This window comes from Ochlerotatus camptorhynchus, unplaced genomic scaffold (assembly GCF_037179485.1).
Source record: "Ochlerotatus camptorhynchus isolate MF236.1 unplaced genomic scaffold, CSIRO-AGI_Acam_v1.1 ptg000660l, whole genome shotgun sequence".
NCBI classification, from domain to species: domain Eukaryota; kingdom Metazoa; phylum Arthropoda; class Insecta; order Diptera; family Culicidae; genus Ochlerotatus; species Ochlerotatus camptorhynchus.
The window spans coordinates 78572-150660 of NW_027041139.1; the positions used below are offsets into that span (position 1 = coordinate 78572).

Sequence of the window (72089 nt, forward strand, 5' to 3'; positions counted from 1 at the left end):
GTACCTTTACGCCAAAGGCTTCTGTAGAGAAGTAATCTGCCATTATCTCCTTCATTGTTTTTTCTTCTTCATTCACCTCATTCATTACAAACACATGATTTTTGTTTTCGGTGTTATTTCGGCTGGTACCGAATATAACCCATCCCAACTTTGTTTTCTTGGCAATAGGTTCAGAAAATCCACGCGATCTTTCTTCAATACCCTTAAAGAGATATGCATGTGGTAATCCTAATAATATCGTTGGGACTGCCTTATCGTAAGATTGCAGTTCTATTCCCTTTAGATATGGGAACTGTTCTTGTATTTGTTTTGAATCAATAGATTGCATGGGTAAAGCCAGTTCATTAATTGTACGTAAATCCTTAAGCAAAAACGATTTCTCGTTTTCACCTTTGATATGGACTTGAACGGTCATACTCTTAGTTTCTTCTTGGACCTCTCCGTTTGTCCAAGCTATAGTCATAGGCTTATTAAATCCTGAAATATTCAATCGTTCAACTACGCTATTATGAATTAAGCTTACCGATGAACCTGAATCGAAAAATACGTGAGTTTTTAAACTGTCTTTTCCGTTGTTCAAAGTAACAGGCAAAATTTGATAATACACATTTTTGTACGTGACAGTTTACTTTGTCAGACGCAATAGTGGTTTCAGAACTTTTCCTTAATTTTTCTTTTTTATCAGTTCTTGGATGTAGCAATCGATTATGTTTACTGGTACATCCGTCAATATTGCATGGTCGTGCTACTCTACAATCCTTTAATATATGATTTGGATTGCAACATGAAAAACAAAGTTTCTTCTTCATTATAAACTGTCTTCTTTCTTCGGAAGACAATCCTCTAAATTCATTGCATCCTGTTAATCGGTGATTTTGTCCACACTTAAGGCACTTAGGATACCCTGTACTGTGGTAGTTCACTCTATCGGGTCTTTCCAATCTGGAAAACTTTTCATTTTTAATCCCCTTATCAGCTATCAACATTGTAGCCAGTTTTTCTTGGGGCTTTAACCATTCATAGAAATCACATAGTGTTGGAGCGATAAATGGATTTAATATAGTTGACAATGTCTTATTTTCATTTACATGCATCAACCATTGTTGATGCAGCCCATTGGGTAATTTTCCCGCCAGATCTCTAATTAATCTTTGATCATTTAGATATTCCTTATGATCAAGACACGTCATATTAATTACCAAATTCCCAATTGCAGAGATGAAATCCACCATTGTTTTTGGGGTTTCAAAACGAGGATTTCTAGTTGCAAGAACCTCTTGCAATAATCCAGAATAAACCAATTCTACACTTCCAAATTGGTCCTCTAATTTTCGTATTATCAAATCCACATTATCGGAGTCGAGAAGAAGTGCGCTAACCGCGCGCAATGCATCTCCTTTTAGACTTTTCTGTATACGGTGTAAATTTTCAAGGTCCGAAAAATTTCCCCGCTGTGTGGTTTCGAGGTATGTTTTTTTAAATCTTGGCCAAGCTTTGAAGTTTCCATCAAAATATGGCAACTCCAGTAATGACTGTCTTAAAATGTATTTTTCCGTTGTGTTTTGTCCGCTAGCATTGATACCATTAATTTTTTTAATGATCGCTTCGAAAGCTTCTACTTGGCTATCTGCATTAGTCTTGTATTCTTTCCTGTTTTGAAGAGTTTGTATTTGCTCTTCCTGTGTAGCCAAATGGACTCTAATCTTAGTACATTTTGTACATGTCCAAGGCTCTTTTTTCTTCGGTATGTGATCTAATCCTACACAGGTCAGGTGGAACCAGCGATCGCAATCGTCGCAGGCCACCATGTTATCACTGTCGTCTTTCTCAAAACAAAGACGACAGTGTCCGTTTTTATTAACAACAAATTTTTCACTCATCTTGTTTTTTTTTTAAATTTATAAATTTCTACCTGATAATATAATAGCGTCAACTCTGATTTTACTCACACTTTAATTTGAACTTTGTTGATATTAATGGCCTAACAGCTCGCCATTGGTCTGCTCCTTGCCACTGGACGTCCTTCTAGGATTTCGGTTGGCCTATAGCTTTTGTGATATTTTCGGCCTTCAGCCGTGGGAGTCCGGATTTGATGAACTTGTAGCCTTGTTGCTTGTGGTCTGCTTCTGGCCTTCAGCCGTGGGAAAGTGCGGCGTTTTATTACTCTGGCTTGAGCTACTTCTTTGTGGCGTGGTGTAAAGTGAATTTGCTAATATGTTGCCGGAACACTTTTTCTTTATCGGTACCGCGCCACAAGGTCACTGGAAACGCCTTGCTTACACAATACACTCCCTTTGGAAAGGGTTCATTTAGCCACTTTTTATATTTCTTTACTTTTTTTAATTTTGCAACCTGAATGTCGATTTCGTTGAAATACTCGACCAATTCATCAATTTCTTTTTGCAAATCGTTCATGTCCACTTCCACCGATGTCCGGATTTTCTGAAACTTTTCAGATCACTTGGCTATAAGCCTACTTGGCTTTGACGAGCCCAAATGTTCGCACTATCTGACTTTTGTCAGATTTGCACTTTGGCTCAACGGCCCACTTAAAACGCCAACTTTGCGGTTCTTTGCTGTCAGATTTCGACTGACTGCTATTTGGCTTAACGCCACACTATTTGGCACAAAGGCCCACTGGAACTGCCAACTTGCGGTTCTTTACAGTCAGATTTCGACTGACTGCTATTTGGCTTAACGCCACACTATTTGGCACAAAGGCCCACTGGAACTGCCAACTTGCGGTTCTTTACAGTCAGATTTCGACTGACTGCTATTTGGCTTAACGCCACACTATTTGGCACAAAGGCCCACTGGAACTGCCAACTTGCGGTTCTTTACAGTCAGATTTCGACTGACTGCTATTTGGCTTAACGCCACACTATTTGGCACAAAGGCCCACTGGAACTGCCAACTTGCGGTTCTTTACAGTCAGATTTCGACTGACTGCTATTTGGCTTAACGCCACACTATTTGGCACAAAGGCCCACTGGAACTGCCAACTTGCGGTTCTTTTACAGTCAGATTTCGACTGACTGCTATTTGGCTTAACGCCACACTATTTGGCACAAAGGCCCACTGGAACTGCCAACTTGCGGTTCTTTTACAGTCAGATTTCGACTGACTGCTATTTGGCTTAACGCCACACTATTTGGCACAAAGGCCCACTGGAACTGCCAACTTGCGGTTCTTTACAGTCAGATTTCGACTGACTGCTATTTGGCTTAACGCCACACTATTTGGCACAAAGGCCCACTGGAACTGCCAACTTGCGGTTCTTTACAGTCAGATTTCGACTGACTGCTATTTGGCTTAACGCCACACTTTGTCAGATTGACACTTTGGCTCAACGGCCCACTTAAACCGCCAACTTTGCGGTTCTTTGCAGTCAGATTTCGACTGACTGCTGTTTGGCTTAACGCCACACTTTGTCAGATTGACACTTTGGCTCAACGGCCCACTTAAACCGCCAACTTTGCGGTTCTTTGCAGTCAGATTTCGACTGACTGCTATTTGGCTTAACGCCACACTTTGTCAGATTGACACTTTGGCTCAACGGCCCACTTAAACCGCCAACTTTGCGGTCCTTTGCAGTCAGATTTCGACTGACTGCTATTTGGCTTAACGCCACACTTTGTCAGATTGACACTTTGGCTCAACGGCCCACTTAAACCGCCAACTTTGCGGTTCTTTGCAGTCAGATTTCGACTGACTGGAAGTTCGCGGGCTCAAAACGTCGGAAAACGTCCTCCAAGATTCCTCTCTGGAGCCACCATGAAATGTCGCCGCCTTTAGCTACTTTCTTCTCCGGTTAGGGAGAGTCTTTCGCTTCCAGGTCAGACACTGTTTCTCGATTCTAGGAGCTACTTTTTTCCCCGGTTAAGGAGAGAAGTTTTCACTTCTAGGCCGAAAGTTCTTTCGGATTCAAAAAAAGAGAAGAATCTGGAGTAACCTACGAAACTTAATTTTATTCAACAAAATTGTACAAAGTGATCTTACGGCTACGTGTTGCATTAGCAACTTATAATTATGTAAAACTTTTACATGATTTGTCCAGGGTTTTACATATCCCTTTCAATACCGGACTTTTGACCTAATTTTGCCTATTCTATTAGCTAGGATTTCGATCGCCCTTGAAAGGGTAAATTTGTGTTATTTGGATCTTATATACTATGCCCTCTCAGATCTGGGATTTCTCGGGTTATCTTGTAAGTTTATTTCTTTTTGTAACTCAGATCTGATATGGCTCTACAAATAAGAATGAGACATTTGTAACGTTTAAACATTATAATTATATCCTTCGTTAAGGATAAACAGAGAGGCAAAGCTAAACGTAACCTAGATGCGCAAGCATGCCATGCGTGGGCGTGTTTATCCTACTTGAACGCAGAAACGTTCCTAAGTAAATACTGCAGTTAGATTATGTAAAACGAGCTCTCGCTCCTTTTGCCCTACTTTTCATTTCATATTCTTGGCCTTGGTATCAACGTCAGCTAGGGCTATGCAAACGGGATGCAACTGTGAGTATCTTATGGTTTTGGTTTGAAATTAATTGCCTCGCGGTAACAGATAGAGAGAGGAAGAAGAGGAAGTAGGAATCAGGAGTAGGAATGTGGGAGAATGGGTGCGAATGAATAAATGTTAAACTGTTATTCGACACTCTTTTGCTTTGGTTGGAGCAAATGCCGATTAGTGTTTGTGTTTTGTTGGCCCTACGGTAGTTCTGCTCTACCGCTACCGGGGAACTTGTAACACTGGCGCCCAACTGAAAATCCACATTTAAATTACCGTAAGCGGAAGTTTTTGGTTTGTGTATTGAGTTTTTGGTTTGTGCTTGAGTATCCTTGATAGGATTATTTGTTTTTAGCCTTATCGCACTAGATTTCGAGATGGATTATACGCATTTGAGTAATGAGGAAATAGATTACGAGTTGGCTCTACGTCATGTTGTCAACTTGGGACCCACTACGCACCGAGGCAAGGTGCTTCGCCTCAAGGCACTCTTGCAAGAAGAGTCCTCGAGAGACAACATGCCAACTAGCTCTGAGCATGTGATGAGTGCTCAAGCTAATATTGAAGTTTGTCAAGAGCAAGTTGAACAATTTCACTTGCTCACCGAAACAGCCGTCAATACAAGAGACATAAACGGTCTCAGTCAACTTTGTTCGCGACTGTCTCACTATCGAAGTCGGTTACGCTTAATTAATCCCCCGGTGGAATTGAAAGACACTCACACGTTGATAACGGTACACATGAATGTGTTGTTCAATAAAGTTGTCAGTGTGTTGAGATCCTGTGGTGATGGTGTACAACCAAGTGAAGTTAATGTGAACCAACAGGCAAACGCAACCGGTACGAGAAGGAGGACCATTGATCAAGAGCAAGGCGCTGTTGGAGGAGGAAACAATTCGGCGAATTCGGGGGAACACGCTGGACAACAGGACGAACTACCACCGTCAGGGTCATCGACGCCACGACTGGTTTCGTTCTCAGGAGGACGGGGTCAAAGTTTGTTATTGTCAAACTCACATGAAGATCGTCGAAGCATCAGGAGCGGCCTAAGATTATCACCGGATCGTCGTCATGGTTCGCCACCTCCACCATACGACGTCAATGACGAATACGAGACTAGGGAGGCACGAGCTAGAGAGCTGCGAGCCAGAGATACAGAAGCAAGGGAAGCTCGAGCGAGGGAGCGGCAGTATAGAGAAGCACGAACTCGAGAAGAAGAAGCACGAGAAGCGCAAACAAGGGATGCACGAGCCCGAGAAGCGCAAGCCAGGGAAGAGCACCACAGGATTCGTGACGAGCTACTGGCTCGTCTGCTTCGCCAAGAAAGACAACCAGCTCCAGCAAGGCGGGAGGACGAGAGAAGGATACTGAAGGCGGTACATAATTGGCCATTCAAATTTAGAGGAGAAAAGGATACAACATCGCTCAACATTTTCTTGGATCGCGTTGAGACGTTCGCCAGGTCAGAGGGCATGACCGACGAGACACTGCTGATCTCCATCAAGCACCTGTTACAGGAGGACGCTCTTGACTGGTATGCGAGAGCTACTTCACAGTAATTGCTACCGACATGGAATGCGTTCAAACGGGAGATACGGAGAGAATTCCTGCCAAGTGGATACTCCCAAATTCTTCGTCTGGAAGCAACATTTCGATTCCAAGGAGCCGGCGAGTCGTTTGCAAAATATTACCGGGACATCTCTGCACTTTTCCGGTTCGTAGAGCCGCCAGTTCCGGAAGAAGAGAAGTGTTTCATAGTGAAGAAGAATATGAACGCGGACTATGCAGCGATTGTTACAGCAGCAAGGCCTCGATCGTTACGAGAAATGGTAGAGATTTGTACCAGCTACGACGAAACGAGGATGCTATTGAACAGGCAGCGTCGCATCCCAATTCCACATAATGCGCTACTAGAGCCGAACTTTGCGACACCTGCGGCCAGCAGCAGGCCAGTGCAAATACCACAGCAACATCCGCATCGCTTCAACAGGGTGCACGCAGTAGAAGTCGTAGGAATTCAGGAAGAAGAAGCGTCAGCAGATCCGGAGGAAGACAACTGGCAGTACAAGCTCGATGAGCTCGTTGAGCAAGTGAACGCTCTTAAAATGAACTTCGAAAGGAAGAGCTCTAGGCCGAACGAAGCAGTGCAAAACCAGCGGCAGCCTCGACTTGGCGGTAGATCTAACCATTCGGGACCTGATCAGCTGCAGCAACCACGTCAACAATACACCAGCATGCCATCGGCGTCTGCTCAGCAACAACTACGCCCGCAGAACGCGCCACAACCAATACCGCGAATGCAGCAACAGGTGGACCACCAGCAGAGCACGCAGGGTTGGCAACCACAGCGTTGGAATCAGCAGCAGACAGGGGAATCAACCGGCGAAACACGCAGGAGGAGCGAACCGCAACAACAAGACCGATCAGATAGAGTGGAGCAGCAAAGTGATCAGCAACAATCGGCGGCAAACCACCAACGGTTGGTAATGATCTGCTGGAACTGCGACGAAGAAGGACACAGATTCATGGACTGTCCTAAGCCGCAGGCGGTGTTATTCTGCTACCGCTGTGGACGGAAAGGATATTCCCTGCGCAGTTGCTTCACTTGCCACTCAGATGCGGTAAACTACACGGCGGGGAACATGCAATAGAGGGAAGCAGCTCTCCGCATACTCTCGAACAACCCTCAGAAATCCCAGAGTTCAAGAACCTCAACTCAATAATCATCAACCCCGGAAGTGACAATCGACCGCACGCTGTAATATCGGTATTAGGAAAAGAGTTAACTGCACTGCTAGACAGCGGAGCCAACTGCTCGCTGCTCGGCGGTAAACGAACCCAGCTGGCAGAGGATTATGGGTTGCAGAAAGGAAACGTGAAAGGAGGAATCAAGACAGCGGACGGAACACGGCATAGTATCAGCGAATTCGTCTACCTTCCCATAGTGTACAACAACCGAAACGAAGTTCTCCCAGTTCTGATGGTGCCATCAATCCCAGACTGCGTCATCTTGGGTATGAACTTTTGGGACAAATTCGGAGTTAAGGCTGTTTGCTGCTCGGTCGAAGTAGAAAACAAAGAGGAACGGAGTGAAGACCAAGAGATGAAGGAGCTGTCGGCAGAGCAGAGAAGGCACTTAGAGAGAACTATAGCGAAGTTCCCGAAGGCGCAGGATGGCAAGCTGGGACGCACGACCATGTACGAACATCGAATCGAAGTAGGAGACGCCACACCAAGGAAGCAACGGCACTACCCTATGTCACCGTACGTTCTCCAGGAGGTCAATCGAGAAATCGATCGGATGATTGCACTGGACGTCATCGAAGAAGCTCAATTCTCGCCGTGGAACAACCCATTAGTAGCCGTCAAAAAGAAGACCGGTCAGTACCGCGTCTGCTTAGATGGCCGTCACCTCAACTCGATCATGGTGAACGAGGGTTATCCGATTCCGCAGATCGCATCGATAACTAACAACCTCCGAAGCAGTAAATTCATCTCGTCGATAGACCTCAAGGATGCTTTCTGGCAGCTTCCGCTTCACTCAAAATCAAGGCCGCTAACGGCGTTCACCGTTCCATCCAGAGGCCACTTTCAATTCAAGGTGGTGCCTTTTGGTTTGTGCACGGCCAGTCAAGCCTTGGCACGGCTGATGACGCACATCTTCGCAGACATGGAACCGCAGGTCTTTCACTACCTGGATGACATCATCATCTGCTCAGAAACCTTCGAAGAGCACATCGCCCTGCTCGAAGAAGTGGCTCGGCGACTACAGCAAACGGATCTGACGATATCATCGGAGAAGTCAATGTTCTGCAGGAAGCGGATGAAGTACCTCGGCTATGTGATTGATGAACAAGGATGGCGCGTGGACGACGGAAAAATCGAAGCGATCGTGCAGTTCCCAACACCTTCGACCAGGAAGGAAGTACAACGCTTTCTGGGTGTCTGTAATTGGTATCGGCGATTCATCGCAGGATTCTCGCAGCTCGCAACTCCACTGACTGATCTAACAAGAGCGAAGACGAAGTTCCGGTGGACTCCGGCAGCGGAAGAAGCATTCCTCAAGCTGAAGGCAGCCCTGGTATCAGCCCCGGTGTTAGCGATGCCCGACTACGGTAAGCCGTTCGCCATAGCATGTGATGCGAGCGATACAGCGATTGGAGCGGTCCTCACTCAAGTAATCGACGGAGAGGAACATCCCATCAGCTACTTCTCGCAAAAGCTGTCAGCATCGGAGAGAAAGTACTCGGTCACGGAGCGGGAATGCCTGGCGGTGATCAGGGCGATCGAAAAGTTCAGAGGCTACGTAGAAGGAGTCAAGTTCGTCGTGCATTGCGATCATGCGGCGCTCAGTTATCTGAAGTCCATGAAGAATCCGACAGCGCTGATGAGCAGATGGCTGTTGAGGCTGAATGCGTTCGATTTCGAGATCCGGTACCGAAAAGGCTCGATCAACGTAGTTCCTGATGCTTTGTCGAGGACGGTAGCGGAAGCAGTGTTTACCGCAGAAAAGATAGAGGATCCATGGTACACGAAGCTGATCGAAAAAGTGAAGAACGACGGAGACCAGTTTCCAGATTTTCGGATAGCGAATGATGTCCTGTTCAAGAACTGTCGCTGCAAGGACGAAGTAGGAGCAGTGTTCCACAAGTGGAAGCAGGTTGTTCCGAAGCAGGATAGAATACAGTTGATCCGCAGATTCCACGACGAACCAGCCGCTGCTCATCTAGGCTTCTACAAGACTTGGCACAAGTTGCAGGCGCACTACTACTGGCCGCGGATGCAACAGGAAATCAACGATTACGGGTACAAGAATGATGCCGCAGATGGGTAACCCGAAACCGGCGAAAATTCCGTGGGAGATGATATCGGTGGACTTCGTCGGGCCGCTCACACGCTCCAAGCGAGGAAACACGGTGCTACTTGTGGTGGTGGATTGGGTCAGCAAGTACGTGATCGTCCAGCCGATGCGCACGGCGGATTCGCAGAAGATGGTGGAGTTCCTGGAGAAGGAGATTTGCCTGAAGCTCTCGCGTCCAAGGATAATACTATCCGACAACGGAAAGCAGTTCGAGTCGATGCTGTTCAAATCATGGCTGGCACGGCACAAAATAAGCCATATGAAAACCGCATTCTACTGCCCGCAAGTCAACAATGCGGAGCGAGTGAACCGCGTCATAGTCACTTGTATCCGGTCGTTGTTGGAGGGAGATCATCGAGAATGGGACGAGAACTTATCGGCCATCACCGCTGCGATTAACTCGGCCAAGCACGAGGCGACAGGAGTGAGTCCGCATGAAGCAAACTTCGGGAGGAACCTACTACTACACACGGATCTCTACACACAGCAAGACTTGAATACGCCGGAGGATCCGAAGGTGGCACAGGACTTGCGTCTATCAGCGATTCGCCGAATACAGCAGCTCATCATCCAGCGTATCAAGAACAACCACGAGAGGACGAAGCAACGGTACAACCTTCGATCAAGAGTAGTCGCATTCAAGGTGGGAGACCTAGTCTGGCGGCGATCATTCGTGCTGTCGTCGAAGGCAGATCAAATAAACAGCAAGCTCGAACCGAAATTCGTTCCAGCAGTCGTGAAGGAGATCCTGGGAACGAACTTGTACGTTTTGGAGGACGTTTTGAGCGGCAAGAAAGGAAGGTACCATGCGAAGGATATCAAGGCCGACTAAATCGGATTGTAACAGCTATGTCCACAGGCAATGCCTGTCAACGAAGAGCGAAAGCCTCGAAAACACCGTCTAACGGGTGGAAGGACAACGTCCGTCAGGTGTGATGAGCAAAAACGTAATTAACTACCTCTCCACCTTGATAAGCACGATTTGATGAGTCTTTGATGATGTGCAATGCTACGGATCTTAGCGCAACCGCGCGAGCCGTTCACGATACGGGAGAAATCGTACCCTGACAGGCTGGAAACGGACTGCAGGGAGTTGGTGCGTATCATCAGTCTGGCATGCATCCGATGGGGGTCTCGGTGACGCGGACTGAAGGGAGCCCAACCGGGCAGGCCGTTAGTCAGGGCGAGAGAAACTGACCATGTTTATGCTTCGCGCTGACATGCCGTTGCCAGACGTGACAAACTGTGCATATCATCAAGCTATGTCCGCAAAACAACTGCCAACCAGGAAGAGGAGACCTCACACCAAAACACACCAAGTGGTCAAGCCGTTCGCCGATCGGGACAAACCAGCTCATCACCAACTACAACCACTAACCACTGACAACAGAGCTATGAGCTACGCCAGCTACCAAGCAAGAAAACACAAAACCCGGCACAACACATCCAAGACTGGATTGGTGATCACGTACTTCCTCAAGCGTGTCCAGTTAACTCGAATGCGTTCCCAAAGGTTAAAATCTCTGGGGATCGTCATGAAATTTCCATCCCAAAGCAACGCGATTCGGGGCGCGGTAAAACCCCTCACTCTGGGCTCATGACGATTTAGTCGCGGAAATGCAACTTTTCTCAGATGCACCGCATAAACCAATACAAACCATTTTAGTCCTTGTAAATATTAATATGTTAAGCCAATCATTAATATCTAAGCTTCTTTTCGTTTTGTGTGAGATTGAGCCTATTATTGCTATATCAATAGGCTAGAATCCGTTTGAATGTTCGCCGTAGTGGGCACGGATTTGTGGAAGCTTGGACAAGGACAAGGTCAGAGACGATTTGGAAGGTCGAAGTAGTTCTGCCAGAAGCAGCTGGCGGTTGTAAGCATTTAGATTAGGCAGTTCAGGTAGTGATGGGAGATTAAGATCTGGCAAGCAGCCGAGGCTTGCGTACGTTTTATGTTTCGATTTAGTTGAATTTTGTAACTTGAGGTCTGCTCAAGAGTTTTGTTGACCGTTGAAGTCTCTGACCAACATCCTGAGGGATGAGTTTTGAATTTTTTATGAATCGTTTGATCACCGATTCATAAAAAATTCTTCCGCTACGGTAGAGTTGTGTTACGTTTTAGATTTGGGTTGTAATTTTTTCCTGTGTTTGGTAAAAACGAGTAATTTTACACAATTGCTGCTTAAACACATTCGAACGTGCATAAACAAAAGATGCTGCAGAGGTCACATCGCTTGACAAGGAACGAGCAACGCAAATTGTTTTGACGAATAATGATTCAGCATTGAGTCTGCTGACTGTGCTTCCGCACGCACACACACATCCACATCAGCCTGTACCGGATCCGTCGAACACAGCGAAAGGCAGAAGTGAAAAGATTCCCGTGCAAACAGCACGCAAAAGAGCGTGGGTCGGAAAAGAACCCGAAAATATTCGTTTCTTTGGTTGTCGCGAGTGCGAGTAGAGTGCGTGGTGAAAATTGTTCTTCGTCGGCGCGCGGGCTGCAATTTCGGCGGTGAGTGGTGCCAAAACGACCGCCTTTCGATCCGACGGATATCGGAAGATTGCGGCAGTGTCCAAAAGATCCGAAACGAAGAGATCTGCAAACGGCCCGCTTGGAAACGGCGCGGCAATCAAAAGATTCTCGCCACACAAAGCGTACATACCGGCAGCGAGAAGAGGTACCATAATTTCGGTACATAAAATAACCATAATTAAAGTACCATAACCACAGGTGCACGTGGAGAATTGACGACGATCAGCAGCACGAGATCCGATCGCACGGACAGCGCCCGGCCGCGGTGGATCGTGGCATCGAAAGACGAAGCCTTCAAAAGAAGTGAGTGATTTCAGACGAAAGGGTCGTCGCATTGAAGCTAATGGAAGTCGTTCCAGGGCTTTTGTTCCATACTTTCAGCACCTCATTGGATCGGATTGTCTCGTGATCGTGACACGTGGTCAGTGTCGAAGCCCGCATCACCTGCGGAACCCTCAGGCGAGGTTTATTCTCCTCGGAGTGCTTGCGACATCGAAGCGACGGGGCACGCCGCTAGCAACTAGTGGTCTCGACGGAAGCGACGTCCAACGTGGAGGGAAACGAACCCGCGAGCACTTACGTTGATATGATCGACGGTGTTTCGAGGAGTGAATCTCCATCCAGAGCGACGGCAGGAGCGCAGGTGTGTTGTGCGTGTGGAGCCAAACAGACGTGCGAATAGCAGCATCATCGAGACGGCGTTTGTGCGACGGTAAGGGTGCACCCGACCGGCAAAGTGAGTACTCATAAGAAGAAAAATTGATATAGTTGGAAAGATGATAGGAGGCACAAGGTTGCCGGAAAAGTACGAAGGATAGAGAGAGGAAGAAGAGGAAGTAGGAATCAGGAGTAGGAATGTGGGAGAATGGGTGCGAATGAATAAATGTTAAACTGTTATTCGACACTCTTTTGCTTTGGTTGGAGCAAATGCCGATTAGTGTTTGTGTTTTGTTGGCCCTACGGTAGTTCTGCTCTACCGCTACCGGGGAACTTGTAACAAGGTCTTCTTCTTATTCGCATTTCAAGCTTATTGCCCAGCGCATACTAGCTTATTGCGTGCTCTCAACTTAGTGTTCAATACCAATGCATGAATTTGTATACATATTGTGTGGCAAGCACAATGATACCATAGAGGTAACTCTAAGACCAGAAGGTCCCGAAGAACCGTCCTCAACTTGTTGGCTCAGCTTTGGTACTCTCTTCGGTCCCAAGCTAATCGATGCACCCCTCGAAACATAAGAAAATCCACGAACCCCTCATTTTATCTGTCAAGCTTTCATAGCTAATCAAAACAAACATAGTGTAGTACTGAAATTTATACTAGAATGGGATACGACGAGAGGAGCAACACAATAGTTGGGTAAAGAAGAATTGCATTATAACACACCATCGACTGGAAATGCTCTCGCAACGTGGGGCTTTAGGTAGTGATGAAAACGTCGCTAGAACTATTCCACAGCCGCAGTCAGTTTATGAGCAAAAGATGGACGCACATTTTTTGCCTGTAGACTTGGAGACATACTTCAAGTCTCCGCGTACATCGTAAAAGGCCACCCACATTAGATCCGTTTGCGTTGCGTTGACGTAAATTTGACAGTAAGACAATAGATTTAGCTGTCACTTTGCCGCAACGCGTCCGATCCGGATCTAATGTGCGTGGGCCTTAAGGGTTAGGCAAAAGATGTGCGTCTATCTTTAAAAAAAAAAAAAACTGTCGCTCATTTTCAAACTTCTATTCAATTTTCATACTGCCGTACTCTAACGGAACTATCCACCTACCCTCTTCTAAAGATCATTCTCTAGCTAATAAATTATCACTTGGGTCCAATCTCGAGACCAATAGGCTAGTCAAGTAGTGAGACAATTTAAAATCGTTAGTTTCGTATTGATTGTTGATGATACTCTATGTCCGAAAATTTCCAACCCAAAAGATTCCTTCGACCGGACCGGAAAGGTACCGCACCCTATTTATGAAACCAGCTAAAACCAGGAGTTTAATTTTTTCAATCCAGGGGAATTTGTATGCAAACGGATGAAAATAATAAAAAAGGTTTGACAAATCGATGCCAATATTTCATTAGGGCAAAACTGCTTTTGTCAACAATGACTTCAGACTTCAACCGCCGATTTATTACAAATGAAAGCTCGTTCTAGCGGTACCGGTGGTGTAGTGGTAAGCGTGATTACCTCTCACCCCAACAGGTCTGGATTAAATCCCAGTCGGCGCCGCCGAGATGTTCTGAGACAGAACATCTCTGATCACTAGAGTGATGCAAAATTTGAAATTTTCGCTCTACAATACTTAAACGATTCCAAATCTGATCCTGACTAACCTCTCAAAATTTGAACCCATTTGGTGAGAAACTGAGATGGCACAAACTGCACTTGTAGGCAATTTTCCCAGCTACAACAGGATCGAAAGTTATCAATGGTTCAATGCGCTGATGTCTTATGATCATGCTCAATCAACTGCTCAGCAGGCAACATTGGTGTTTCTGGGGCGTTGAATAGCACACACAAATCATGGCTACTATGTCACACTGCAAAATACAGTGTTGCCTACAGAGCAGCTGCTTGATCATGTCATAAGTTTACCAATCTCTTAAATAATTAATAACTTTTTCCTGTCTCGTTTTACATAGAAACAATCTTCAGCAAAGTTGTAGCCGAGAAAATTTTCTATAAGAATGGCAATATTTAAAAAGACTAGAAGGTAATAAACAAAAAGTTGAGATTTCCCATAGTAATTTACATGTAAACTTCAAATGACTTGTGCGAAGTCTGTTTCTAATTAAATGAGTTGTAACTTTGAGAGGCTAATCAGGACCCGTTTTGAAATCATTTAAGCACTGTGGAGCGAAAAAGTCAAATTTTGCATCAGTCTACTGATCACGCGGAAGTAAAGCCGTTGGTCCACGGTTCATGAGCTGATTGGTCGATAGGTAGGGTCCAGGTGTGGGAGCTGCCTCCGTGGCGTTTGTAGCATTGGTGCTCAGCACGGAAAACAAGATCGACGGAAAACAAATCAAGGAAAAAAAAAGAAAGCTCGTTCTGGCAAACTAACTATCTCAACTGGTAGAAGAAATATGTTCCTGTTTGATGGTGTTGATAGATTAGTGAGCTTTTATTCAAAAGAAATAGACAGCTAAGCCTATTAGTTACAAAAGCAGTTCCGCCTTTTTGAAATGTGGATGATGAAATAAATACCATGTAAGCCATACACTAATACAAAATCCATTGGCAAAAATACTATATTGCTGGTTTAAATTAAATACCCTCACCAATAGATTTTTGCAGAAAATAATTTCATTTAATGTTACTGTTATTTCTATCAAAATAACTATGCATTTTGAGCAAGCCTAGTAGTTTTGCCAGAGTCATAGTAAATTTGCTTATATTCATAGTAAACTTTACTGAAATCAAAGTAGATTGAACGGTAATAAGCGTGGTTATATCGTTATATCATAGAGGTAACTCTAATGGCGGTAAGCTCCAACTCGGATTAACTTTTAATACCGTCCCTGTATGGATGATCTGCAAAGTGTTTGCTTAGAGTCGTGTTGATTAACTCTGATGTCTACATCAAAGCCGCCGGACATTCTTGATCGGGATTCAATGAGAGGATAATACCGGTTGGAGCTTACCACCATAAGACTAGTAGGTCCCGAAGAAACGTACTAGACTTTTTGGCTCAGCTCTGGTACTCTCTTCGGTCCCAAGCTAATCGATGCACCCCTCGAAACATAGGAAAATCCACGAACCCCTCATTTTATCTGTCAAATTTTCATAGCGAATCAAAACAAACATAGTGTAGTACTAGAATTTCGACTACAATGGGACACGTTAATCGATTTGCTTGTGAACAATATTATATTGAAAATAAGTGTTTTCCGCAAAATACTATTCCTTACTATGGTCCTTGTTTCAGTGTACCCACATAATCATTTACCATTTCTCATAAAGCTTCACGATTATTAGATTTTAGATAAAGGTTGCCAATACGCGATATACTTATTGACCGTGGATCTATTTTCAGGGAGCGTGTTAAACCTTCTTCTTCTTCTTTAGTTAAACCACTGAATTATCTGAAAGATTTTATTTATTCAACTTGTAACAAAACATCTTAAAAATGATTAGCAATAATAATGATAGTTTGTGTTATAATACCTAGAATTGTAGAATATACGAGAAAAAGAAAAAAGTATATTAGTCTTAAATCATAGTACTTCACATTTAACAATGGAATAAACATTTTCGGTTAAAGAGATTATCGCGTTCAGTGCGCTGTGTGAGAGTGTAGTAGTAAAAATCCAAGGAAAATACATCACAAACTGACGACAAGCCGATTTGGAATGTCCATACATTGAGGTTATTCTTTCCTTCATTTAACGTTGGTCTCCGTTCCACAATCTAGTGCCAATCACCGACGGACATCGATTGGCGCTTACCACTACACCACCGGCGCCGGCTACATTTTGAGGTTAACACTCGATGAAGATAATAAACAATTTTAAACTTCAACACGCTCGTTAATGTAGGTACAAGAAGAAAGAGGAAAACAAAATATTCATACTGACCTGAAAACCAAACAAGGATCACATTAAATTTTCAAATTTTGAGCTTGTGAAGTTTTGGGTTTTACCGAGATAGGTTTTCCGGGAAGTGCATACCTCGACCTGAGATTGGTTTAAAACCAAAGGAAAAAACTGGCATACCCATTACATTAGACATTAGATTTGTAGTATCTACCCTGTTCAGAGTAATTAATGTTAAGAGTGCAACGAGATACGAAAAGAGACTCGAGATGAGGGTCCAGAATAAAGAGCTAGTGAGTCTAGCATGAGCCGATGGAAGAGACGGAGTTGAAAGATTGATTAACACTAGTTAATCCTTACAAACTAAACAAAACACATAGTAGTGGTCAGTTACCGTTCATTACAAGATTCACATTTTGAGACGTGTTTAAAAAGTTCCAAGAAACGGCTCGTTAGTTTTCGCTGTGACGATCGATCAAAGTAATCGAGGTATACTTTCTCCCACTCCATCGTACTATCTCAGGTTCCTACTCAGCCCTTCGTGCTCGAACGTATGGATTGGTTCTACATACAGTCTTTCAATGGCGACATGATCTCGAACGAAATGGTGTTTGATGTCTATGTGTTTGGCTCACTAGCTCTCGATAGTCTTCACCATTCCGATGCACCCACTATTGTTCTCTTACTTCTTGCAACCCAAGGCTGCTCAGCATTCCTATGAACCAAATAGCTTCAGCCGGTGCAGTACTCAACGTCATGTAATGTTTGCTTTTTACTGGACCACGAAACTTTGTTCCCCTGGAACAAGAATCCGCGTACTGACTTGTAATTAGTGGCGCCGGTGGTGTAGTGGTAAACGTGATTGCCTCTCACTCCAAGAGGTGTGGGTTCAATCCCAGTCGGCGCCGCCGGGATGTTCTGAGCAGGGTTACTTCCACTCACTTGCTATAAAAAATTGTGTTTCCGGATTATGAAAACATTAGATGTTATAATGATAATTAGTACTTGTAAGTTACAAGAAGAAGTCGTGAAGTATGTGTTTGCCACATTAAACCTGTCAATATTGCTTTCAGTGCGTCACAATCAGCGATTTAACGATTCGTGAGCGCTCACTCAGAGTGAACGCTCGCGAATCATAAGATCGTCGATTGTGACGCTCTGAAAACGAAATTGACAGGTTTTATGAGTCAAACACATCCTTTACACCCTTTTTTTGTTAGTTACAAGTACAACATATAATTATATCATCTAATGATCTCATAATTTTGATAACCATTGTTTTATAGCATGTGAGTGGAAGCAACCCTGGTTCTGAGGCATAATATCTCTGATTACGCCTTCCTATAAAGTAAAGCCGTTGGTCCCCGGTTCATGAGTCAATACTTCTACCGCCCGAAAATGTTAGAAGTAGATTTGAGGACGTTTTGTCGTTTTATTTGAAGATTTTTGTTGTTGCTGTGGACATAATACTTGGAACCGTCTCCATTTACGCTGCAGCTTCGACATAATCTGTGTGACTGCTCTGTTGACGGCATTCCAAGTATCCTCCTCTCCGACACATTTCATCGACGACATTCTCCACGTTAAGGACGGGCATCGCCGTTTGCTCTGTATCGAACTTAGGACAGTCGAAGACCACATGCTACGGCCTTTCATCGACATTGCCACACTCCGGACAGAGGGGTGACGCTGCGTGTCTGAACCAATGCAGGTATTCCCTGAAGCAGCCAGACCGTACTGCTCAGTTTCCTTTAGTACTGCTTCGTTTCCAGCGCAGGAACCCAGGCTGGACCTCCACACCTCAGCATCGACGACACACTGGCCAGAAGAGGCCTCTTGTTACTGCTGGGAATAGCGTTGTTTGGCATGATTCTAGCTATCGCGTTGATGGCCTTCGAAACCATCTTACATATTCGACGTGGTTGTCCCAGTTATTTTAACACACGTTTTGAGGCTATGGCATGCTCTCCGACGGTGATTTCTGCCCGGTGTACCACTTTACAGTTACTGATCAATAACACTTCCGTTTTGTAGTGGGCTATCTGCAGCTTCGCTCCTTGCATCCAGTAACCAATCATATCGATCGCCTCTGTTGACAACACTTCCAGCGTCTCGCCTGTTACCGTCAAGACGACGTCGTTCGCAAAGCCAACGATCTCAACTTCTTTGGGCAGCTTCAGTGTTAGCACGCCGTTGTACATCCCGTTCCAGAGCGTTAGACCAAGGATGGAGCCTTGTGGAACTCCCGCTGTAAATCTAATCGATCTTAGTCCCATGTCTGTCTCGTAGACCAGGACCCGGTTCTGGAAATAACTCCTCAGGATCCTGCACAGGTTAACAGGGACTCTTATTCTATGCAACGCTTCGGCGATGGCCTCCCTGCTGGCGCTGTTGAACGCATTCTTGACGTCGATCGTAATCACGGCACAATATCGATCTCCTCTCCGATTCTGTTTGGACGCCTTCTCGGCTCTCTCGGCCACTGTCCGAATTGCATCTACCGTCGATCTTCCTTTCCAGAATCCGAACTGCCTCTCCGACAATCCGTACTCACTCTCCGAACATTTCGTCAGCCTGTTTATGATGATCCTAGAGTTTTCCTAGTGTATCCAGCAGGCATATAGGCCTATACGATGATGGATGTCCCGGTGGTTTTCCTGGTTTCGGTAGCAACACTACACTTATAAAATTTCAAAGAATATTTTTTTTTTTACTAGTTCATTTATTTACTATGCTCAGTCATGTGTGACACTCTGCGGAGCCAAATATCAGTAATGCTTGAATTAACATTTTAAACAGCAGTAGTTCTAGGTTAGTATTGGGTACTAGTGGCGGGCTCGAGGTTAATGGGTAACATTAAGATTATTTTTATGTGTCCCACACATGAATTTTTGCAATGTGATTAACAAATGATATCTATGTGTCGGACACATACTTAATATGTGTACACATAAAAGCCATGTGTAATCACACATACTATTCATTTGACTCATAAATTTCATGTGTGCTTCTGGGTGGATTCTGTTTATGTGTGGTCACATGAAAATCATGTGGAATTTCACATGGAAATTCGTCAATAAAAATGTGTGGAATTTTATTAGTGTAGCTTCAGTATCTTCCACCTGTCAGGGAAATGACCCTCGTGCAGGCATTTCTGCAGCACCATCCTGAACATGTCCGAGGACGCCTGGATCGCCACTTTTAACGCTACGTTCGCGATTCCATCCGGACCGGGAGCTTTCTTTACCTTCAATCCTTTCCTACTGCTACGAGTTCCTCGTTGGTTACTTCGATGTTATCTCCCTCTCCTTCTCCGTACGGTGTAGGTGGCCAGGTCGTTGGGTCGTGCTTCGGGAAGAATCCTTCCACGATGACTTTCAGGTTCTCTGGGCACATTTCAGCAGGCATTGTTGGACCTCTGATGTTCGCCATCACGACTCGGTATGCGGGGTTGACACCAGCGTCTCGACACAGCTCCTTAAAACAGTTTAACTTGCTCTGCTTTATTTCTCGTTTAAGTGCGACCCTAGCCGCTCGAAACACTTCTCTTCGTTCCTCTCTGATTGCTTCCGTTCTTGCTCTCTGAACACGTCTTCTGGCTCTGAGACAACTAGCGTGGAGAGTGCTAAGTGCCTCGTTCCACCAGTAGACTGGTCGCCGCCTGTTATTTAGCTCCAGTTTCCTCGGCATGGTCGTGTCACATGCTCCCACTAACGTTTCTGTCAGCTCGTCCGCGTTTAGATCTGCGGGACTCCTGTGAACACGAAGTGCTTCAACGAACAGATCCTTGTCGAAATCCTTCGTCTTCCACTTCCGGTCACAAGTTCTCGTCCTCCGTACTGCCACAGTATTCCGTTGGCCGATGCCATATCGTATCGTCTGATGGTCGCTATGGGTATATCCTTCGCACACTCTCCAATCCATGTTTGCCATCAGCGACGGACTGGAGAAAGTAACGTCGTTAATGGATTCTCGGCCATGTGCGAAAAATGCTGCTGGTGCCTTTATTGGCCAGCATAATTTCCAGTTTTGCCAGAGCTTCCAGCAGACTGTGCCCTCTTGCATTGGAACATCTGCTTCCCCACTCCACTGCCCAGGCATTGAAGTCTCCTCCGATGACTACCGGTCGTCGTTCGATCAGCTCTTCGGTAAGCCCATCCAGCATCTCATGGAACTTCTCCATCGTCCATCTGGGGGGTGCGTAACAACTACACATGAAGATTCCGTTGATTTTGGCGATCACGAAACCTTTGTATGAGCTCGCAACCACTTCTTGAATGGGGTATCTGCCCATAATTTGTAAAGCAGCCATCCCAGCTCTATCCGCCACCCAGTTACCGTTATCGGGAGGGACTCGATACGGTTCCGCAATGATTGCAACGTCGCACTTTGTTTCTGTTATCGACTGCAACAACAGTTGTTGAGCAATGTCGCAATGATTGAGGTTTATTTGCGTTACCTCCATTAATGTTGGTCTGCCATCGCCAATTTGTATGCTAGGCTTTTGAAGCCTCCCGTCGTATGATCGTTTCCGTCCTCTTTTTTGCAGAGCATACACCTCGGTTGCTTAATGCACCCTTTTGCAATATGGCCTTTCTCTCCGCATTTCCTGCACAGATCAGATCTGTCAGGGCCATTGCAGTTCCTCGCCTGGTGACCGAATCCCATGCACTTGAAGCATCGCTCCAGTTGCTTGGTAACCCGAGGAGTGGCTTTCAGCGAGCACAATGACCAGCCAACCTTGACGATGCCCGGATTAAAGATGGATAAGTCGAATACAATGTATCTGTTGGCTGAAGGAACTGGGTGCGATAGTGCTCGTATAGGCAAGACGCTCAAGAGACTGAATACAAGTAGCCACGAACCAAGTTAGTAGGGGTTTCATTGTACAGCAGTGTATAGATATTATAATTCCCAAAAACCAGGTCGGTCCAGGAAAAAAAAAGTAGTGCTACATAGTTGAAGATGCTAATTTCAAATAACAGACTGAAGTGGTAATTTTTATACGATAGATGAGGAGGAGCTGAAAGTATAGAATTGATAGTTCCGTTTAGAGTAGTAGTGCTAGCCGAGCCAAGGTGGAAATTATTGTGTTAATCCTCTTCATTCCTTTCCTCTACTAAACATTATTTCTTGCTGCGCCACTGAAGCGTGGACCAAATTAACCACTCATCAGCTCGACAAACAAGTTATCTAAACAAGACAAATGATGGCCATGTGATCACACTACAGGAACGGAATCGAGGAACTGTTCATTCAAGTTGGCTTATATTATCATAAAATCGCAGTAGCATATACTCTTAACTTGTACACGATAAATTATGCACAATACACAATGATGATTATTACTTACGCTTTCTGGTTCATCTGAGGTGGAGGAGCATTCATCATTGGGGGGCGCATTCCCATTCCCATTGGAGGCATACCTGTAAGACAGAAGATATAAATTACATGCATTAGAGGCCCTGTGAAAACGGTGGTCAGAATGTTATCTAAAACTCACCCATTGGCATCATCATTGGAGGACGCATTCCCATCGGTCCATGTCCCATCAGCAAAGGCGGAGCACCAGCTGGCATACCGGGCATCATTCCTGGTCGAGCAGGCATTCCTAATGTAGGCGGTGGAATAGCAACATTCGGCTTTGGAGGTCCAGTGGTGAAAGGATTCTGGGCAATCTTTCCTGCTTTGAATGCTGCTGTAGTCGCATCGATGAGATGTTGGGCCTGTTCCTCCATCCATTTCTGGTAGTAGAATTTAACATTGTCCTTGTGCTTCCGACCAGTACAGTGAGTTTTGCGCACGCTAGGCGAATCGTGTGTCAGGTAAGTATCACAATAGTCACAGTAATATTTAGGCATTGTGATTTGTTTAATTTGCGATACAATCGAGATTTTTCAACAATATTCTAACAAGCTGATGTTGACCTGAACCGATTTCAAGAAATTTCTAAAATGATGCCGTCGTCGTGTTTACCGACTGTTGTCATTTGATGGTAGTTGTCAAACACTACACACATACACGGTAACCGCAAAATACCCAGCACTGTAACCAGCGTAAACACATTAATGAGTAAAAAACTACACATTTTAAATGTACACTGATAAAATTTCAAAGATTGTATTTATGTGTCCCACACATGAGTTTTTGCAATGTGATCAACAAATGGTATCTATGTGTCGGACACATACTTAATATGTGTAGACATAAAAGCCATGTGTAACCACACATACTTTTCATTTGACTTTTAAATTTCATGTGTGCTTCTGGGTGGATTTTGTTTATGTGTTGTCACATGAAAATCATGTGGAATTTTACATGGAAATTCGCCAATAAAAATGTGTGGAATTCTATTAGTGTATACATGCAGCTGTCAAAAAATGTGTAAATCAGGAGATCTTAAAATGTGAGAAAAAATACCCATTTATTGATGAATCTACGCGAAACTGCACCAGTGCATGCGACACGGTTTGAAATCCAAAACCACAAAAGTGATGATGTTTGTTTTTCCTTGCATGTAAAAGTGTACAGCGGTTGTTAAAATTTTAAGTTATTCTGTTTGAATTGATTATAGATACACAATGGCGCTAAATACTGGTAAGAAAATATCATTTTTATATAACTACAATGCATTTAACCTATCATTAAGATTAAATCATAGAAAAGCTTCGAACATTCAAATAGGATTATGTAAACAGGTTATGATCGCTAACTTCCGGCCTTTTTTTCAGATGTTCGAGTGATCAGTGGTGCAGCGGATAATCGCGATGTAATCGACATTAATATAAAGTTGGTCGATATAATTGATTACGTCGGGGATTCTGTTCGACCGATCCGGGAGGGATCTGCACAGCAAAAAAAAATGTAATATCGATCAACGTAATTCAAGCTGATGTATGAAATAATGATGTAATAGCAAAACGCAGATACAATATTACATCAATGGATGTAATTTTGTTCGCAAAATCGATGTACATCGTACAATGTGATATTACACAACCGATGGATTGACCTGGTTGCAGCAGTTTCGATGTAATATTCAACAACTTTTTTTGCTGTGTGCGGTGTTCGAAGCCCAACATATTGTATGCATCGGGTACAGAAACAGATGTTTGGGGTATGTTGATTTTGTGGGCTATGTTCGTCAGTCATCCCACCCGAATCATGTTCCTCATACGGTTGAGCTGAAAACCGCCGAAGGGATCGAAAATTGGGTTTTAAAATGCTCCTGTAAACCCGCATAAGCGCGAACCATAAATTGACCTTACCGATAATGGTTATAAATTGTTTATAATCCCTGCTAAACTTCAACTGAAATGGTTATGGAACTTTACATGAACGTTTAATGATAAAGTTTTAACCTTAAGTATTATACACTCAAAGATAAATTAAATCATAAAAGCTTAAAAAGTATGCAGTTTCCCGCTTCACCTTATTGAGTCCGAGCCATGATTACTTCGGCAATAGTCATGCATGATTAAAATCGAAATAATCTTTCCAGTATTAAATTTTATTCTTTTTGAATACTGATGTATAATCAAAAAAGATTAAAATTCAATCAAAAATTATTAAAATAGAATCTAAAATGATTAAAATTTATTCAAAAAAAGATAATCTACAATCTAATCAACCATGATTAAACTGGGATTAATATCAGATGCTTATTTTTTAATCATTCGATATGATTAAACTGAGTTTAATGTCAAATTGTTTAAATTTCAAGCAAAATGGGAATAGTTCAATTTATCAGTGTAGTTTTTTGGAAGTGGACCTTACAAATAATGGGTTGTTAAGAACCATTACCATGCAAAGTTCTTGTTTTCTCCATACATTTTCGGAAAGAAAACTATACTAAAACCTTTTAACTTATGGTTTGAGAACATTAATGGTAATGGTTATGGTAACCAGTAAGGTCCATGAATGGTTTTGTAACATCGATCAACTTTATGTGGAATATATCGCGAATTGGTTGCCTGTAAATTACTGATTACCAATTCACGATATATTTCACGTAAAGTTGAGCGATAATACAAAACCATTAATGGACCTTACTGACTACCATAACCATAACCATTAATGTTCTCAAACCATAAGTAAAAACGTTCTAATATAGTTCTCTTTCCGAAAATGTATGGAGAAAACAAGAATTTTGAATGGTAATGGTTCTTAACAACCCATTATTTGTAAGGTCCACTTCCAAAAAACTATAATACTTAAGGTTAAAACTTTATCATTAAACGTTTATGTAAAGTTCCATAACCATTTCAGTTGAAGTTTAGCAGGGATTATAAACAATTTATAACCATTATCGGTAAGGTCATGTGATGGTTCGCGTTTATGCGGGAAGCTGGCACAAACCGTTGTAAGCATATTGTTGCATGTCTTCTACAGTTAAATCGGTACGTATTATTTGGAATTGGATGAATATGATAATTTCCATTATGATCCCATTTTAGGTCGAGTACAGCAGAATACGTAACCTGTACAGATGCAGTTCAGATTTGGGGCACATCGAAGGCCGAAAAAAACGTTTTATGGGGAGCAAAGCCAATATCGGACTTATGTTGTGTTCGTAGATCGAAGGAAATCCAACCCACAGACACCGAGCTCAAGAAAAGTATTCTTACTGAATGCTTCAGCAGAATTCTGAATGGTTTGTTTTTGTTTTGTTTTTTTAATTTGTATGTGTAGCTATCTATTGATCCGAATTTCCAATTGATTTGAACAGGGACTTACATTCCTCAGAGGAAAAAAGTTTTAGCTACTTCAATATTTAACTGATTTTAGAATCTCTTCTGTGTGCCCTTAGAAAACACTTCCTACCTACCACCCTCCCCCACTATTTTATTTGTACGCATTCAAAACGCATTCGTCAATCCCTTCGTTAAATGTCTAAATACTTTACGGACAGCATTTGAAATGTTTATTAAATATTTATGTTGCCTTCAAGATAAACTCAAATCTGAACTATTGATATAAAAAATCAATTTGTTCTTTACAGCTTCCAAGGGATCTGCTATTCAAAAGCATCTGGATGGTAGATATCTGAATTCGTCGTTTCCTTACCATAGTCGGGCATTACAAGTCAACACCGCAATTGATGACTCGTTTTGTTCGTCAAACGAACTGCAAAGCATGCTTTCACCCAACAGATTTGAGGTCACGGTTGAGTATGTGCCTTTTGAAACACCTCAACAAGAACTGTTCTACAACCATAATATAGAAAAGGACCTGTTAAATATTCTGCGTGTCGCAGAAGAAACACGAGGTCAATCTTCCAACTACTGGAAAATTCAGCGGGCATTGAGAATTACAGCGAGCTTGTGTTATAAGTTATACACATATCTTGCAAACCAAAACCCGGATTGGGATCAAAAAATTTCGAGATATTGGAGCACGGTCACTTTGAAGGTACGAGCAGTGGCATACGGCACTGAAACTGAGAAAGTAGCTTTCAATTGGTACAGAACAAAAAGAAATCCACTAGTAAAAAAGTGTGGAATGGTCGTTAAAGTAGGGGAATGCTGGTTTGCGGCATCACCAGATGGCATAGATCAATTAAATCTACTAGTCGTGGAAATTAAATGCCCTTTAGCTGGTGAGACTGAAGGAGTAGAAGAATTAGAGAACAACAGTGCTGTCCGGAAGTACGTGCATCGTTCTGCAACTGGACAACTCATGTTGAACAAACGTCATGCGTACTACTGCCAAGTTCAAATGAACATGTGGGTTTTACAATGTCAATTGTGTGACTTTGTTGTGTACTCAAAAAAGGATGATGATTTTATCGTCCTTGAAATTCCCTTCGATAAATTGTTTGTTGAAAACGTTGCAAATGGTCTAAAGGTTTGTATTATACTCGCATGCTTGCAAAATTGATGCCACAGGCTAGCATATGAAATATTTGATAGAAGTAATGAGAAGACCCAAAATAAAACAGAACAGTTCGTAAAAAAAAAACATTTTTTTATTAATGACTTCGATGTAAATCTAACCACTTTCAATAACAGTAGAGCATGAGTTACAACACATTTATTGGACTACTAAACGCACAGCCTTCTTTTAACAATAGAATATCGAAATACACATTTCCTTAAAACTTGTCGTCTTTAAGTATAGGTTTGCTTAAATTAACTAACCCGCATATGACTGACATAATATCGTCTATATGTGCCAAGATACTAGTATCCAAGGTATCGTGTAAAATTGAAAATATTTTAATTCGTTGCATGATTCGTTCGACATAAATTCGAGCTTTCGCGATTGCTTCGTTCAGCTGAGCTTCAGTTGGTGACAAACGGTTCTTTCTTAAGAATGGTGGGATGTGTAATTTGATTCCTCGCGCTGACAACTCTGTTTCGATAGCAAATCCTTTATCGGTCATAACTTCGTCGATATGTGGCTTCAGGTTTTAAATTAACTTTTCATTGTTAAAAATGAATTTGTCGGATGCCTTTCCTGAATATGCCTTACTGTAATATGAAATTAGACCCGCTGGAGTAACTCCCACTAAAAACTATCCCTGAAGCACAACGGTATATTTTTCCTGATTTCACTTTTCTCCGGCATATACACAAATGTAGCGAGCATCTGCCCCAACATATGCACAGTATGGCTAAAATATTTTGCTACGGTTGATGGATGTATACGAAAAAGGGTACCTAAAGCCGCAAACGATAAGTTCTGTTTGATCTTGGTCATAGTTAAAATAACACGATCAGTGCAGTGCATCACATTTTTTTTAGGATATACCGTCTCTAACTTATTGACAGAATAGCACAACTCTTGTAAAACAGCAAGAGTTGGTATTCCAGTCCATGTATTGACATCCTGATCTGTAATCAGTAAATCGGAAAGAATTATGTCACGGGTTTTAAGCTCTTGGATCACACTGTTAACAGCAATTGACTCCTTTTCCAAACGATAATCCGTGCTGTTGACAGTTTCACCTGCTGTTCCATCATCATATTGTTCACTTTCATCCATTACGTGAACTGAAATAGGATCAGTTTCCGGTTGATAAGGTTGCGACGGATCATTAAAGGATCGATGTTCATCTGGGTGTTCATCAGTATCATCACATGGCATATTATCGCTGGAGCGGATATCCTCTTCATCATTCGTCATATGAATAAAATCCCTTGGTTGAAAGTGAGCCTGGCAAATTTTCTCATCTCCGCGGCCAGCCAGCTTCATAAATTGGCACCATTTTTCGAAGAACTTGTTTCCAGCCGTAGGAACTCTGAAGAATTTTACCGTGCCGGAATCGCTACTGTTTGCACATTTGGGAATGATGCAATTTTCTTCCGTTTCGCCTCCCATCGAAAGCCTAATAAAGATGAACAAATTAGTTCACTTTGATGAACTTATGTTACATAAAATACTTACTATAACTTATGTCGTTTTCGTTTTTGCGGTTTAGCTACACCGGTGCTACACCGCCGAACACCGAAAATTTTTAGGGTGTTGCTATCGGCTGCACCTTTGTTTACAAACAAATGATGATAAACTGTCAATGACTCGCGCTTATTGCTGCTTACACTACACCGGTGTAGTGTAGTAAAAACGAAAACGACATTAGATAGTTAAAAATCTAACTCATTCAGTGTAATAGGATTGTCTAAAACCGTAAAATTTCAACAGAAATACGTATTTTCCTAATCAAATCCAACAGAACACTTGGGTTTTGACAGCTCGAAAACAAAACATCATCATTTTGCTTGCTGCGCCATCTCTTAGTCAATCTAGCGGCAATTCATCAATTGGAACATATGGGTAGTCTGAGATTAACGTGCATAGCCTGGTACGCAGCTGAAAAGAAAACGGAAAAGTAATTTTTGAGGATTTTTCCCAAAAGAAAATTTGACAGCTATAGTCTGCTAAATTTTGAGATTATAGGGAGATGTGGTCAAATTGTAAAATCAACACTTATTAGTGTTTATGTTGTTCAAATGCATCCAAAACATCAGTTTTGCAATAAACGCCAATATTACCTAACGGAATAATTGATCAGACCATTATTCCGCAAGGAAAGTGAAATTGCATTCAGAATGCGCCACCTTCATGTCGAGCACGATACTAATGTAATCGACCTTTCCTTTACCGATTTCTTTTGAACTGCGTACTGGGTCAAGAAATGCTGAGGAAAAGTAATTTCTTTTGCATTCCGTGTCCTATCCCGTAGCACGTAAAAACGTCATTACTTTTCAGCTGCGTACCAGGCTCATACAGTGAAGTTTACCGTGAAAGGAAAATACAAAAAATGCCTGAAACTTCTGTCAATTGACAGATGCATCCGCGTGCATCACGACATGAAAAAACTTGTTTGTTTTGAACACTTTTTGTTATTTTTTTAGCATTTATTATTAGTGCATCGAATGATCATGTTGCAGTTCAACATTTTGCGTTTTGCAGATTACATTCGGTTTATGGTTCATATTCAGTGCAAAGGGAAAATCTATCCAATAAAAATCAATTTTAATGTAATCGGATGATTTATCTCATGATTGGCGATACTTGAAGAAATACCAGCAAACATGTTCGCGAAAATTCTATTTCGTAAGTGAATGTTGCTCAGTAAAACGTAATTGTAATTTTATTATCATCACGTAAGCCTGTCGGTTATACCATTGCTCAGGTCATTGTAAACAGGGAGCAAAATATAATGTACCTACATAATTTATTTTTGTTTGTTCAACATCGTTGGATTCGTTTCAGTTAAGATTTTTGATTCTATTTCAAATTTCATTTTTATGCGTTGTTTATTCATGTTCAATTAGAGGCATTATTGTATTTTGCATTTCTAACTGGACTCCGCAAAAGTGCGGAATCGCTAAGAAAGTGCGCTTTTACGTTGTATCGTCTTGGTGTCTCCGAGCACTTTTTCGTTATGAACCAAGGAAAAAGTGCGCAGAAGATACCAACACGATTTAACGTAAAATCGTACTTTTAGCCTTTCCGCACAATACCCCAAAACTTCGGTCCTATTAAATCGTATCGTATTATTTTGACTCCGTTAGCGTAGACACCAACCCCGAGATAGTTATGTCTCATAAAATTCATAAAATTAAGTAATGTGCGCAATGCGTTATATCAAATTGACTTGTTTGCAAATTCCTCTATCTAGCACTGGGCCGCGCAGGTTTCTTTTTGATTTCGCGCTAAAATTTCGTTAACTCTTGAGAGCTGCGTGTCAGTTTACTTGGCAAATGCCGCGGATTCACTTTTAAACTCCCGCCGAAAACGATCTTTTTCTGTGACGGCCCACAAAATTTTATTGACGAAAGTTTTCCGCGTTTGATAATCGGTTATTCCGTACTAGCAATTTTTTTTGTGTGTGATTGATTGTGTGTAACTTATTTTAAAAATCGTGTGAGTGCTAACTTTTGTGCTTCCGAACCCATGAGTTTTTAATATTTACAATTTTCTTCTGCATACCCTCGACAGGACGTACTTTTATAAATATGGCGGCTTCGATCGGACCGGAAAGGCTTGGTGCTTCGTGCAAGAAGCCATTTACTGTTTTCATTGAAGGAAACATCGGTAGCGGCAAGACAACTTTCCTGAACCACTTTCAAAAGTTCCAGGACAGCGTATGTTTACTGACGGAGCCAGTGGAGAAGTGGCGTGACTGCGGGGGAGTTAATTTGCTGGATCTTATGTATAAGGAACCGCATCGGTGGGCGATGCCATTTCAAACTTATGTGACTTTGACGATGCTGAATATGCATACCCATCAAACGGACAAAAGCGTCAAGCTCATGGAGCGGTCCATGTTCAGTGCCAGGTAAGTTGCATTATTCTTTCAAACTTTCCCAGATATTAAATGGCAACATGAGCAATAACCGCTGATAAATATCATTTTTTGGTTGTACGAATGTATGTGGAATTATCGTCTTGTTTTACCGTTATCTAGATAGGCGTTCAAAGTATAGTCACTATATTCATAGTCTGGTGGATACAAAATCCCGCAAACTGACAACTAAGTTTTTTGCAATAGAAATCTGGCATCCTTTGAAAATGCTCAAGCCTGTGCAGAACGTTTTCGTTTTACGCAAAATAAACATTTTTTATCTAAACAGAATAAAATTTAATATCAATGCTTAAATTTTTGTACGGAACAGAAGGAAATGTTTAAACATAATATCGATCAACATGCACTTTTTAGCAGCGCCGGTGGTGTAGTGGTAAGTCGGCGTCGCAGAGAAGTTCTGAGGCATAACATGTCTGATCACGGTTGCCTTCGGAAGGAAGTAAAGCCGTTGGTCCCCGGTTCATGAGTTGATGGGTTGATAGGTAGGGTCATGGTGTGGGAGCTACCTCCCTGGTGTCGGTAGCATTGGTGTTCCGCACGGAAAACAAATCAAGGAAAAAAAACACTTTAAATCCATAATACATTGCATTAGCCAAATTTCCATTCTATCCTGAACAAAGCTATCAACATATTTTGTTTGCCGTCTACGCATTTGTCGTGTCGATGTTCCCCGTTAAAAACGCAAACATAGTGCATTCAGGAACGTATTGATAAATTACCACCAAAACAGACTACATTTTAGTTCGATTTAATTATCGTCACGACCTCGAAACTTCTACCACATTAAGCCAATAAAAACAGTGGCTCCCGCAAGTATACAGCAAAAAAAAAATTTTTGTATCGATCAATGTAATGTATGAAATAATGATGTAATAGCAAAAAGCAGATACAACTTTACATCAATGGATGTAATTTTGTTCGCAAAATCGATGTACATCGTACAACGTTATATTACACAACCGATGGATTGACCTGGTTGCAGCAGTTTGGTTGTAATATTCAACAACTTTGTTTTTCTGATTTTCGTGATTATCTCCGTCAGATTATGATTATAGTGATATAGTTTAAAGTGGACCCTCCCCTTGGCTAATTTTTGCACCTTGCTGTTGGTGGGCGGGCTTAATTTCATGCTTTATAGTGGAGTGTTGGAGACGGTAGGTTTATGGTCGGCGTTGCTGGCTCATGCCGCGATAGAATGGCGTCATGGGCAGGCAATGGAGATTACTAAGCTTCCCCTCTCTGATAAACCACTGCATGAGAGAACCAAAGATCTAGTCTAGCAGTGATAGTATCACACTTGTTACTCCTTTGATTGAGAGCCGCGTCGTAGTACGCTTACGTATAGGCATTGACGTTGGGTGTGATACTGGCGGGTTTTGCCGCAAATCACTCTTATTTTATTTATTTTTACGCAGATAGATTTATTTGGGTTTGCAAGGGAATTATACTGTTGAAATATTTCAGAAAGTGCCCAACGGGGCTCCTTCTATTTGCGTGACAAGCTTTCATTGTTGTTTTCATTGAAGTATTACTCAGGAAACAATGTTAAACATCATTTTGGTACATGGTATTGTAACTAATCTTATATGTGGTTCATGTTTGAACTATGGCTCGGGATTTCCACTGTGGTGTGCTTCTATTGTGACATACCCATATGTATTTTTGTGGTGCCACATAGTGGAAACGTGAGAGCGTAATTGGAACATTTACCCTATACAATATACAATTTAAAATTAGCTTGGAAACTAACTTCAAAGTGAAGCATTTTAGTCACTTGAAGGTGTCACCTGGGACGAACAAAGATATAATTAATATATGTCAAAGCCAGAAGTACTTGAAACACGTTAAATTTTAGTTTAAAAGCATGGGTTATGATTGTGTAGGTAGATTAGAGATTCCAGTTATTTATTAAATAAACTTCAATTAGAGAATTCAGAAAGTTAATTAACATAAGAGGGGGTCCGCTTAGGGAGGCGACTAGCCTTTGAAGTTGTATAATAAATCTTCCTATTTAGTGTATTTGTTAATTACAGACAATGTCAATAGCGAAAGTCATATCTTCAACCAGGCGCTTAGGAACAAGTGAAGTTTTAGGAAAGATGTGTTAAATATGTGTCAAGGGGCCTCATAGCCTAGTCAGTTAAGGCACGGTATTACCAAGCCGGAGGCGGCGGGTTCGATTCCCGGTCCGGTCGAGGGAATCTTTCGGGTTGGAAATTTTCTCGACTTCCCTTGGCATAGAGTATCATTGTGCTTGCCGCACAATATACAAATTCATGCATCGGTATTGGCATGGAAAGCTCTCAATTAATAACTGTGGAAGTGCATTTAGAATACTAAGTTGAGAGCACGCAATAAGCTAATATGCGGTAAGCAATAAGCTTGAAATGCGAATAAGAAGAAGAAGAAGAAAGTGTTAAATATGTTGATAGGATAGGAATTAGGATTGTTGTGCTTTAGTTTTCGGTAAGGTATGATGTGTCAACAAAACCCTTTTGAGCAAATTTTCAAACATCAAATTGATTGAGTGATTTATTGAAAGACATTGCGTTGCGAAAATTGACAAGTCATACATCTAACATAGTAGTAGTAGCAGTGTCACATAATCTTATCACAATTGCTGCAAATATTGCTGAATACGGTTCAAAACTAACATAACTACTGACACTAAAATCACAGACAAATAGACGTAACCCTTCATTGTGTATCTTCGTTCACGTATTTAACGGTTGATTTGAATATTATCAGTTCCCCGACCTACTCGCCGCAGCGCTGGCATCGGATCACTTTGACATTTCTATACATTCTATAGAACTTTTATGCAATATTGTTTGCGAGTTAGCGAGCAAGCTTCTTTTCCGCAAGAAACCCGAGAGATGTCGTTACTGAGGTCCTATGTTTTGAGATACTATGTTTTCAAGAAAAACTTTTTCAAAGAGTTACGTCTGTTTGTCTGTGCTAAAATGATCCCGGAACTAACACTTATCCATTGCACTTTTAGTTATATATTAGTTTTATTTTTCTACTAAGTCATCTATGCTTCTTTCTATTGTTTGGATCAAGTACAACTAATACTAATCTACCTTTATGTATGTTTTACTCCATTTAACCAATTATCTTTATGAATGGCGAATTATATGACGTGAGACACGTACAAGCTGGAACTCAAAGAATTACTTCGAACAGGATATCAAACAAATTCAGGACCAATCCAAATGAGACCAGAAACCAACAAGGCATCGGGGCGTTATATACTCGGAGAGGTATTTGATAAATAATCAAAAAGTGATAAGTTAAAATCATAGTGGAGCCAAGGATCATGAGAGGTAATTGTCAATAATTCATTAATTAGTAGAAATCTCGATAACTTTTTCAAGGGAGCGTATCGGCTTTTGTAGGCGGTGCGTTTCGTCGTCGATTTGGCGTAACTGGTGGCTCGCCCGCGCGTGCTGGCACTATCATCAGATAGGGGAAATTTGCCTCTACATGCTGGTGGTGTTGGTTTGGTAAGCGTGTGCGAGCTGCCGGATCGACGATCGGATGCATTGTTTGCAGGAGCTGGTGCTTCCCTTTGAAAAAGTAATCGAGAAATAACCATATTATCCTGTAATTGATATTACTATTTTTAAATATCAATGAAATTAGTCATGACAGAGTAACAGAACGAGTTTAAAAACAGATGGGGAAGGACAATAGACACAAGTTGACACAATAAACAAGACAAGTGGGGGTTAATACACAAGACAAAATGACAAAATAAGACTGGGACAAAAATCAACATTTTAAAAAACAAGAATGCGCAATTATATTATCAAAACTATTTGGATCAACACAAAAACAACAGTGACCAAACGGGCACCATAGCCTAGGAACGTCTGTGTGTTGATTAAAAATAGAGGCTCATAGAAGCAAAATTCCAGTGTAGAGTTTAAGCAAGTGCTACCTCTGACACTACAAAAAAAAAAGTGACTATAGTTTAAAGTGGTGTATAAGGATTTGCACCGTCGGGGTTAACCTCAATCGGATGACAGTTCAGTGTTTCTGTTTACGTGGACTTCGTCGATTTAAACTCCAGGATAATTTGGATAACTTAGAAACTCATACATGGAATTGGGTTGTAAATAATGTGCATAGACATCATAATTCTGCTTGTATATGTTGCATTGCTATGGACATTATCTTTGTCGTACTTTAACTAGTAGACCTTGTGATCTTACGTGATACCAAATATATCATCACAGACAAACAGACATAACACTCGCAAGTTTTTCATCGGACAAGCATTTAACGGTCAATTTAAAAGTATCGTAGTTGGTAGTACAGCCACCTGTGGCGCGCATAGTCAATTCCCTTGCGTTTGACGTTTACACACTATCGCCATCTGTTCAGCGTAGTGCCCACCACAGTGTACTCAACAGATGGCGGTAATGTTTTACCGACGATGTTTTACAGTGAGAAATATTCATTGTGTTATGTCTGTTTGTCTGTGATATCATATTAACAATATGATCCATTCATGCCTTTTCCAAATATTGCAATGGCGACCCGCAAAATATCGCTGCACGTACCATCTAGCGTTGAAAAAGGTAAGCAACAATCAATCAATTACAGTCGAGGGGTGCGTATATAGCACTTATTACAAAAGTAAGAGTCACATTATTTTCATTAATTACATTGTGTATAGAACTTTAACATTTGTCTGACATGTCACTGTTGTCATTTTATTTGATAATAATATGCTAAAATACATTCATTTGAAATATTTAAAAAAAATCATTTGGTTTACCCCTCGTGACGATAAACAAATACATTGGTAGTCTTTTCGGCCACAGAGGTGCTTTCATCGCTAAAAATTTGGTTCGCCAGCTAAGCGAAATAGTGGATCATATTGTTAATGTAATATATTTGGTGATACGGTGGGTGATAGGGTCTGGCTCCTTTACAATGTTGGTAGCTATTCGATTATTTGTTAACGTTCGTTAATTCGTTAATGCAAAATGTCTGACTGAGAATTTCAAAAGATATGTGAATGCTGGAATCCAATCTACGAATTATACCATAACAACACTAACGTGAATGATTAAAGAGAAGTCAAATGAACGATTTTTTGACGTAGGACTACGTCTATGATTTCTATATGGGGGTACACTTTGTGAAAACTGAAAATGGAACATGTAACAAATTATCAAAGATTTTGAACGTTAATAACTCAGCTGCCCGTGGTAAAATTTCAATAATTTTATCACCAATCGATCAGAAATATGGCTACGTATCGATAACAATGCTTCCGAATGTTGATTTTCAACAAGAAACTATTGAAAAACTGGTAAATGTCCAGCATTGTCCAAAAGCGTCGAATTAACTAACAAATCCACCAATTACCTACATGCATATGCTGCTTCCCCAGCACAGTCGTCAGAGAGTAGTAAGTAGACGAAACAAGTGGCATTCGCCTCCGATCCTCGGGCGCGTGCAAATAGGAAGGATGAAATTGCGTAATATTTTGTACACTCATCGCCATATTCAGAACCACACGCTCCCAACGACCACACAAAATGCTCTCCAGAGTTGTAATCTTGTAACCAAACTTGGAAACAGGGGATACACTCAAAAATATATCACATATCATATATGTAATGCATGAAATCCATGTGAATTTCACATAGCTTTCCAAAAAAAGTTGACGACAGCCTAAAGAAATCGTTTATGGACTTTGTCGTTCAGTTTTTTTTCCTGGAAATAAGCTAGAATTAAATAAAAAAGGTTTTTTCCCATACATTTTTAACCGCTTTACTACCAAAACATTCAAATTTGAAAGAGAAAATTCACTCTCACGATCTCAATATCTTAACATTCCATGTATTTTGATGACACTCTGTAATATTTGGAAATGAGGAAAAATCTTAATGGTGAAAATTATTTTTGTAGTTCTTTAAAAATTCTACTTTAAACTCTTTTCTTAAATGAACTTGGTGGCCCTGAAAAGGGCCGTTTTGTTACTTGGTTGTTGGTGATAATGATGCGTAGACGACATCCATGGCCGGGACTGTCTGCTCTTGGCGTGTTCAGTGACGGGATCACGGATCACATTTTCTCGGCACACCTTCAGCACACCTCGGGTTTCCTCGTACATGGCGACTCCTTTACCAAATCCTTGCCACGACCAGTCATGCCTCCTGCTTGTTTACCGTTGAACGGGTGCATCGCACCTAATGCGAACGCGACTTTTTTTTTTTGACTTTAAATGATATTTATTTCTTATGTTTGTGTGGTTTACATGTCTGAATTTTCAAGTGACACAGATGCGTCTTTTCAACTTTAGTTCTTTTGAATTTCAATTATTATTAATTACAGTTCCTAGTCCTATCAGGCCTGTTTTAAGAATGACCACCTTGGTGGGGTTGGCTTGTTGTAAATTTGAAAAAGGAGGCTACTTATAACTACTATTTACAACTACAACTAATCTACAACTACTAAATACACCTAATCTACTATATACAAATTGCTTATCAAAGCATGTTCTGATAAATTACATTTTTGTGCAAATTTTGTCTTAATTTCGATAATTCTGGAATCTATTTTGGCAATGCCTGCCTCTTCGTGTAAATTTGTTATTCTAGTGTCGAAAGGACGATCAAGCACCATCCTCAGCACTTATTATGAGCGACCTGAATTTTGTTCCTGCGAGTCTGTGCACATGATTCCCACACCGGAGCTACGTAGAGAATCGCAGGTGTTATGATTTGTTTGTAGATAGCCAGTTTGTTCATCCTTGAGAGGCAGAAATGTCATACACCTAACCAATGCAGAACACTTGACTACAGTTTTCTCTACATGCGAACGGAAGAGGAGCTTTTCATCGAACAACATTCCGAGATAGGTTACTTCGGCAGACCACTCAACCCTTGTGCCATCCATGATTACAGTACAAGATGGAGCCGGTTTCAGTTTGGGCGATTGCCGATGGAGGAACATGATTGTGTTTTGGAGGCATTGATTTTGATTTTCCACGTGGTGGCATAATCAGCAAAGGCGTTAAGGCATCGTTGAAGTTTGTTCGTTATTTCGCGAGGCATCCTTCCTTTGACGGCTATTGCGGTATCATCTACGAACAGGAAAAACACGCAACCGTCACCGAGGGTAGGAATGTCGGAACTGTAAATGCCCAGCAGACTGCCTTGCGGGACTCCTGCTAGGATGGAAAACATGTCTGAAAGACAACCATTCAACAATACCTTAAACGACCTTTGCTGGAGTTAGTTACGGGTGATTTTAACCAGATGTAATGGGAAGTTGAAGTTACAAAGCTTGTACACAAGTCCGTCATGCCAAACATTGTCAAACGCCTTTTCAACGTCTAACAAGGCCATGGCTGGCTGTGGACTTGGATGCAGCTTTGTTACTTCGGATGTTATTCATCGCACTACCGGGCACTTCTGTTTCCTTGCCGGTCGAGCCACTGATTGATCTAGATGCCGATCATCCCGCTCTCGTCGTGTCATTTAGTTTACCTGCGCCGATTCTTTTTACGCCGTCATCTGAGTGCTACTCTTTGGACTTTCGCCGGGCCGATTATGTTGCATTGAACAATGCACTTGCGGAAATTGATTGGCAATTTATCGAAACTGCCGCTAGCGTGAATGATGCAGTAGATTTTTTCAGTGCTGCACTGGAAGATGCTATTTTCCGCATTGTCCCAGCTCGACGACCTCCGCTAAAGCCTGCATGGTCTAACTCACGCCTACGCGTGCTAAAACGTCAACGCTCTGCCGCCCTCCGAAAGTATTGTAACTCTCGCTCGCCGTACTACAAACGACTGTTCAATTTTGCGAGTCGTTTTCTCTATAATCGACACGTGAGACGCACGGAAGCGAACCTTCGCACGAATCCGAAAAGTTTTTGGACGTTTGTCAACTCAAAACGAAAGGAATCCGGGTTGCCTTGTTCCATGTTTCTCGGGAATGACTCGGCTAATAGTGAAAGAGAAAAGTGCGACTTGTTTGCTCGTCATTTCAAGCAAGTGTTCAACGATTTCTCCGCTTCGCCAACACAAGTGCTGGATGCTGCTGTTGGGATGCCACGTGATGTGTTTAGTTTCGTTATTCCGCGCATTTCAGAAGACATGGTGATAGCCGCAACACGCAAACTGAAGCTCTCGTTCGCCTCCGGACCTGACGGCATTCCGTCATCAGTTCTAAAACGTTGTGTAGCCAATCTCTGCCTTCCACTTGCGAGGCTATTCAATCTCTCGGCACAGCAATGTGAGTTCCCCTGCCGCTGGAAACTTTCTTATCTGTTCCCAGTGCACAAAAAAGGAGATAAACGGAATGTCATAAATTATCGTGGAATCACCTCCCTGTGTGCCTGCTCAAAACTGTTCGAGATTATCATAAATGGTGCTTTGTTCGCACGCTGCAAAAATTATATCGATACAGAACAACACGGTTTCTACCCGAAGCGCTCCGTGTCCACGAACCTGGTGCAGTTCACTTCTAACTGTCTGCGATGCATGGATTCAGGATGGCAAGTCGATACGGCGTATATGGATCTAAAAGCTGCTTTTGACACGGTGGACCATAATATCTTGCTGGCCAAGCTGGAGATACTTGGCATCTCGTCAACTGCTGTGGATTGGTTCAGATCTTACTTGGTGAATCGCTATGTCAAGATTGGCGCGTCGGAATCGGATGTTTTCTCAAACAACTCGGGAGTCCCGCAAGGCAGTAACCTAGGACCGCTACTATTTTCGATCTTTTTAAACGATGTCGCCTTGCTGATACCATCAGAATGCCGCGTTTTCTATGCAGACTATACGAAAATCTACAAAATTATTAAAAGCCTCTCGGACTGCTGGGATCTCCAGAATATGTTAGGTATTTTTGCTGACTGGTGCTCAAGAAATTTGATGAGTCTAAGCATAGAAAAATGTAACATTATTTCCTATCACCGAAAAATCGAACCAATCATGTTTGACTATGTTCTCTACGGACGCTGTCTTGCTCGTGTAGAGCACATAAAGGATCTCGGCGTTACCTTGGACTGCAGACTTACTTTCAGAATCCACTACAATGACATCATCTCCAGAGCTAATCGACAATTGGGCTTTATTTTCAAAATTGCCGACAAATTTTGGTGACCCGCTATGTCTCAGGTCACTTTACTGCTCGCTTGTGCGATCCTTATTGGAGTCAAGTTCAGTTGTTTGGTGCCCTTTCCATGCTAGCTGGATCACTAGAATTGAATCCGTTCAACGCAAGTTTGTGAGATATGCTCTTCGTTTCCTCAACTGGCGTGACCCAACGAACTTGCCACCGTACGAGGAGCGTTGCCGTCTCCTGGGAATCGAGCCATTAGAGGTGAGACGGACGGTCGCTCAAGCTATGTTCGCTGGAAAGCTGCTTACAGGTGACATTGACTGCCCAACACTGCTGTCACAGCTAAATATGTATGACCCTGAGAGGTCTCTTCGTCAACGCGACTTTCTGTTTTTGGAACCACGGAGCCGGAATTATACACAACACGAGCCAATTCGAGCAATCAGCCGGCAATTCAACAACTTTTTTTATATGTTCGACTTCAATGGCCGGCTACTTGGCCTTTTCCGTACCGTTGACCGTAACTATTTAGTTTAAGTTTTATTCATTTAGACAGTAATTGTCAGTTGAATTTTTCAATAAACAACAACAATAAACAATCACCCGTACTAGCTGATGATTGGTGGAGTGCCCCTTTCTGAATCCAAACTGTTCCGGAAGGAGAATGTTGCTTTCCTCGACAAACTTGAGCAAACGATTGAGAATAAGTCTCTCGAACAATTTGCTTAGCGCTGAAAGGAGGCTTATTGATCTGTAGCTTGAAGACAATGTTGGATCCTTACCGGGTTTGCGGATTGGTATGATTTTTGCTACTTTCCAAATGCTTGAAAACCCGAAAAAAATAATTATAATAAAACAACGAAATTATAGCGGCGCCGGTGGTGTAGTGGTAAGCGTGATTACCTCTCACCCCAGCAGACCTGGGTTCAATCCCAGTCGGCGCCGCCGGGATGTTCTGAGGCATAACATCTCTGATCACGCCTTCCTTCGGAAGGGAAGTAAAGCCGTTGGTTCCCTGGTTCATGAGTTGATGGGTCGATAGGTAGGGTCCAGGTGTGGGAGCTGCCTTCCTGGCGTCGGTAGCATTAGTGCTCAGCACGGAAAACAAGATCGACGAAAAACAAATCAAGGAAAAAAAAAACAACGAAATTACAATGATTTTTACTGTTGAATTTTGAGTACATTAAAATTTATTGTTAAATTATTGTACGGGAGAAAAAATAGACTTCAATTTTTAACGAACAATGCGAGGAACAATGCTCAATCAACGAAAATTAGTGTGATGAGATCAAATTAGTTTGGGAAAAATCACTTTTTTATATTGTTAAGATGCTTAACAACCCCCCTTTTTACTGTAAATTTCTCAAATAGCATGATTTTCATTGTTGTGAACAGGCATGGAAAATCATTTGCATTCATTTCATACATTCATTTACATTCATTTGCCTCTAACTTTTTTCATCAATAGCATTCCGCAAAATGATGTATAGAACTTTTGTAGCTTTTGTTATTAGCTACAACTTTTGCTCACAACTCAAATCTGTATCTCTTATGCATCACGAACTAGAGCGGGCAGAACTTGTTACTGTTTTTCAGTGAATGTAAAATACATTCACTGAAAAACAGTAGTGGCTTCTGTTCACTCTGGTTTGTCATGCATATGAGATACGAATTTGACTTGTTAATAAAAGTTGTAGCTAATAACAAAACCAACAAAATATCTAGACATCATTTTGCGGAATGCTGTTCAAGAAAAAAGTTAGAGGCAAATGAATGTAAATAAATTCACGAAATGAATGCAAATGATTTTCCATGCCTGGTTGTGAACCATGAATTTCGTTGTGATCTTATGGTAATGGACAAAAATTTCCAATTTTTTGACAGTAAATATCATGGTTACAAAGACAATAAAAATCATTATATTTTTATTGGATTTTTTTTTACGGGAAGTAGTGCAGTTCCAAACATCTGTTAAAGAAAGCGGTTAGAAGAGACTGCACTTTCATGCTGAGTCTCTTCAAGATCAAGTTGAATATACCGTCAAAACCCGGGAGCCTTTATGTTCTTGGTGCATTTCAGCGCTGAGCAAATCTGTTGTACTGTAATCATATCCGCCGGAGGCAAGACACGAGGGGGGCATCTAGGTTTTGAACGCATTGCGCAACTTGATCATCGAGCGGACTTTGGATAGTTGAGCCAAGCAAATGCGATGAAGCGACATACTCGCCGATCACATTTGCTTTCTCCTGTGGGGTGATTAAAAGCCGATCGTCATAATTTTCGACTCTGAGAGGTGGAACGGGTTTGGGATGAGTTTTCAGGACCTTGGCTACCTTCCAGAATGGTCTGGAGCGGTCGTCCAGATTCTGGACAACACGCCCGAAACTTTCATTTCGGAGTGAGTCCATTCTGGAAGCAATCTGCCTGTTCAGATCGGTCATTTCACGTTTTTTGCCCAGATCTCCAGTCCTCTGAAACTGGCGTCTACGAACATTTCTCAACCGAATCAGTAATTGGGTGTGGGAATCAATAGCAACAAACTTACTCCTCACAGGAACTTGTCGAACGTATGCCTCGTCAGCCATGGATATGGCCTGTTGGAGTCGTTCCAACGTCCGGTCGATGTCATCTACGGTGTCGAGCGGTGGATTTTCATTGATGTTGCTGTCCACCATTCGTCCGTACTGAACCCAGTTGACATGGTGGTAGTTTTTACACAGGCAGCTTCTAGCAGGAATCACATTGACAGCGACTTCAGTCACCACCGGTTGGTGGTCGGAGCTGAGATCGTTTTGCGCCTCCGGCTTGGATAGTCCGATGTTTGACAGGAAAAAGTCCAAGGTGGAGGGATTTCCCGCCGGAGAGATGAAAGTTGGTTCGTCCGGAAATTACACAGTGTACAGTCCATGTTGTGCGTGATGGAACAATAGACATCCGTTCCGGTTCCTCTGGTAGTTCCGCCAAGCTTCATGGCGGGCGTTCAGGTCGCCCCCAGCGATGAATCGGGAGCTAATACGGGTGATGGCGGTCAGGTCCTTGTTGAATTGGATTCCTAGTCCATTGCTTGCGGTACACTGGCGTGGGCAGTAAACAGCGATAAACCGGACGTTTCCAGTTGGTGATTCCACCTCCACACTAACGGCCTCGATGAAAGAAGTGCGGATGTGGGGCAGAGTGCAAAACTTGATTCCCTTTCTGACGATGACCGCTACCCCCCCCCCCCCCTGGAGCTGGTGCGATCAAGCCGGATAATGTTGTGGTTGGGCAATCAGAAGCTTTAGGTGGGTCAGGTGGGACCCATGTCGATGCTATGCTTGCGGAGGAAGTCGGCAAGCTCAATCTGTTTTGCTCTTATAGAGCAAGCGTTCCAGGTAGCGATGGTTAGCGGTTTAGACACCATACTGGATGATGAACTTACCGAGCACTTGGATCTGTACGGGCTTATTGCGGCACTTACGTAGAGCACCGGTCATGTTGATGAAAATCTCCATCAATTCATCCGCTGTGAACAGATCGGGATTATTTGGTTGAGCTGTTGGTTGTCTCCAGAATTCAGGGGGGGATGGAGAGTTTTGTTCAGCAGAAGATCCAGACGTTTCTTGAGGGGGGCGGTTCGCACCCTTGGATTCGCTTGTCAATGAAGAGGCGGAAAGTCCTCCGCCCTGAACGCCGGGGCCTTATCCTTCCTTCGTGCTGGTTGATTGTTGTTGGACGCCTGATTTCGGATGCGCTTGAAATCCTCGCGTATAGGGCACTGCTTATTGGATCCTTGGTGAGCACCACCACAGTTGGCACATTTAAACGCCACGGCTCCATCAGCAGGGTAGTCGGAAGTGGCGTAGTCTTGAGCGCAATTGCCACAGCGTGGCTTAATGTTGCAGTTGCGGGTGCCGTGTCCGAAGTTCAGACACCGTTGGCACTGAGTTACATCACGATGGCCGCCACGATATGGCTCCCAGCGGACGATGATGGAATTGATGGAGCGGATGGTTTTCAGCGCGTTGAGCGTCACCGTTCCCTTCTGGAAGTGTACCAGGAAAAGGCAATCCGGATACGCCTTCACATTTTTGTCCTTCCTTGTCATCCGATAGACGGCACTTGGGGCCATCGGTCTCTGATTTCAGCTTCGATAAACTTCGGGTTGAAGTTTGGCAGGCCCCTGATGACGAACTTGAATGGCTTCTCACCGGGAATGTCGTGGGTGAAGAATTCCAACTTGGAAGTCGTCAGGTGGGCGACAACCAAGTCATATTCCGCTTTGGTACGGAGAACCACCTTGGTGCCGACTCTCCCCAACTTGTATTCGGCTTTAACGCCCAGCGTCGCTAGATCCGCGATGAGCTCATTAAGATGGGCATTTTTCATTAGCAATGGAGGTAGCTTCACTTTTGCCGCACTCGGGCCGGCAGAATTTTCGTTGTCGATGGCGTCGCCGAAATCACCGATGTTGCTGGCGTTCGTCGCTGTGACGTCATCACGTCCACTCGCACCATCGGACTGGCCTTGGTGTTTCTTCCTCTTATTGGATCGCTTCACCGTGGCGGAGGTGGTATTCCCAACATCGCACAGTGGCACGAATATGAATAAAGACGGTCAAAAATATTTTCTACCCTTTTTCGACGTTTTAGAGACTGGGTGCCTTGGGAGAAGTTGCTCAAAATTATAACTCGCATCTTTTGAAATACACACCTGAATAATATTTAAGCTAGTATTACACATCCAAATTCTAACTTTTTCCAGTTACGAGATAATGGTTCCATGTCTTGGACAAAGTTGCAGAGCAGTTGATTTCATGAACATTTGCTAAAGACACCAAATTTCTACATCTTAACTCTGTAGAGCTATAATAGATTTTCTTTTAAGACTACCTTAATATTGGTTTTTTAAGTTAATTAGTGCTTTTTTCAAATTTGATCAATTTATCATGTTCTAAGAAATTGTTGGCATCATTAAAATATACAACTTTGCTGAATACACCAATGCTCTTCATTGACATCAATGTGATATACAGCCCATCAAGCGTTTTTGTGACGTCATATTCAACGGCTCGAAAAGAGGGTGGGCGGGCCCTGGCGGGGTCTAAAACTGGTTGTATTTTGAAGATTACCTTATAAAATAGTACTTCTGAAAATTTCAGCGTTGGGTACTGAGGGGTACCTAGCCAAATCTCGATTCGAAAATGTCAATATTATATACAGCCCATCGGACGGTTTTGTGACGCCATATTGAACGGCCCGAAAAGATGGTAGGCGGCCCCTGGCTGGGTTTAAAACCGATTGAATTTCGAAGATTACATTATAAAATAGTACTCCTGAAAAGTTCAGTGCTGGGTTTCCAGGGGTATCTAGTCAAATTTCGAGTCGAAATAGTCAATGTTATATGTACCCCATCATGCGTTTTTGTGACGTCATATTCAATGGCTCGAAAATAGGGTAGGCGGGCCCTGATCTAGTCGAGAACTGATTGTATTTGGAAGGTCACCTTATAAAATAGTACTCCTAAAAATTTGAGCGTTGGGTACCGAGGGGTACCTAGTCAAATCTCGTTTATATATATTTAGTACAAGTTATAAACCAATGTGTGCTACGAGTGTGCTACTTACTCATGATACAATTTACAACTATATAAAAATTGCATTATCTTGAAATGTTATCAATGGGTTTGTACATCAACTGCATATTCTGAACTTTGATATTTTGAGTATGCCAATATTGAAAAAAAAATATGTTTTAATTACTCCTTACCTGACTATCTTCGATAATATTTGACATGACGATTTCCATGAATCTGCTCCGCCCACACTTTGAACAATTCCATCCGACAAAGATTGAATGAATTCATTTTGAACCACAACTTCAATACAAGTTGTTCGTAAAGAGACGAACCAGCTACAGGCTGAAAGTCTCTATAATAAAGCAAAAAAAAAAAAAGTTGTTCGTGAAAAAAATCACACCTAGATAATTAAATAAACTCTATCGCTCTTTGCTATCTCCAAAACGTCAAGCCCAAAATAGTCATCTGCAGCAGCGTTCAGCGATGTGCACGAGGAAGTTTCAAACATCTGTTGTGAAGTCACGTTCCATGTTCTGAAAAGAGGGTGGTGTGGGTAGGTCCAAAGTTGGAACCCTTTAGAACCGTAGTCAGAATTTTATCATTTATTCTAGTTTTCTTGAAAGTTATACCGATATTTTAGTCCATATTGTATATAATAAAGGGCAAAGAATATACCAATATTATTAGCTTGCATTATAATATTTGCAACTATCAACATATGAGTATCAATATTGCAATGAATGTACATATCAATGTAGGTACACTGAAGAACAAACACATTAAGAACAAACCCATTAAATACATCTCCAGATTAAGCTTAATAATTTAAATAATTTGCAAGTTCAAACATGTGTAGGTTAAAATCTGTTAAAATCATTGATTCATAGCTCAATACCCAACGCGGAATTTTTCAGGAGTACTATTTTATAATGTAATCTTCGAAATTCAATCGGTTTTAAACCCTGCCAGGGCCGCCTACCATCTTTTCGGGCCGTTCAATATGGTGTCACAAAACCGTCCGATGGGTTGTATATAATATTGACATTTTCGAATCGAGATTTGGCTAGGTACCCCTCAGTACCCAACGCTGAAATTTTCAGAAGTACTATTTTGTAAGGTAATCTTCAAAATACAACCAGTTTTAGACCCCGCCACGGCCCGCCCACCCTCTTTTCGAGCCGTTGAATATGACATCACAAAAACGCTTGATGGGCTGTATATCACATTGATGTCAATGAAAAGCATTGGTGTATTCAGCAAAGTTGTATATTTTAATGATGCCAACAATTTCTTAGAACATGATAATTTGATCAAATTTGAAAAAAGCACTAATTAACTTAAAAACCCAATATTAAGGTAGTCTTAAAAGAAAATCTATTATAGCTCTACAGAGTTATGATGTAGAAATTTCGTGTCTTTAGCAAATGTTCATGAAATCAACTGCTCTGCAACTTTGTCCAAGACATGGAACCATTATCTCGTAACTGGAAAAAGTTAGAATTTGGATGTGTAATACTAGCTTAAATATTATTCAGGTGTGTATTTCAAAAGATGCGAGTTATAATTTTGAGCAACTTCTCCCAAGGCACCCAGTCTCTAAAACGTCGAAAAAGGGTAGAAAATATTTTTGACCGTCTTTATTCATATTCGTGCCACTGTGCATCGGTGGGAAGAGTAGCGTACCTATTTGATATAGGTACACTCGTGCTACCCTCACCACTGTTCTTCTCCGCTTTCTCTCAAAGCCTGCTCCGGGAGCGCTGTCTTCTCATCACACGATGCGACCGACACTGGCGATGCGACGAGGCGAATAAAAGTTTGGAATGAATTATCGAACAACTCGACAGAGCGAGCTAACACCGAACTGAACTGCTTGACGATCAAGCAGAGAATCTGTAATCCGAACGTGCAGTTAGCTACCTGTTACATAGACAACCAGCTCTACCGGTACCACATTTTCTCACTTCTCATTGGTTACTGTGTATAGCCAATAGGAAGCGAGAAAATATAGTACCGGCAGAGCTGATTGTCTATATAACAGGTAGCTAACTGCGCCTTCGCATTAGTTGCGATTCACCCGTTCAAAAACAACCAGGAGGCATGACTGGTCGTGGCAAGGGTGGCAAAGGATTTGGTAAAGGAGTCGCCAAGTGTCATCGTGTGATAACATCCAGGGCCTGCCATTCGTCGTCTGGCTCGACGTGGTAGTGGTGTCAAGCTCATCTCCGGTCTGATGTACGAGGAAACCAGAGGTGTGCTGAAGGTGTGCCGAGAAAATGTGATCCGTGATGCCGTCACTGAATACGCAGCTGCCTACACGTCATCATCATCTTCCAAAGGCTTTAAGTCTGTACTACCATCGGCCCTTTTCAGGGCCACCAACATTTTCTAAAAGAGTTAATTTTCAGAACATGTCCCAACTAAAATTCATATCAAAAGGTTCTTTTCAGGGCAGTCACTAGTAAAGGAGGGGACTCGAACCATCATAAGAACCTTTCCTTGCCCCAAAAATCCCTGCATACAAATTTTCACGCCGATTGGTTCAGTAGTTTCCGAGTCTATAAGGGTCAGACAGACAAAAATTTATTTATATATATATATATATACTAGCTGAGTGTGCCCGGTCTTGCTCGGGATTCAATATGAGCTTGAGTTTATGCGCCGATTTAAAAAAAGCATGCTATATTGTACGTAGCCCCCCCCCCCTATTATCTAAGGGGCTACCCCCTATGATTATCTCCTTATACCCTCACACTCGCCCCCACATGCCTAATTTGGTTCCATTTGCTTGATTAGTTCTCGAGTTATGCAGAAATTTCTGTTTCATTTGTATGGGAGCCCCCCCTTACAGAAGGGGGAGGGGTCTCGAACCATCATAAGAACCTTCCACGGCCCCAAAAACCCCTGTATACAAATTTTCACGCCAATCGGTTCAGTAGTTTCCGACAGACAGACAGACAGAAATTCATTTTTATATATATATATAGAAGATGATAATCGATAGATGGATAGATTTACCTAATTAAAAAGGAAATACTAAATACATATAATAGGGGAAATAAATGTAATGTCGGCCTAAATGGACCTAATTTTGGGCCCATACATAAATTCAGCAATCGCTAAATTTTCAATAGCGACCAAAAATATCCATTAGTACCGGTCCAACTAGATAAAACTGATAAATAGCAGACTTTTAGCGATGGGCTTAATCTTAGATCCATAGGCCAACATTAGAGCCATTTCCGCTATAATTAGGAAAATCAACAACTTTTTTTTTTTCCTTTGGTTTGTTTTTTCCGTTGATCTTGTTTTCCGTGCTGAGCACCAATGCTACCGACGTGCCAGGAAGGCAGCTCCCACACCTGGACCCTACCACCTATCGACCCATCAACTCATGAACCGGGGACCAACGGCTTTACTTCCCATCCAAAGGAAGGCGTGATCAGAGATGTTATGCCTCAAGAACATCCCGGCGGCGCCGACTGGGATTGAACCCAGGCCTGCTGGGGTGAGAGGTAATCACGCTTACCACTACACCACCGGCGCCGTTTAATCAACAACTTTTCGAAATGCTCAATGGATGGTCATTCGGGGTAATTCTTTGTGGGATAGTGGCGTTCAGGGCAATGAAGTTCGGGATAGTGACATTCGGGGTAATGTCGCTAACATATTTGAATAGTTTTTACACCAAAAACAAAGTATTTCGGGAAACAGAGTTTCCGGGAGATGTACCGGGAAATTATACATTCCAGGAAATTGTTTTCCGAGGGGGGATTGGCATTTCGGGAAATGACGTACAATCCTTATTCACACTTATAGGAACATACTTTATTAAAAAGAAATACAGTTTTCAGTCATTTAAGCAAACAATTTTTTTTAAGATACTGTTTCGTGGAAAATATGTTGGCGTCTGGTAGTTTACATCAAGGCATGTACAACATCCTGCAAGAGTGGTACGAATTCATTCATGCGAATATACACATTCAAGCAGATTTGATAGGTAACATCAGCTGATTTTTTAGTATGTTCGAAAGAAAGTTTATCATGAAACATTTGCTTTCATTTTAGTGTACCTAAGAACTAACCCGGAAATCGTATACGATAGAATGATGAAACGTGCAAGGTCTGAAGAAAGTTGCGTACCATTAAAGTATCTACAGGAATTACACGAGCTACATGAAAATTGGCTTATCCATGGATCGTTTCCAAGATTAGCACCGGTAATTGTAGAACATTGCTTATAAAATTGTCTTAATTTAACATAATTGTGATGTTCTTATTTTTATTTTTAGGTTCTGGTGTTGGATGCTAATTTAGATTTGAATAACATAAGTTCGGAGTATAAGCGATCCGAAACCAGCATTCTCAAACCAATTCTTATAGACAATACCAACCAGCATCCCATCCTTGCATCACCAAGTAAAAGATCTAGAACTGAATTGTAGTATAGTAACGATATTTCAATAATTTATTTTAAACAGTTTGCAATTATCTAGCCCCCAGCATATGCTGTTTAAGTGTACATGTTAAATTATTACAGTTGTAGAATACAACACATACATTCACAAACAACACACAATATATAGGCCAAAGAAGCAAAAAATTTACAGAATGCTTAAAAAATAGAAACAAATTATGTAAAAACAGATTATATCACCGAAATCAGCTTTCTAAAATGGTATCTCCAAATTACAAATAGTAACAGTTTAGTTTATCCGAAATCTTTCGGATATGGCTATCCCAAATTCATATTCTACAGTAGTAGTAACTAAACACTATTTATTAGTATTACTTAACCATAAGTCGGTACTGTGCCAACACCGTACTTGACACGGTTCCTAATGATGACGCATTCGTCTATTTTTGACCGCATCTTGATTTTGACGAGATATTTTTCATCTAGCGCACAGGCACATCATGTTAGGAACCGCATCAAATACGGCGCTTTCACGGTATGCATAGTAAAACAATTGTTGTCAAATTGGTTTGGTATTTTGCTTCAATAGATGATAACTCTTATTACTCCCATTCCAATACACCGATGAACAAAAATATCAAAACATGGAATTACATTGTCTAAATGCGCTATATGCTAACATATTTCGGATCGTAAAACAAAATCCCTGGCCCTAAGCACTTGTAATGTATTTTCCTTCACAGTGTGCAAAAATTAGATTACCATAAACTTAGTCGAGCTAATATGAAATTAGTGTCTATGAATGAATTCTTTTATGTTTTACCCTTCTTACAAAGAAGGGTATACATCGTTTTTTTCAACTATTTAGGCTTCAGTAAAATGGCACCTGATTTGATCTCGGGTTGGGACCTGGATTCCGAACTTGGATAATCATATGTTCACCCCTATTCTGTATTTCGTTTCGAACGAAATTCACATACAAAATTTTTTTTTTTGTATGAGAATTTCGTTCGAAACGAAATACAGAATAGGGGTGGTTATTTACACACTAATCCAGTCAGTAAAGTTTTGAATTGCGGAACTGTTCGGTAAAAGTTTAAAAATCCGTGGAAAATTCAAAAATGAGAAAATTTATTCCGAACTTGTACAAACTAAATTCTTTTAATCCAATTTAAAATTTGCCGTTTTCATGGACTCCTTACAAATAACGATCATTTTAATTTTTACCGGCTCTTTCAGCAAATATAGACCAACACATGTTCTTATTCTTGCTTAGGGATGCGTATCTGGAGGAACATTGCAAAAGGTCAAATTGACATTAATTGAATTTCTCTTTGAATCACCATGTTAATAAATTTTTAGCTGTTGGTGTAGGCACAACCTAGAAGTAGCAAGATGGGTCAGTTAGTACATTTATATATTTGTTTGTCAATATTACAGGTACAATGCAACCCCAATGATAGTTTGTTTTTTCAAACCATCATTGAAGCTACATTGAACCTGTTGCTGTTGACAAACAAAACAATGCATAAATCAAGTAGATGACCAGCAAAGCTCGTCTAGATGTAAAGATATATGTACCTAAGTCCCATATGAAAATAATAAAATAATTTCGGGCCAACATTATAAGATTAAAGCAATGTTAGTCAAATATATTAAGCAGAACAATGAATTTGGTCAATTCTCTTCATGGATTTTCTCTTTCGTTAATAACTTGGCTGCAGTAAAATACCATATCTTATTCTTTAATTCTCATGGGATGATGCGTGTGGCTCTGGGGGCACCTACAAAATTTTCAGGTGTTGTTAATGCAATGTTCGATGTACAAAATGTCACAATGGCAACAATGATAATTTCTTTGCATTCTTCTGTGTTTTGATGTGATTTTCCGTTTACGTCAGGTTTTGTAAACTTCTCCGGTAATGCCTGAAACATTCCCGGATGTGGTCAATGTGGCCGTGATTAGAGTCGGTGTGTAAAGAGTTACGCCAAGAGTGAAGCCAAGTCGATGTGAATTACACAAGGCCTGGCTTAATCGGCTTATTGGTATTAGTGAAATGTGGAAATGTTTAGTGGTGCTTGTCGCAATGTTTATCTTTTTACACGAAACAGCTGTTTTCTGTGACGACATTTCCAGACCTTGTATGACTGACATCGAAGCCAAGTCTACTTATTGAACTGTCAAACCGGCTACCGTGCAAAGTAAACGAATATTACGATGCTATGAAAGCTCCACGAAAGGTATTGCAGTAAAATATAAAATATAATCGAAGAAATGATCATAAACACGCATATACCAATTGTCATGGGATACGTTTGGTAATAATCAGTAATGAGAATTTGTAACATTTGTTTTTAAGATAATTCGTCAAAATCACTGATATAATGATTTACTCACTGTACCAAACATCACCCTCTGTTCGAATGAAACCTCAGATCATTCAAATCAAAATACCGAAATCGGGTTCTCGAATGACAGCTGCAATCGAATGACGATTGTTTTGTAATCAGATGATGCTCCTCTTGAATACAGAATGAACATTGATACGAGAAGCGAACGGACCTCAGTTGAAATACGTAATGCTCTCGTAGAATAATTGTCATCCGAAATTGGAATGCATATGGTATTGGCACCGACAAACCGACAGGACACTTAATTCTGACTTATGCCCGAAAATCGTAAACGGTTGATTTAAATGTGCAGTGATCCGAACTGTCAAAACTATAGGATTTTTTGATATAGATAAAAATAATTTGTCCAGAATAGATCATACACGAACCAATTCATTACTTTTGTATGCGGATTTATGGCTTAGCTAAATATTTCCCGCGAACACGGAGCCAGATGTCAGTAGTGTGCTTTGGTCAGAAATTTTATTGTTTTGGCCATGGTCATTCATGTCGGTTTGTCGGTGGTATTGATTCAGCCCCATAACTGAAATCAACCAAAACGATGATGTAAATAATTCTATCGAACGTCATTTACAGATAGGAGCTAACAAACGGGGTGGAAACATAGTCATCACTAAGAGAGGAGCGGACCTCGGAGCGGACAGCAGCAGTCGATTTTTTTTATTTCGGTGTGAACCACGCGATAGCCTGTTTTCGAGACTCGCTATTATATAGTTGCTCTTTGTTCGTTTCTAGCAGTTCGGTGCCTTTTGTTGCTACGGTGCAAGATGTGTGAAGTAAAAAACACCATCAAGTTTAGTTTCAGCCATTGTGATGCTAAACCAAACATCGGAGAGATTGTAAATTTCGCCAAAGCACCCGACGCGGATCCGGCTGAAATGGAAGCTGTTTAACGCATTGGTGAGGAAAGGGGAGTCTTCATGAAGTTCAAATCAGAGTAAGCGATGCTCCATGCTCTGACATTCAATTCGGAGGATTTAATCTTCCATTATGCGAATGGAACGACGGCAAAGGTACGCATGTGGCATGCTGGTGAATTCATATAATATGTGCGTGTGTATGACTTGCCACCAGAGGTACCCGACAACGAGCTGGATAAAGTGCTGGGTAAAAACGGAAAAATTAAACGCATCATCCGGGAGAAATTTCCAACTGATCTGTGTTTTGAGGTATATACAGGGATACGCGGTATTATATATGGATGTGAAGAAGGAAATCTCACGGCGTTACATTTCTTCAATCGCAAAGGAAATATATTTTATGATGGCAACAAAGATAAATGTTTTCTGTGCAAGGCGGACAGACACCGGAAGCTTTCCTGCCCCAAGCGGAAGGCTCGGAAGGAACCGGAGAAGCAACTTATGGAAAAAGGAAAGCAGCAAAGTGAAAGAAAACAAAACAGCAGCACGCCGGCGCCGGTGGTGTAGTGGTAAGCGTGACTGCTTTCTAACACCCCAATGGGTCTAGGTTCAATCCCAGCTGAGGTCGGTGGGATTTTTCTGAGGCATAAAAATCTGGTCACGTCTTCCTTCGGAAGGGAAGTAAAGCCGTTGGTCCCGGCCCATGTGTGTTGAATGGGTGCGATATCCTACGCAGGTGTGGAAGCTGCCTTCCTGCACATTCGATTGCCGTCAATGGATGGCAATCGATGTCCGTCGGTGATTGGCACTAGATTGCGGAACAAAGACCAACGTTAAATGAAGGAAAAAAAAAAAAAAAAAACAGCAGCAGTACGTATGCTGGTGTAGTGGTGGAAGGTGCGTCGTTAGTCATTAGCGACCAGGAAATTCGGGTTCAATGAAAATGAGTAACAAATTCGGGAAAAAAAGAAGTTGCGTGCCCGGGAGAAGATCGCTTTGTCGCCGCTTCGATCGCCACCGAGAAAAATTCTATGATAAAATGCATTTTTATATCGTTTTTTTTGTATTTTGGATATCAAAATTGGTATTCCATGTTACTAGGCTCCACTAAGTTATTTTTATAACATTTGAGCCTCCCAAATAAACGAAATGAACAAAAAAAAAAATAGTTTCGATTTGAATTCTTTGACGCACATGGTTTATATGTTTTGGATATAAAACTATCGTTAAGTAAATATTTTTGAAAATACAAAATAAAAGCAGTTTCTGACATACTTCAGAATCGTAATTTGTTGTTAATAAATGAACATTTATCAGTTTCACTTCAAGTTAGACCTATGGCCTTTTTGCCCCATAAGAGTGGCCCTCTACCCCATAGCATTTTTAGAACAGGTAGGGTAAACGCTCCTATAGTTGCGGTACGTTAGAAGCGTTAGGTTCCTATAGTTGTGTATTGAGTCTCCATGCACAACTATAGGAATCTAACGCTTCTAACGTACCGCAACTATAGAAGCGTTTCCCCTACGACATCACATTTTGAAAAAAATATTTACATTTTAATTTAATTTCAATGATAATACATGGAGACAAGGTTATACACCTACAATTTGGTGCACAAACTCCTATAAATATTCACGGAATCGCATATAACAACGCACCATCGTTAGGGTGACCTTCTTGTCCCTAGTTCCCCTATCAGAGATGGTACGAATATTGGTAAACCGTGGAAACCGAAGATTATCTCCACCACGAAGGAAGTTTCCTCTACCAACAAACGATTTTTGTATCCATGTTGGAATGGCTGTTCATGGCTATTCAATATGGAAATGTGAACAATCGAACTATAAATCTATTCTTAAATCATTGTCCTCTGAGCGCTGTATGCTTAACAGTAAATTTTTAAATAAATATCCTTTATTTGGATGACATTCATATGGGTGCTCATCAGTTGGTGACGAATTCTACCATAAATCAATCATCCGAAATTCGAAAGCATATTGTTAAAAAGCTCGAGCAATGCACTAATCATTCGAAGTACTGCAGATGTTTTCGTTCAGTGCAAATGGGACGAAGATGTTGCTTTCCATTTCTGACATAGCGTTATCGTTGATCGTTTTTTATTTTGTTATTTTGAGATATTTGTGATGCCTTGGTTTTGCACAAGTCGGAAATTCGTCACTTTCCTGAGGGCATTTGGAACATGTGCCGAGGTTGCCAATCTGGTCCTAAGCACGGAACATGACCACAATTGATCTTGTTTTTGAATTCTGCATCCATATTCTCGTTTACATTTGAACCGTATTTTCCATACATATTAAAAATGTTTGCATAAAAAAAAATACTTCGAACGAAAACGAGGATATTAGCGCTAATGTGTTTTGTTGTGTCGCATGATGTGTTTGCCTCGTTTCAGGTTGTTTCTAGTCCCAACATACTTATTCACCGGAACATGTTCCGGAAATATCTCCGGAACCAGTTAACATATTCCAAAAATATGCAACAGCGTATCTTGGAGCAGTGGTTGCTGAAAATATATTTTTTTTTACATATACACACATACGTTTTAGGATCTCGTCGAGCTGAGTAGAATTGTATATGACACTCGGTCCTCTGGACCTCGGAGCGAAAGTCGGTTTTCAAAGCGGTATGTATAACCGTATAACATTCTTTGTAAAGCCTGGTACGCGCTGAAAAGTAAAGGCGTTTTTACCGAGGGGCGATCAACTTTATAAATCAGCTGAATTGTAAATACACACTTCGGAAAATACACAAAAAATACGTAAATGCGTACACGCTGAAACTAAAATACCCTAATAACAAAACAAAAAAATACCTCGAAAATACTTTGTACACGAAAAATACATTTTATAATGAATTTAATACACTTTAATACAAAAATACACAAAACTTAAAAATACATAAATATGAAAAAAATACAAAAAAAAAAAACCTTTTCAAGTCCGGTAGATGAATCGAAAATACTCAAGTTGACAGCCGCTCGGTTTTTACGTGCTACGGGATAGGACACGGAATGCTAAAGAAATTACTTTTCCTTCGCATTTCTTGACCCAGTACGCAGTTCAAAAGAAATCGGTAAAGGAAAGATCGATTACATTGGTAGGGTAGAGAACTATTTCGGTCTAATCACCCATTTTGGGCCTATCGAGCAGAAAACTTCAAATAAATCCATGATTTCAGAGTTAACAAGTCAATTATGCGTTTGGTATGATATTTTAGTTAATAAGCTACCGAACGAAGTCAATGAGAACGCGTGGTATGAAGGTTTGCACCCATTATTCCCAAAAACAAAAGAAGCGCTCCGACCGAATCAATTTGTATCTTCATCCGATAGGCCGAAGTGAATTCATTGGCGTTTCAATTGCGTTTCAATGCGTTAGGCCGAGTTTGGGGTCAAGAAGCAGTGCTAGACTTTTGACAATATCTCAACAATTGGTTTCTCTTTATCTCTTAATATTACGGTGCGTACGGAAAGGTAAATAAATTTGGAAGTCATCAGTAATAATAACATTCCGTTTGATGCTGAACTGAACTAGATTAAGAAAGACTAAGTGCGGGTTATGCTTAATAGGTCGGATATGGGGTAGTTAACCCTATCGTGATTGACATGAAAATGGCGCATTCTGATTTAAATTTCACTTTCCTTGCGGAATAATAATCTGATCAATTATTCCGTTAGGTAATTTTGACGATTGTTGCAAAACATTAAAACTAATTAGGGTAGAGCCGAAGACAACATATCAAGAAGACTGGCAACTCTTCCATTTTCTCAACCGACCGGTATGAGACAGGCACAATCGCGTCATCCGCCGCTCAAAGGTAAATGCTCCGAACGAATTGGATAGCAAAGGTTTCATCCTCAGAAAGCTTTGTGTATTTGCTCTTTTTCTATGCGTTGCTTCCACCTTCGTTCGAGCGCAGCGCTACTGTGTCTGCTGCTCGGATTCAGGCAAAGTTGCCAGTCTTCTTGGACCAACGTTTGGACCAAGGAATCAAAAGTATCTCCAAATGACAACGAACCGAATGATAACGCTATGTCAGAAGTGGAAAACAATAATGATATAATTTTCTTCCTTTTTTCATGATAAGCAGGTCGTGCGACACAACTCACTCGGGGCGGTAGAAGGAAACGAGCAAATTGTTGGCAAGCTGCTTCACGAAGTAAAGCCGAAGATGATACACGTGTGTTAATGGTATTTTTTTTTGTTATGTCTTTTCTCGATTCAGATCAAGCTATGTCCTCATCCGTGTATATTGCAACATGGCAGACAAGCAAAATATCATTATCCTTCTACCACTCCGATCGAGCTATGTTACCGAGCGAGTTTGTCATAGTAGTCGTAGCAACCGTTTTATCTGTATTGTTGATTGCTTTATGTGTTTGGATTCGCTGGTTTGGACGGAATTGAAACTCGTAGGACGAATTTGGAATCGAGAAGCAGAGTTAGATTTTTAACAATATCTCAACAATGTGAGGCTCTTTATCAAATTCAACGGTACTTATGGAAAGGGGAATAAATTTTGAAGTCACCTTTGGTAGAAACATTTAATTTATTGTTCAAAACCGTTAAATACGAGGAGTAAAGTGAACAAACGACATCTCCCTATATAGTCCCCCCGAACAGGTGCGTTTTTAACGCGGCGGCAGCGAATAATTCGCGGCGGAAAATTCGCCGCGTTTTAAATGCATGGCGGCTTACGGAAGCGCTCAAATCAACGCGGCAAGTTGACGCTGTTCGCGCGTTTGAGCAGCGTTTCTTTTGCGTTCGCTTCCGATTCGCTGTCTGCAGCGTTTTTGCCGCCGAAGAAGCGCGGCTTTTGTACCGAAGTGATTTTCAGGTGATGAAAAATGGCAAAAACGGATACCTTAATAGAATTGGTTCGAAACTATTTGTTTTAAAAAGATGTCTGAACTTGTAAATTTAATTCACTGCTCCCTGAAATTTGATCAAGATCTCAGACTATCATTGGAATTTCTACAATATTTGCATCTATAAAACTCCCTGAATCCCCCCGAAATTCTCCAAATTCTAGCATAGCTTCTATGTAGTTCCAAGAACTTCTACAAAATTTCTTGCTCTACTTGAAATTCGCTCAACTTGTACAAAAATCGGTAAACTGCTATAAACTCACTGCCATTCAAAAAACCTTCCGAAGGAAAAATCTAAGGTATTTGTGAGGAAAGTTAACCCACGATTTGTACAATTGCATATGCTATGCTAAATCTAAGGAATATGCTAGTAGAACTACATTTATTTATAAGAAGAATTTAGAAACTGGAAGTTGAATTCCAAGGGATTCAACTTGAATTTCTTTGATGATCTACGAGCTTTCCTGAAGTTCTGTGAGCTTCCCTTATGTTTTGCTAATTTCTCTGATGATCTATCAACATTTCTGAAGTTCCATTTTAAATCTATAATGACAAACTACCGAAAAACAAAAAATAAATTAACATATGAAATATAGTTTGATTGGTTTAATGGTCATTCGACGAAGGCGTTTTAAAAATGAAGCACGATACTATTAATCAAAACAAGCATGCTCACTTTCATAAAATGTTCGTGCAATAGAAAATAAGATTTCCCAGCGTAAACTTCTGAGAAATTCATATTATTTTTTAGTTACCGCACAAGTGCCTAATTCCGCAGAGTTTTTAAAAATAAAAATAAATAAAGTAGTGAATCATATTAGTTTAGTTGAACATGGATTAGAATCTGTATATTTATTTAGATGCAATAGTAAAACAAAAAAAAATATTCTCCATCGATACATGGTCGTCCTAAAACTACTTAGACCCATATGCTTGTTTTCATTCGAATCGTATTTTTCATTATTTTTGTATGGAATAAACAGTTCGCACGAGAATATAATACAGGGGAATATTTGAGCGGTTTGGCTCATCCTATGTATATGGTTGTCTGATGCCAATTTTTGGCAAATGCGCGGAATTAGGTGCAGCTTTAAATTAATAGGTTTGGAAATCATTATGAAACTATGGGGCTGTACCGTTCTATTTCAATTGGGACAAATATTAAAAATCTAGTACTATTTTCGTTTGCTATTGCTACCCTACCGCTACTTGCATAACATTCCCATGCTCTATGGAACTCTTATTCACTTTGGAATGTTATGCGAAAAGCGGTAACATTAATAACATAGGATTAGAACCCATACTATAAGAGATTGATTTCTATATGTGCAAATAACGCTCTAAATGAAATGCTAATAAAGACATGATGCATAATTTCCCTAATGATTATGTTTTCTTTTTTTTTTTATTTTGAAAGAACTTTATTCATATAGCTATTTGTAAAAATCACCAGGCTCAATTTAGCCCCAATGATGGCAACGCAAAGTAATGGTAAGGCAAGGTAACGATACATTTAAAATGGTCAAATCAAATAACACTCCGGATACGGTGGGTAAAAAACTTTACGCCGACCACGAAGCCACCGAAATGCGTGTAACGGCAAGTTTGCAATGACGTAACTTAACCAGTTCTTGATGAAATAAAAAAAAAACTGGTACCCCAAGGCTCTGTAGATTGTTTTGATTGTTAATAGATTAAAAATAGGGTTGCCTACTTTTTTTTAAAGTGAAAAGAGTCATTACACGTTTTTTTAAAGGAGTGTTTATAAGTTTTGCAACTGGCTTAAGCCCTATAATTTAGATTAATGGATAAAAATGTTCATAACTAGCCAGAACACACTCATGGTTCCTATATATGGATCCTAGAGACAACGGAACGGGTCCTCCGGAAGATCCAGAACACCCGTGAAATTGGTCAATCCACGAGCCTGATCCTAGAGCTCCGTGTTATTTTCGAAAACATTAGGAACTGTGATATAAGAAAGATTTTGGGGTCATGACATAAACATGGACCTGGATGGCCATGGGACCATTCACTGGAAAACCGGAACATTCGAAAAGTGGTCCATTCATGAAACTGATCCTAGAGCTCCGCAGTTTTTGAAAAACACTAGGGGCCCATGCATTAATTATGTCACGCTAAATCGAGGAGAAATTTGCCCCCCCCCCTATCGTGACGTTTTTCCTATACCTAATGCATTGCTTGTCACAAAACCTTAGACCCACCTCCCCCCTCTAGAGCGTGACATAATATATGCATCAACCCTAGGAACTGAGATATAATATAGAATTTACGATAGTGACATAAACATGGATCCTGATGGCCATGAGACCGTTCTCCGAAAGATCCGGAATATCCGTAAAAGTGGTCCATCCACGAAACTGCTCCTAGAGCTCCGCAGTTTTTTTAAACATTAGGAACTGTGATATAAGATAGAATTTGGGGTCGTGTCATAAACATGGATCCACGTGGCCATAGAACCGTCCTCCGGAAGATCCAGAACATCCATAAAAGTGGTCAATCTATGAAACTGATCCTAGAGATCCGCGGTTTTCGAAAATACTTGGAACTGTCATATATAAATTAAAGGGGGTTGTAACATAAACATGTACCTAGAAGGCTATGGGACCGTCCTCCCGAAGATCTGGAACATCCTTAAAAGTGGTCAATCCACGAAGCTGATCCTAAAGTTCAACGGTTCTTTCGAAAGCAATTGGAAGTGTGATATAAGAAATAATTTGGGGTCATGACATAAACATGGACCCGAATGACTATGGGACCGTCATCTGTAAGATGTGGAACATCCGTAAATCGGTCAATCCATCGAACTTTTTTCTAAAACTCGTGGAACTGTGATATATGAAAGAAATTGGGATCGTAACATAAACATGAATCCGAATGACCATATGATCGTCCTCCGAAAGATCCGTAAGAGTGGTCCATCCATGATACTGATTTTAAAGCTCCGCAGTTTTTTCGAAAACACTTCGAATTGAGATGTATGAATGAATTTGGGTTCGTGACATAAATATGAACTTGTATGGCCATTAAAACGTTCTCCGGAAGATCCGGAACATCCATAAAAGTAGATCCATGAAACTGTGAAAAACCCACGGAGTTTTCGAAAAATCTTGGAACTGTGATAAAAGATAGACACCCCTATTCTGTATTTCGTTTCGAACGAAAATCTCATACAAAAAAATAGTTTTTTGTATAAGAATTTCGTTCGAAACGAAATACAGAATAGGGGTGAGAATTTAGGTTGTGATATGTGATATAAGAAATTTTTTTTGGTTGGTATCCTAAAAGTGGATCCAGATGGCCATGGGACCGTCCTTCAGAAGATCCTGAAAATCCGTCAATGTGGTAAATCCATGAAACTGGTCCTAGAGCTCCTTAGTTTTTGTCAAAAATATTAGGAACTGTGATATAAGAATTAATTTGGGTTCGTGATATAAACATGGCCCAGATGACTATGAGCATCAGCCAATAAACGAACTTATTTATACGAAATTCTCGACATTTTTGTAAATAAAGTGTTCAGCATCAGCTTAGGATTTCAAATCTTGAATTGAACCAGCTAACTTTAACCAACAATCAATACGAAACTAACGATTTTAAATGGGCTCACTACTCGACTAGCCTATTGGTCCCAAGCAAACGATTAACGTACCCCATTCTCGTCGAAATTCTAGTACTACGCAATGTTTGTTTTGATTCGCTATGAAAGTTTGATAGATAAAATGAGGGGTTAGTGGATTTTCCTATGTTTCGAGGGGTGAATCTATTAGCTTGGGACCGAAGAGAGTACCAGCAACAATCAATACGAAACTAACGATTTTAAATTGGCTCACCACTTTAGTAGCCTATTGGTCCCAAGCAAACGATTAACGTACCCTATTCTAGTTGAAATTCTATTACTACACTATGTTTGTTTTGATTCGCTATGAAAGTTTGACAGATAACATCAGGGGTGTGTGGATTCATGCAGAACATGCAGGGGTGAGTGAAATAGCTTGGGACTGCTTGGGACCGTTGTTCTGGTACTGAGTGAGCCAAAAATAATAATGATTTTCTTCGGGACCCAGTGGTCTTAGAGTTACCTCTATGGTACCAGAGCTGAGCCAAAAAGTTGAGCACGTTATTTTGGGACCTTCTAGTCTTAAAGTTACCTCTATGCTTTAACTGCGTAGGTGTGATCGTGCACATGCAGCAATTCAGTTGTATTCATTCAACCTGGTGGTGTGGAGCCCTCCCTTATGTTTTGGTAGAGGGAAAAATGTTAACATTTCAGAAGACGATTAAAAAATACACGGAGCTCTAGTATCAGTTTCATGGAACTAGCACTCTTTCAGATCTCCCATTTTTATATCATGACCCCTTATTCATTCTGATATCACAGTTCCAAATGTGTTCGAAAAAAAAATCGCGGAGCTCAAGGATCAGTTTCATGGATTGACCACATTTACGGATGTTCAGGATCTTCTAGAGGATAATCCCATGGCCATCCAGGTCCATGTTTACGTTACGACCTAAACATTTTTCTTATATCACACTTCCAAGTGTTTAAACAAAAAACCGCTGAGCTCTAGGATCAGTCTCATTGATTGACAATTTTACGGATGTTCCAGATCTTCCGGAGGACGGTCCCTTGGCCATCGCTATCCTAAATTCTATCTTGTATCACAGTTCCAAGTGTTTTCGAAAAAAACCGTGGCGCTCTAAGATCAGTTACATGGATGAACCACTTGATGATGCTCCAAATCTTCTGGATGACGGTTCCATAGCCATCCGGGTCCATGTGTATGTCACCACTCTCAAATTATATCTTATATCACAGTTCCACGTGTTATCGCAAAAACTGTGGAGCTTTAGGATCAGTTTAAGGTATGGACCACTTTTAATGTTTTAAATCTATTTTCGCACATGCTATATTTTCCTTTTTCCAATCAAGTTAAATATTTTTGGTTCATCTTCTGAATTAGAATACCTTTTTGCCGCTACTTTGTCACCAGTTATAGGCACAAAACTGTGGAATTGCCTTTGTGCTATTTTATAGTTCTTTGAGTTCTTCTGACATTTCGATGTACTGTTCAGTGGATATGTACTCGAAACGTAGTTTTGTGATATTTTTATCTGTTTGTTCAACTGCCCAGTTATATAATTCTCGTGGAGTTGTTATGGTGTTTCCATAATCTCGAGCAAGACTAGCTCTCTTTCAAAGTGTTTTTTATGTTACTTCATACGCGAAGTTAACGATTTTCAGAGTTGGTTGGAAATGCTAACATGAAGCTTTAGTGTGATGATTTATTAGCTAGAGAATGATCTTTAGTAGAGGGTAGGTGGATAGTTCCGTTAGAGTACGGCAGTATGAAAATTGAATAGAAGTTGAAAATCAGCGAAGGGCCATTAATGCGTCAGTTTTTCAAGATAGACGCACATTTTTTGCCTAACCCGTACGATGTACGCGGGGACTTGAAGTATGCTCATCGTTTCATCAATTTTGTGGTTATATCCCATAGAATGTATTTTTTGTACCATATATGCACAACATTTCAATCCTTTGAGCCTTAATTTACTACTTTGGTCCATGATAATAATTTTACTAAACCTTGTCTTCACAACTTTCGTTACCAGATTGACTGATGACTGATTGATTTCATACAACAACCTTAGTTTTATAGTGCTCATAGGTAGAATGAAGTGGTAGGTATATAATGTTAATGGTTTAGGTATAAATAACAGAAGGGCATATAGAATTATGATGCGATAGGTTAACTTCCCAAATCGTTGTTGATACGAAAGAAGATCTCAATTTAAATTTGATTCATACCTAATTCTTTATGGATAATTTTAGCTACGAATGCTAAGTTGCTATAGAAGTATTGCATTTATAATCAATTATATTATTTTCTAATGATATAAGCTCTTTTCATGTTGAATTTTCGATTAATCCAAGTGATTAGTTGCTGTTTAGACAAAAGTGAATAACAAATTGAGCTTCATTGGGTTCTGAGATGATTTTGCGCTTCACTGTTTAGTTTTGTGTGAAAATGGTACGTTAAAAAAATTAGTTCAGACGTGAAAAAGTTTTTGTAAGAAAAACTTTTTTTCCTTAAAAGTGCACATCTCGCGATGTTTTGACGGATGGTAGCAGACATAATTTCCTATCTTGAGGCAAAGTTTCATCCAAATCAAACATGGCCAGTTTTTTGAATCGTCTTTAAATAAAAAAAAAAAAACGTTTTTTTTTTCGGTGTAGGTCTCAAATGGACAATGCTAAAACATTACCGCCATCTGTTGAGTACACTGTGGTGGGTACTACACTGAACAGATGGCGGCAGTGTGTAAACGTCAAACGCAAGGGAATTGACTATGCGCGCCACAGGTGGCGGTACTACCTACTACGATACTTTTAAATTGTCGGTTAAATGCTTGTTCGATGAACAACTTACGAGTGTTATGTCTGTTTGTCTGTGGAAAAGTGTGGCCCTTCTCAAATGTTAGTCTAGATAAATTTTGGAAAAAAAACTGAGTATGTAAAACGGCTTATAAAGCCTACACATCCAGAAAATTTCATTGAAATCTTAGAGGGTGTTGCCAGTTTCGATTCGATTTGGCGTGAAATGCGTCCTAAGCATTAATGTGAAATATGTCATGCAATATGCCATTCGACGGCGTAGTTAGTCAGCAAATAGTGAAAATAGCTAAAAAAAAACTAAGAAATTTAACTACAATTGGAAGTATCAAAATTACTCATACATTTGCTTAGACCTGTAGTGGTAAGCGTGATTACCTCTCACCCCAGCAGGCCTGGGTTCAATACCAGTCGGCGCCGCCGGGATGTTCTGAGGCATAACATCTCTGATCACGCCTTCCTTCGGATGGGAAGTAAAGCCGTTGGCCCCTGGTTCATGAGTTGATGGGTCGATAGGTAGGGTCCAGGTGTGGGAGCTGCCTTCCTGGCACGTCGGTAGCATTGGTGCTCAGCACGGAAAACAAGATCGACGGAAAAAACAAACCAAAAGAAAAAAAAAAAAATTGCTTAGACCGCTTTCCTAACAGAGCCATCACATAGTTGGTACCAAACGAAACAAGCCGAAACCGCATTTCCATTCGTTTGGTTCAACACGCAGCAGCTCAACACATATGATATGCGGACCGCGGGAAAGGTTCCTCGTAAGCAGCTTGCAAGAGCGCTCCAGATGATGATGATGGTCTCACCTCTTACCACTACAAAGGTTTGAGCTGCACGATTTATCTTTAAGATAATTAAATATGACAATTTAACCAGGTTAGCAAACAAAATCGAACTGGTTTCAGTTACAGATATAAATTCCCTCTAGAGTTTACAGTTGCTTCACAGCGATATAAATGTGGAAAAGCTCAGGCGTCCACCTTCTTAGTTCGCCTTTTTGTCCACCTAAAATATTCATAAGTATTACAAGCAATCAATAGTCAATGAACAATCAACAAAGCATCCTATTACATTAGCAACCCCACAATCTGATGCTATCATAATTTTCAGCAATGTCAGGAATGCACACACGGAGCGCTCGGTGGACCAGCGACTTTGGACGTGAGCCTCGTCCCAGATCACCATGGCAATTCAATAACATATGGTGGACATCAAACCGACCAAAAAAGGCGGAATCATATTAGAACCACGATCTACGGAAGGAAATTGCCGGTGAAGCACGGAATGAAATACGAAGCGTTAGAGAAAAAGTCCAAGGGATTCCAAAGGAAGAAATTAACGGCGGCGGAAGAGCTGAATATGGTGAGAGCTGTCCAAATTTTTGTTTACAAATTAAATTTCTAAATTAAACTAAATACATGCCAGGGTATTTTCGAGCTTGGAAGTGTGTATGTATCACCAATATCCATTTGATAACGGTGATGCATACATGCGGGGCTTATTGTGAGTGAAACTAACCTCGGAATGGGCGTGACTCTCCAGACATTCTGAAAGGGTTGCTGGATCTGCAATAGAGCTATCACCTTTTAACTCCCAGACTAAAGCTGTCTACAATGACCATAAATGCGACACTGTAGAGAGAGTTCTTCCATAATAACACTGCCGGCCAGTGGGGGTTAGAGGGAAACACACACACACACACACACACACACACACACACACACACACACACACACACACACACACACACACATATCGAGGCAGCAAACCGTTAACTACTTTAAAAATGAACACCATAGTCAAATGTACAATTCTTTGTTTCACCGACAACCATTGTAAGGCGTCTAGCATCAAAGTTGAGGAAGTGAATCTATCTATGAAACATCTCAAAATCAAACTTATTATTGTATTCTGCAAGCGCTGTAATCTCGATATTTGTGTTGCATTGGCCAAAAATAAAATGGAAGGGTAAAAGTCTAGATGAGGAGAGATGATTGATTTGTATAGCTGTATTTCACTGGCAATAGTTAAATCGTTTTTCAGTCGACATAAAATTCCATTCTTCTTGATGACATTGTCAATATGAGAGTTGAACTTAAGTTTGTCATCTATTGATGATCACGCCAAGATATTTAATCTCGCGAACGCGATCAATAGTCTCATCATCAATTATACAACAGAGACGTTCTCATTTACTCAGCCAGAGAAGTAGTGAAGAAGCAGCACCACCACTGTTCGGGTACAGCTGATCATCGTGCGATACGCCGCTGTTGGGCCATGTTCACCAAGCGCATCATCATCATGGCGAAGAACATTAAATTCGCTCATCGTATCCACGGAGAAAGCGCCTGCAGATCTCAGAATTCCCAAGTGCGAACCTGTGTGTAATCCACGCTCGTTCCTCGTATTATCAGACTTGTACACTTAAGTCATGTATAGAGATCGAAGCGTAGCGAAAAAATTTGCCTTCGCTTGGAATTGTAAACATATACGATCCAGTGAAATCAAGTTTTGTATATTCACGCATACAGCTGCTCGTGAAAAGACCCGCATATAAGCGAAAAGTTGACGTTTAGAGAAAGAACGAATCTGCCACATTTTCACTTCACCGGAGGTGTTAACTGATCGATTTCGTGTAATTTGAACTGCGAAAAGAGGAAATTGAAAAATGTTCCACAACCATTTTTTCGCTTGCGAAATTTCATGATTTTTCACTTGATTCAAATTTTACTTCGCTTCGATCTGTATACCACAGACAAACAGACATAACACATTGAATATTTCTCAATGTAAAACATCGTCACTAAAACATTACCGCCATCTGTTGAGTACACTGTGGTGGGTAGTACGCTGAACAGATGGCGGTAGTGTGTAAACGTCAATCGCAAGGGAATTGACTATGCGCGCCACAGGTGGCGGTACTACCAACTACGATACTTTTAAATTGACCGTTAAATGCTTGTTCGATGAACAACTTGCTAGTGTTATGTCTGTTTGTCTGTGTGTATACTAAGCTTTAATGGTGGTAAGCTCCAACCGGTATTATCCTCGGATTAAATCCCGATCAAGAATGTCAGGCTGGTTTGATGTCGACAACAGAGTTATTCAACACAACTCTAAGCAAGCACTTTGCAGATCATCCAAACAGGGACGGTATTAAAAGTTAATCCGAGTTGAAGCTTACCACCATAAATGTTACTAAACCAAATGGCCCTTCTCAAGGCCATCAACGTAGGTATGTAACGTCTTTTTTCGATTTCTTAATGTGACCCCCAGTATAGTAATGAGAAATCGAAAATGAGGCATGTAACGAAAAAAAGGGGGTGTTACGAATTTACCACTATAACGGATATTTCCTCCCCTTGTTTAGATTTTGCACCTTGCTGCTGGTGAGCGGGCATAATTTTATGCTTTATACTAATCGGTAAGTTTATAGCCGGCGTCAGTGCTGAGATTTGTCATTGTCATTGACAGACTTTTGCGCGATATTGACAAAATTGTTTTTCACATAGTCAATGATAGACTTGATCCTCAAAAAAATCTTTGTCAAAATCTCATTCATTTTTTCGTCAATGACAAAGATTCACCTGGTAACAGAAAGTGTAATTTTATGCATTCTGAGACACATTATTGTTATCCAAGCGGTTCAGGACGTAATTGTTTTGCTCAAGCCATTTAATTTCATTTCAAATTTAGCTAATAAACAAATCAGCACATGTTCGTCACTGACAGAAATGCTACTGACAATCGACATGGTTTGCCTTGACGATGACTGTTAGTTCAAACGAGTGACCAAAGCAGAATTTTGAGTATCACCGTGTATTGTCGAAATTTTGCAGCACTGGCCACGCTGGCCAGCAACGCCTGCTGGCTCATTCCGCGATAGAATGGCGCCATGACCAGGCGATGCGGATTACTAAGCTTCCCCTCTCTGATGAACCACTGGATGAGAGTAGAGTCGGTGTATAATGAGTCACGCCAAGAGTGAAGCCAAGTCTACCTATTGAACTGTCAAACCGGCTACCTATCGTGCAAAGTAAATAAACATTACGATGCTATGAAAGGTCCACGAAAGGTATTGCAATAAAATATAAAATATAATCAAAGAAATGAGCATAAACAAGCGTTAAATTGTCATGGGATACGCTCGGTATTGATTAGTAATGTGAATTTCTACAATTTTTTGTTAAGATAATTTGACAAAATATTTGATATAATGATTTACTACAGCCGCAATATTTTTTCTCTCGCTAGAAGTCATTTGAAGTTGTTGTAGAAGTCCTCTGTTGCCAAGTGAAAAGAATGAGAATCTTTCGAAAACCGTGATGCGAGTTCAACTGTTTTTCTCTTGGCGTGACTCATTATACACCGACTCTAGATGAGAGAACCAAATATCTAGTCTGGCAGTGATAGCAAAGAAGAATACTAAGACAGGGGGGGGGGGCGTGATAATCCTCTGGAGAAGTTAATGCTTAGGTCGGCATGATATAACCGATTACAAATATTTTACTTTTCGGTTCATTAATCGATAATTCGAATGAAAATCGGCCATCACTACACTGAAACAAATCGACATGTACCGTTTATTGGATCCATCTTATAACATAGCAATGTCAGCAGATTTATTCATTCTATGTGATGATTGATAGACTCCATTGGATTATCACTTAAAAACTATGACTGCGATATGGAATGATTTCTATCGTAATTTCACATACTTAGTACTTGATAATACTTTGCTTCGAACGTGGTTAGCGATACGTAAGATGTATATGAATATTGTCTGATATATTTCATTGTGAAAAACTGTTGATATGTCATGGGTGGGAACAGACATATAGAAACTAATAAAAAATCATATAAGTTTGCACTATGAGAAAATTCAGTAAAATATACCTGTTTTCATGATGAATATTGCTCACTAAAAGATATATCTTATAAGATATTTATGTTTATTTTATTGGATTTGCTTTAACGATTTTTGACGTTTGTTGATATTTTGCGTGTAAACAGACATGTAGCAACTATTGGACAGTCATTTAACTTTGCAGGATAGGAAAACATGTATATCTCATTGTAATAGCTTCCTTTGATGTTTGACGTTTAAAAATTGTAAACAGATCTATCCCAATCATTATATAGTCATATAGATTTGCCTTTTAAGAAATCCAACAACAAACATTTGTTTTGGCATGTTTTTCTGGGATGAATATCGCTCCCAATAAAATACATCTTACATGATTGTTCTTCATATATTATTGAAACAATTTTCAACGATGTTATCGTTAACTCATTAAAATGATAAGTCGAACTAAATATAGCTAACAACAATGATACTGTATTGAATAATCCTTCTTTGTTATTGTTCCATAAGATAAAGGGTTCCGAAAAAGAATGTATTCCACTGCAATATTTACTTTGCTAAGATTCTAATTGTAAGCCTTCTACGGCTAATTCAGATTCCAGCACTAGCACTCGAACTTCATGAACCAGTTCCATGAAATCATATAATGTAGTCGTTGTTTTATTGCACACAGGAGCATTAAGAAAGATTTGAACAAACGACACCACCGAGACGGAACATAAATTTGCCAGTGCTATTTTTCTTCACTCTAGCAAAACGAGCATAACGTTGCACTACATTCCATGTCGGGAGAGCTGTTCTTACTTCATGCTAATTGAACGAGCTCAATCTTGAAGTAAGCCGTGGCCCAGTGGAATCGAGTGCAGACACCGAAAGCATCACACCTCAACAGTTCTGGATCGAATCCCAAATCAGCTACAATAAAAAAAAAAGACACAACTGTTAAAGCTCCCACTGCCTGATGTTTATTTTTCGATTTATTTTTAAAAATCGATTAAATATATGTGTCAAAAGAAGAAGTAAATTTCATGTGATTTTCACATAAACTTTACTTCGATTGATTTATGACACATATATTATATTGTGCTGAAAAGTAAAGCTTTTGCTTATGGGTTTCAAATCCATTTCAGTTAATTATTGTAATTTGACCAATTTTCATTTATCATATGACGATCATATAAATGTTACCAAATTATCAGCATTGTAAATGTATCAGATATTCATATAGAATTTACCTGACACATTTTCAATCATATCATTTTCATTGGATTATCTTATAGCGCAAATTTATTAGACTTTCACATAACAGGAATATGTCATATTGGTTCAGTGTAGATGAATGTGAAACGTCATTTCAAATATATGGACCGAAAATACCGTATGCGTGATAATGTTTGCACCATTGAGCAATGCCAAAATTAAAAAAATCTCAAAAATTTCGTTTTCGAGTTTTTTTTTTATTTATTCAAAGGGGGATGTTTCTCAGAGTCTAAAACTATGTTAATCATCGATCGAGTTTCCCCTTGCTGCAATTACGGCCTCCACACGCTTCCGGAATGCACGGCAGGTTCTAATAATGTACACCGGGTCCATTTTTTTTTGCCATCGGAAGCCACAATCCAAACACCATAACGCTAGCAGGATGCTTGGTCAGATACACGTTTTTGTGCTCGTCGGCCACGTCTTTTACCGGAAGAGAACTAATATACCGGTCGGTTCTGGAATTTGATACGGGATCGACGGTAAACATGCTCTCGTCGGTATTACCGGATTTTTTCGCTTAAGGAAGTTCAAGATTTTCTTGCATCGTTCGACTCGTAGCTCCCGGATGCGGTTGGTAATCATGTGAGTTTTTTTCCGTGCCCTCGACTTCGCCCCGCAATCTTCCTTTACGATCTTCCGTGCCGTAAAGTCACTGATCCCGTGTTCCTTTGCCATTTTCCTTATTGAACACACTGGATTCACCCGAGTCTTCCTTTTGATAGCAGCGATAACCCTCGGAACCCGAGCTGACCTCGGACGACCTGTGGCAACCTTCTCGGATAGTTGTCCATTCTTTTCTCGGTGTAAAACCCTGTTGACGGTCCACCGGGACACTCCCACGGCGATTGAAATGGCTTTTTGCAACATATACACGTGGGACAAATCACGAATACGCTGCCACTGCGTCATGGAGCAACTGTCAAACTAAGTAAATCATTTTCTTTTATGCACAGCCTACTACGGTATGAGCTATAGGTTAAGTGCATGCAAAGTAAACCATTGTATGCACAGGTGAAACGGGAACCTTATTTGTACGATGGTGCAAACATTATCACGCATACGGTAAATAATGATACCAAACCTACCAAGCAATACAGAACCCACTACACAAGAAAGTTTTCCAGAGAAGCCACGAATACAGATCTTCTTCACCGTCTTCTGGAATCCTCCGATCCGTTAATTTCCAACATGAGCGAGCTACTGAAAAACAAAAGTGAGGTGTGCTTCGGGGATGCTCTGCAACTTTTGGTCATCACAAATGACAACGGCGAGAACTGCGATATCGACTAAGAGAAAACTGCAACCGCTCTTTGAGATTCGTACAATTTGAATCGGAACGTAATAAACATTAAACATGAATGATTTTGGTATTGTTTATTGACAAAATCGAAAAATATTTAAAGTACATAAGCGTGGTTTCACAAAATCGCCATTTCAAATTCTGAAAAGTGACAAGTTTCAATGCAAGTATTTCAGTTAAGGGTCACGTGAGGGCGGTCTGGTTTCTTCACCATTTCATTGCATTTTCTTGTACTTTCAATTTCTCCTGCTCGTTTTTGCCCGTTTAAAAGTTATTGGTATTGGAAGTTGGGTAATTTTCAACCAAAAAATGTAAATAACTTTTCAAATATTAATGATATCAATGTCTTCTGAAAAGATACGTAATTTGATATTTCTAACATCTTTGTAGAACATGCCAAATATGTAGAAATATTATAGAAAAAGTTACAGGTACAAAATTGATTTTAACGATGTCTCCACAAAAAACCTTTATATCTCAGCAGTTATAAGAACTAAAAAGCTATAGTCTTCAGCAAAGTAGTTTAAAGTAATGTTCTTCTTGCCGAACACAATTATTTTGTATCTCATCATACAAAAAAAAATTGCATCTCACTTTTAGGTGGATAAATCTTTAATTTTCTTTTACCATAAGAAGGAGTGTTCGAGAAACTTCTCAGAAGACACCTAGTTCCTTTAATCACCATTTCAGCGTAAATAAAAAAGCGCGCACTGTGCTGCGTCAGATAGCGTATAGGGCGTCGTTGTGCCAATTTGGTCA

At 40.8% G+C, this 72089-nt stretch overlaps 3 protein-coding genes, 1 long non-coding RNA gene and 1 pseudogene across 5 annotated transcripts; 4 read left to right on the forward strand and 1 right to left on the reverse strand.

Annotated features, from left to right (window-relative positions):
• Positions 1-9374: 9374 nt before the first annotated feature.
• Positions 9375-10205, forward strand: LOC135714537 (uncharacterized). Its single transcript, XM_065237920.1, has one exon. It carries the CDS (start codon positions 9375-9377, stop codon positions 10203-10205), a length of 831 nt encoding a protein of 276 aa, XP_065093992.1.
• A 1183-nt stretch (positions 10206-11388) lies between these two features.
• Positions 11389-12487, forward strand: LOC135714542 (uncharacterized). The gene is made up of 3 exons (XR_010518846.1): positions 11389-12057; positions 12111-12215; positions 12272-12487. It is a non-coding gene; the product is annotated as an uncharacterized LOC135714542 (long non-coding RNA).
• A 9211-nt stretch (positions 12488-21698) lies between these two features.
• snRNP-U1-C (small ribonucleoprotein particle U1 subunit C) lies at positions 21699-22422 on the reverse strand. Its single transcript, XM_065237924.1, has 2 exons — positions 21951-22422; positions 21699-21873 (listed from the first exon to the last, which is right to left on the reverse strand). Exons 1-2 carry the CDS (start codon positions 22306-22308, stop codon positions 21797-21799), a joined length of 435 nt encoding a protein of 144 aa, XP_065093996.1. The 5' UTR covers positions 22309-22422; the 3' UTR covers positions 21699-21796.
• Positions 22423-23028: 606 nt separating this feature from the next.
• LOC135714538 (uncharacterized) lies at positions 23029-25884 on the forward strand (annotated as a pseudogene).
• A 2947-nt stretch (positions 25885-28831) lies between these two features.
• On the forward strand, positions 28832-50343 carry dnk (deoxynucleoside kinase). Of its 2 annotated transcripts, none has more exons than XM_065237918.1 (5): positions 28832-29005; positions 29894-30233; positions 48790-48908; positions 48977-49128; positions 49201-50343. In XM_065237918.1, the coding sequence occupies exons 1-5, from the start codon at positions 28984-28986 to the stop codon at positions 49351-49353; spliced, it is 786 nt and encodes a 261-aa protein (XP_065093990.1). In that variant the 5' UTR covers positions 28832-28983; the 3' UTR covers positions 49354-50343. The 2 variants fall into 2 exon arrangements, with proteins under 2 accessions (XP_065093990.1, XP_065093991.1); XM_065237919.1 differs by lacking the exon at positions 28832-29005 and adding an exon at positions 29690-29818 and having other exon boundaries at positions 49201-50341.
• Positions 50344-72089: the final 21746 nt, after the last annotated feature.

Bases quoted from the DNA above. Each gene is read 5' to 3' on its own strand.
- snRNP-U1-C (XM_065237924.1), bottom strand. From the start codon at position 22,308: ATGCCTAAATATTACTGTGACTATTGTGATACTTACCTGACACACGAT. The intron at 21,874-21,950 runs GTGAGTTTTAGA...TCTGTCTTACAG, and splicing joins TCCAATGATGATGCCAATGG to GTATGCCTCCAATGGGAATG.
- dnk (XM_065237918.1), top strand. From the start codon at position 28,984: ATGTTCGCGAAAATTCTATTTC. The intron at 48,909-48,976 runs GTAACATCAGCT...CTTTCATTTTAG, and splicing joins CATTCAAGCAGATTTGATAG to TGTACCTAAGAACTAACCCG. The intron at 49,129-49,200 runs GTAATTGTAGAA...TTTTATTTTTAG, and splicing joins CGTTTCCAAGATTAGCACCG to GTTCTGGTGTTGGATGCTAA.
- LOC135714537 (XM_065237920.1), top strand. From the start codon at position 9,375: ATGATATCGGTGGACTTCGTCGGGCCGCTCACACGCTCCAAGCGAGGA.